At 46.0% G+C, this 70,715-nt stretch overlaps 3 protein-coding genes and 1 long non-coding RNA gene across 5 annotated transcripts; 2 read left to right on the top strand and 2 right to left on the bottom strand.

Moving 5' to 3' along the window:
- The first annotated feature begins 13,923 nt into the window (after positions 1-13,923).
- C3H1orf115 (chromosome 3 C1orf115 homolog) lies at positions 13,924-20,467 on the top strand. Its single transcript, XM_005306934.5, has 2 exons — positions 13,924-14,294; positions 19,054-20,467. The coding sequence occupies exons 1-2, from the start codon at positions 14,037-14,039 to the stop codon at positions 19,171-19,173; spliced, it is 378 nt and encodes a 125-aa protein (XP_005306991.1). The 5' UTR covers positions 13,924-14,036; the 3' UTR covers positions 19,174-20,467.
- Positions 20,468-31,436: 10,969 nt separating this feature from the next.
- PFN3 (profilin 3) lies at positions 31,437-32,220 on the bottom strand. Its single transcript, XM_005306952.2, has one exon. It carries the CDS (start codon positions 31,944-31,946, stop codon positions 31,533-31,535), a length of 414 nt encoding a protein of 137 aa, XP_005307009.1. The 5' UTR covers positions 31,947-32,220; the 3' UTR covers positions 31,437-31,532.
- A 5,861-nt stretch (positions 32,221-38,081) lies between these two features.
- Positions 38,082-39,192, bottom strand: LOC135982481 (uncharacterized). Its single transcript, XR_010599866.1, has 2 exons — positions 38,881-39,192; positions 38,082-38,592 (listed from the first exon to the last, which is right to left on the bottom strand). It is a non-coding gene; the product is annotated as an uncharacterized LOC135982481 (long non-coding RNA).
- An 803-nt stretch (positions 39,193-39,995) lies between these two features.
- MTARC2 (mitochondrial amidoxime reducing component 2) lies at positions 39,996-57,835 on the top strand. 2 transcript variants are annotated; one of them, XM_005306933.5, is made up of 7 exons: positions 39,996-40,370; positions 42,223-42,396; positions 49,272-49,434; positions 51,686-51,826; positions 53,942-54,003; positions 54,082-54,153; positions 56,496-57,835. In XM_005306933.5, the coding sequence occupies exons 1-7, from the start codon at positions 40,090-40,092 to the stop codon at positions 56,620-56,622; spliced, it is 1,020 nt and encodes a 339-aa protein (XP_005306990.3). In that variant the 5' UTR covers positions 39,996-40,089; the 3' UTR covers positions 56,623-57,835. The 2 variants fall into 2 exon arrangements, with proteins under 2 accessions (XP_005306990.3, XP_008177282.2); XM_008179060.4 differs by lacking the exon at positions 39,996-40,370 and adding an exon at positions 40,445-40,705.
- Positions 57,836-70,715: the final 12,880 nt, after the last annotated feature.

The following is a 70,715-nucleotide window of genomic DNA, read 5'->3' as shown; positions in this document are numbered from 1 at the left end:
ATAAGCAGTTTGTTTAGTTCAGTATAGATAGTTTAATATAATTTGTGAGAATCCATGTGTGATGGTGGGACCACAAAAGAAGAATGGCTTTGAGAGATGTGCTTCATGCCCAGCTGTCTTCTTAATGTCAGACGAACATGTTAGGTGCTTTACGTGTCACTCTCCTCCTGGGTGTTCCAGGCGTGATAGTCTGGAAAATACAGCACACAAGGACAGGCAGAACAGAGTACAGGTGCTTCTGTTTATAGAATCTCTTGTTGCTAAGCTGTCTGGTTCCGGAGGGTCATTGGATCTGAAGACTAAAAGGCCTGTTTGGCTCCAGTGGCTTCCGTCAGCAAGGCTAAGTTATCTAAGGGTTGCAAGTCATTGGGATCTTTGTTGCTACCGGCTTCCAATCCTTCAGCTAAAGCTGTCAAGGCTTTGAAGGCACCGTTGAAAGAAAAGGGCTGTCTGTCTGCTAAAGCCATGTCAGTTCTGAGTGTATCGGTTCCTAATGAGAAGCAGAATGAGAAGACTGTCACTGTTAGCAGTGCTAGATCCCACACATCAGACTTATCGGCTCTCTCCAGTTCTGACATGGCCTCTACGATTCCAACTTCAAAACCTAAATCTCTTCCAGATTCCACTTCAAAAGTCCAGTGTCGTGGAGCTGAGTGTTTCTTCTAATCAGATACTCCCCAGGCCTGTGGCACTGGCTCCGAACTCTGTTCTTGTTTTGGGCCCCTCCTCAGATCCAAAGAGCTTGTTAACAGTAGTGGCTAAAGCCCAGCTTCCTGAGTCTGAGTGTTCCCCCAGCTTCCTGAGACTGAGAGAAACTTGATGATGAGGAAGAGACAGTCTTATTGGGTTCTACTATCTGCTTCTCTGTCTCCTGAAAAGAGACAAGCAGAGGAGATTGTTGGTCTTTCTCCAGATCCACCTCTGCACCCTCTTCCTAAGACTCCAATAAGAACTCAGGCAGATGTTTCTCACTTTTTATTTCTCTTCACCCTACAGTTCTGTTGCTATCTCTACAGTGCTCCATTGTGGATATGAGCTCAACTCCTTCTTTAAGAGGATAAAGCAAGAACCTTATTCATGCCAAGTTATGCCTCCTTATACTTCTGCTCCTCCTCCTCCTGTTTCCAGATCCCAGCTACCAGACAGAGGTTCCACCACAAGAATTTCTGGATCCTCCTCCTTTATAGATGGAGAAGGGAAGTTTCATCCAATAAGGATCCAGTGGCTCAACAGTCCCTGGATGTGGTTCCTCTGGATCTGTCAGCAGCTCAGACAGTTGTACCAGATATGGTTTCAGAAGAAAAAGATGAGAGTTCCTCTTTTGGAATGGGAACAAATGAATACTGATGTCACCTGATGAGCACGTGGGTGTAGCCTCTGCTTCCTCCCCTTTGAGGATGCTTTGCAATTCCACACATCAGACATTCCACTCATTAGGGGGGAGGGATAGCTCAGTGGTTTGAGCATTGACCTGCTAAACCCGGGGTTGAGTTTAATCGTTGAGGGGGCCATTTAGGGATCTGGGGCAAATAATAATACAAAAAAAACCTGTCAGGGACAGTACTTGGTCCTGCTAGTGAAGGCAGGGGACCAGACTTAATGACCTTTCAAGGGGTAGGTCTATACTTACCTCTGGGTCCGGCGGTAAGCAATCGATCTTCTGGGATCGATCCCGGGAACTACTCGCCGTTGACGCCGGTACTCCTGCTCCTCGAGAGGAGTACGCGGAGTTGACGAGGGAGCCTGCCTGCCGCGTCTGGACCCACGGTAAGTTCAAACTAAGGTACTTCGACTTCAGCTACGTTAATAACTGCGTATCTTAGTTCGAAGTGGGGGGTTAGTGTGGACCAGGCCAAGGTCTCTTCCAGTTCTATGAGATAAGTACATCTCCGTATATTTTTTTTTCCCCATGAGCTTGTAGGTTCCATGGTAGCCCCATTAAATTTACCTTTGGAGGCTGTGGAGGAAACCTCCTATCCTTGTGGCTACCTCCATGAATAAGATGTCACTCTCTGACTCTTAGGCTGTCCAGAAGCAGGAGCTGACCAATTTCCAAGAAAGCAGACAAACTGTCTCAGATTCCCCACGAAGGGTTTTCTAACTTTCACATACATTGTGTACCAAATTCCCCAGTGGTGGCTCCTGCCAGTAACAGGCTTGGCTCTGGCCAAGCTCACTGCACTCCTGATAGAGACGGGAGGAAAATATATACAAATTGTGGGGTAAGTTTTCTTGTTCTTTTCTGGGAATTAGACTGGCTAATTAGCCGGTGATGGCCCGTAACCAATTCCACCTGCGGGAAAGGATGGCTTTCTTTGTCCAAGATTTGCCAGATAATAAAAGGTTGGCTAATGCTATTTTGATAGAAGGGCAGAATGTGGCAAAGCAGAGTATCATTCAGCAATAAGACTGACAAAATTTTGGAAAAATTCAAGGAAACTAGATCCACTCCTCATTCATAAAGATAACGTGGTTCTTAGACCTGATCCTTAGACCAGGAAATTTGCAAGAGTTCTCCCTGCATACATTCACTAAATGTTATGCTCTGGATCTAGCTTCTAGAGTGGATGCCAAGTTTGGCAGAGCAGTGCTTCATTCCTTATTTAATTAGGACTCTCTTCCCACCTCTGGCATTTTTCCGCACTGCTTGTCAAACTTCCCACAAATGGGAATATGCAGAGACACTGGAAGAAGAAATGAAGGTTAGTTATTTATAAACAGAGATCTTCATGATGGTTCTGCAGATTCACACTTCCCTCCGCTCCCTGCGTCCCCCACCCCCGCACCTTCCCCTCTTTCTCATAGGCCTATTATGGTCTCTCTGGGTTATCAGTGGAAGGAACCGAGAGGATGGAGGGCTCAGTGCTCCCTTATATAGTCTCACCGGTAGAACGTCCAGAAATATTGAGGGGAAGGAGGAGTAGCAAGGGCCCCATGTACTCTTGAATTGGCACTGCTTGGAGAAGGTTTTACCGTTAGGCACCACCAGGAGGAGCAATACGATATATGGGAAGTTCTCTCTTGAAGAACTCCAGTTACAAGTAAGTAACCTTCATTTCTGTACCTTGTAACTTGCGTGGCATGTTAAGGGAGTGAGTTTAAGGACCTACATTTCTTGCCCACTCTTTTGTACTTCTTATTTGCCCACTGAACACTCCGCTGGTCTGCCATAGCATAGCTACTTCAGTACATGACTGCAACATAATTCCAAAAATTACTATAGCACTTGAGCTAACCACTTAATGCTGCTAGCAGTGTAATGGCAGTGGGTATCTCAATTAGGGTTACCAACTTTCTATTTGCAGAAAATCGAACACCCTGGCCCGCCCCCTGCCCCACACCTTCTCCAAGGCCATGCCCCCTGCTCACTCCATTCCCCCTCCCTCCATCACTCGCTCTCGCTCACTCATTTTCACTGGGCTGGGGCAGGGGGTTGGGGGGGTGAAGGGGGGTGAGGGCTCCAGCTGTGGGTGCAGGCTCTGGGGTGGGACCAGGGATGAGGGCTTTGGGGTGCAGCAGAGGGCTCCGGGCAGGGGGTTGGAGTGCGTGAGGGGGTGAGGGCTCCGGCTGGGTGTTCGGGCTCTGGGGTTTGGGGTGCAGGAGAGGGGCTCCAGGCCTAGGCAGGGGGTTGGGGCATGGGAGGGGGGTTGGGGTTTGAGCGCTGGGCAGCACTTACCTCAGGCAGCTCCTGGCAAGCAATGACATCTCTCTCTGGTTCCTAGGCAGAGGCGCGACCACGTGGCTGTGCGTGTTGCCTGCGCCTGCCCCCTCAGCTCCCATTGGCTGCAGTTCCTGGCCAATGGAAGCTGCTGAGCTGGCACTGAGGGCGGGGGCAGTGTGCAGAGCCCTCATGATTCTCCCTCCACCCAGAAGTCAGAGGGAGATGTCAGCAGCTTCCTGGGAGTCGCATGGAGCCAGGTAGGGAGCCTGTCTGTGCTGCCAATTGGACTTTTAATGGTCCGGTCAGCAGTGCTGACCGGAGCCACCAGGGTCCCTTTTCAACCGGGCGTTCTGGTCGAAAACTGGACACCTGGCAACCCTAATCTCAATGCAAAAAATGTGCTCAGAACACAAGCCTCATGTTAAATTTAATGGTGCTTAATCTGTAAACGAACATATCTCTACTCAGGCAATTTGCTTAGCAAAACCTCATTAAAGGAAATTGCCATTTATTATACTTTTTGGTTATTTCAGCTGCTTGTCAGAAATTGTCCCCATTTACAAAGCAAAGTTATTAAAGTCAAGTATAGTCAGGCCTCAAAGAATGCAGACTACCACGTTGCTGGTTTGCTGACCAGGTGATCCTCCAAACTTCAATGGGATTACTTGTGTGAGTGAAATCACTAGCACTCTCTTTTGTAACAAGTATGTTCGTTAGCGCTGGTCAACAACTTTTTTTTCTAATGTTGCTGGAATTTCAAATTTTGAAATTTGAATTTTTAAAACAAATCATGAAAATCTTCCACTTGAGCAACTTGTTGAAATTTTTAATTTTTTTTTTCAAATGTCATGTTTTGAAATGGAAGAGAGGAAAGAAAAGCAAACTAACTTTTTTCCTTTGGTTCATACTGGTTCCCCTCCGGTTTCAGTATTTGAATGTGTGAGGGAGATATTTTATTATGAACCAAAGTTGATATCCTTTGAAATATACACCTTTACGTGGAGAGAGCTGAGGAAAATGTACTGCTCTAGCTGCTACTGAAGTACTCTGAGTGCAGAGCATTGTAACCTAAAAACTAACAGGATTAAATTTAAGAGCATGAATGTTTAAACAAGAAAAACAGGTGAACAAAGATCTAAAGGGGTAAGAAGAGCAGGTCCTGGGAGGCGTACAGTGGTCAATAACTGCTTTGGGACCTGATCCACAACCTGTTTGAGTTAACAGGAGTCTTTCCACAGACTGGAATAGACTTTGGATCAGGCCCATAGTGCACCAAAGTCTTTCTTTTACAAGTTGAGAAGGAAAGGCTGAGACCACTAAGGGGGGGAATGAGCTCCAAGCCCCAGCACTCACCACAGCAAAGACCCCATTTCCTGCCAATCTGACACATTGGCGGGATCTCTATAAAAAGCAGGTAGTGTTTGCGTGCAGATGTTGGTGCTGGAAAAGACAACAGAGGAAAGTCTTATGTACAAACGTAAAAAAGGAATGCTGCATGAAGGACAGGCCTAGCTTACTACTCACACAGATGTTGCAAGACTTTAGGTATATCGATACACAGCCTATCCCAATAGAAGGGGCTTTTCTATTGGTGTAGGAATGTCCTCGCCCCAAACGAAGCTAGCTCTGTCGAGGGAAGCCAGAGTAGTGTCTGCGCTGGGGTGTTATATCAGCGTAGCTACGTCCGTCAGAGATGTGTGTTTTTTCACACCCTGGCCAATGTTGCTTTTCAGTGTGTAGAGTAGACTTTAATTTATCTGTGTGTGTAAAGTAGTGATCAATGGCTCCATGTCTAGTTGGTAGTGATCAATGGCTCCATGTCTAGTTGGCAGCTGGTTTCAAGTGGAGTGCCCCAAGGGTCGGTCCTGGGGCCGGTTTTGTTTAATATCTTTATTAATGATCTGGAGGATGGTGTGGGCTGCACTCTCAACAAGTTTGCAGATGACACTAAACTAGGAGGCGTGGTAGATACACTAGAGGGTAGGGATCGGATACAGAGGGACCTAGACAAATTAGAGGATTGGGCAGAAAAAAACCTGATGAGGTTCAACAAGGACAAGTGCAGAGTCCTGCACTTAGGACGGAAGAATCCCATGCACTGCTACAGACTAGGGACCGAATGGCTAGGTAGCAGTTCTGCTGAAAAGGACCTAGGGGTCACAGTGGACGAGAAGCTGGATATGAGTCAACAGTGTGCTCTTGTTGCCAAGAAGGCTAACGGCATTTTGGGCTGTATAAGTAGGGGCATTGCCAGCAGATCGAGGAACGTGATCGTTCCCCTTTATTCGACATTGGTGAGGCCTCATCTGGAATACTGTGTCCAGTTTTGGGCCCCACACTACAAGAAGGATGTGGAAAAATTGGAAAGAGTCCAGCGGAGGGCAACAAAAATGATTAGGGGTCTGGAGCACATGACTTATGAGGAGAGGCTGAGAGAACTGGGATTGTTTAGTCTCCAGAAGAGAAGAATGAGGGGGGATTTGATAGCAGCCTTCAACTACCTGAAGGGGGGTTCCAAAGAGGATGGAGCTCGGCTGTTCTCAGTGGTGGCAGATGACAGAACAAGGAGCAATGGTCTCAAGTTGCGGTGGGGGAGGTCCAGGTTGGATATCAGGAAAAACTATTTCACTAGGAGGGTGGTGAAACACTGGAATGCGTTACCTAGGGAGGTGGTGGAGTCTCCTTCCTTGGAGGTTTTTAAGGCCCGGCTGGACAAAGCCCTGGCTGGGATGATTTAGCTGGGAATTGGTCCTGCTTTGAGCAGGGGGTTGGACTAGATGACCTCTTGAGGTCCCTTCCAACTCTGATATTCTATGATTCTATGATTCTATGAAAGTGCCTTGAAGTTTTAGGGGGAAGATGCTGTATTCATATGATTCATCAAATCACTTAAGAATGTGCTTAAGCTAATAAGTGTTTTGCTGAACTGAGGCTTAAATGCACATTATTACTATTGTGAGGTCAAAGCAAGCAGCAGCAGAGACCATTTAGACTGAAATACTGGTAAAAACTGTATATAAAAAGAGCTGGAAGTGGAACAAGGGGCTCTACATCCTCTTCGGATATTTGAGGCTGACTTAAATCCTCCCCAGCAGAGTTGCGTCAGTGCTAATGAAATTGATCCTGCCACCCTGGGGGAATGGAAACAGACTAGATGAGCCACTGGAGGTCACTTGACAGTCAAATAATTCTCAGGAGTGATTTTGAGTTTCAGAAGTGCTGAGTTGTTACTGAGAGGAAGTGGTGGTCGATCATTAGCCTCATTCTTTTCCTCATTTCTATCTTGGTAACCAGCAAAAATTATGAATACAGGAAAATTACTTTTAAATGAGGTTTTGTAGCAATTTTTGTTTTTCCTTGACCGTGACAATGCTTCTTTCAGCAATGGAGGCACCATCATCCAGCATGAGGGCAGTGGCGTGACTTTGGCAAGAGATTCCTCTCAACACTGGCTCAGCTCCTTTGACCATGAGGCAATTGGACTCCTAAAGAACTGCCACTGTGCATACATATCACAGTTCTTATGTGGGAAGCAATCCTTTGCTTTCAGTGAAACTAGACAATTGTAAGATTAGAGGCTATGGCTGAGACTTTTCAAAGCAGCCAAAGGATTTAAACACCTCATCCATTCATTTTATTGGAAGACGTTTAAGATCCTAAACTGCTGTGAAACTGCCTACCACCTTCACATCATAGTCTGACTGTTGGTTTGAAGAACAATTACAGTAACGTTGCATCTTGTTCATCAACTTTCTTCACAATATGACTCTACAGAGCCAGTTTATAAATCATTGGAGAAAAACAGATTAACCTTTGTGTGTACCGCACATGCCAATGATGGTAGGTATATGTCCCCTCATACTGTAGTAAAAAGGAAGGCCTTGTCTACGCTACCAAGTTTTGTCACCAAAACTGCCGTTTGTCAGCCCAAACACACTGCGAGGCAACTTTTGCCAGGGAGAATACCCGGTTTTGGTGACAAAATGCATCCACCCTCACGAGAGATTTACATCTTTTCCCTGTACATTTTTGTCGACAAAGTGCAAGTGTAGACACCACGCTTCATTTCATCACTTTAATTGGCCTCCAGGAGGTGTCCCACAATGCACATCCTGACCACGCTGGTCAGCAGTTTGAACTCCACTTCCCTTCAGCCAGATAAACAACCATCCACCCCTTACCCTTAGAAGCCCCAGGAATTTTTGAAATTCCATTTCCTGTTTGCTCGGCATGGAGAAGTCTCATTGCATCTTCCCAGGTGACCAGGGTGGGTTGTTACAGCAAACGCTTTCCTGCTTGGACCACTGCAGAGTTGTTGGATCTGCTCAGTATATGGGGAGAGGAGGAGTCCCAGCTGCGCTTAAGCCGCAGAAATTGGGATACCTACAGGCAGATTTCTCTAGGCTTATGTGAAAAGGGCTATGATCGGGACACGCTACAGTGCAGAGTGAAGATAAAGGAGCTGAGGCAGGTGTACCATAAAACAGGGAGGCAAACTGTCGCTAAGGTGCTTCACCTAAGACCTGCTGGTTCTATAAGGAGCTGGATGCTATCCTCGGTGGCGACTCCACCTTCATCGCCAAGAGCCTTGTGGATACTTCAGAGGGGCACAGAGGCAACGGAAAGAGGACCTAACCCAGAGGACGAAGTTATTGATGAAGAGATGGAGTTAGATGAGGATGTGCATCTCCTGGCGGGGTCGCCCGGTGGGACAGGCAGCCAGGAACTGTTCTCCACTCCAGAGATGTCTAGCCAGTCTCAGCAGTTACACTCCAGCGAGCAAGAAGCAGGAGATGAGACTCCTGGTAAGCGGCTGTGGCTTGTGTAGTGCCGAGGTGGGTTCAGGGCATAGAAATGTGGGAGGCTGGCTGTGTTTCTGTGAGCTGGACATTTCCCTGTGTAGCTAATCAGTATGGCGGAAAAGGGTGTTGGTGCACACCGAGATCTCACAGGAATCCTCCAGAGAGAGCTCCAGGAAAGTTTTCTGGAGGTACTCGGTAATCCTCTGCCGAAGGTTCCATGGCAGAGCACTTTTCCTTCCTCCAGTGTAGGAAACTTTCCCATGCCATTCAGCAATCAATTGAGCAGGGACCAAAGCAGCATATAGGCAAACAGCATAGGGAGCAGGCGGAAGCCACAATCATGGAGTAGATGTCAGTGGTATAGCCAGGTTCTAAGTGCAGGGGGAGCAAACATAAAAAAGGTGCCCCCTCTTGGCTCCTCCTCTGGCCACTCCAGGCCCCCCCAGTCCACTGGCTCCTCTGGCCACGCCGCGCCCCCCCTTGGCTCCTCCGGCCACACTGCGGCCATGCTGCGCCCCCCCCTCCCCTTGGAGGGGCTTGGTCCGGGGGAGGGGGGCCAGGCCAAGGAAGTTTTTAGGGTGCGGTCAGAGGGGGGGGAGAAGGGGCGAGAAAGTTTCACACCCCCCCCGGGTGGGACTCACTAGCTGCCGAGCGACCTCGGAGGAAGCCATGACACTGCGCCGGGTGGCCACCGCGGGAGGGGGAGGGGAGAGGCGCACGGGAAGCTCCAGGCGGGCTGGAGTCTCGGACATGACGTGAGCGGGGAGCGGACGGTCGGTTCCTTAACCCCCTCCCCCCCCCAGACACCCTGCTCATTGGGTCCGTGCTTACCTGGCTGCCCAGGTGCCCCTGATGAGTGACCTCCTTCTCCCCCACAGTGCCAGGGTGCCCAGCTCCTGCTGGTTCCCGCGGAGTCCGGCGCGACCTAGGAGCCGGCTCCCCACAGGGAACGGAGACCAAGCAGCTGGTACATCCCTCTGCAGGTGGCGCTGCTCAGGGGGCACTTTGCACCCCACCGCCCGGAGAGCTGGAGCAGCAGCAGCACCTGTGCTCGGGCAGCGGCAGTACCTCCTCCCATCCCTCACTTTTGTCTACCGCGCTCCAAGCCAGGTGCCCTGCTGCAGCCCCTCCACGCCGCCGGCGCTCTGCCTAGTGCCGGAATCTCTTGAGCTGCCGCAACAGCAGCTTCCCCCCTCCCGCTGCCGAGCCGCACCACGCAGGGACCCAGAGCTTCGGCAGCTCTCTGACACCCTGCTCTTTGGCTCGCCTGCCGCTGACCTCACTGGAACCGCTCATGCCCACCGCCAGCCTCGCCTAGGGATTCTTTATTATAGGGGCGCCTGCTGGCGCCATGGTAACCCCTAACTAAGGCACCGCTTTTGAAAAATGTGCTGATGGGAAGCGGCTGCTTCCCCTGCACCGCCCCTAGCTATGTTACTGGTAGATGTACCCTTGTTTCCCTGCTTACCCTTAGCAGTGAGATGTCTGCTAGAATTACTCCCGCCTGTGGAAAAGTGTGGGAGAATTTTAGAATTTGTTCGCTAGAATGCTGCACCATGACTCTTGCAAAAAGTGTGTGCTCTTTTCCCCATGTGGAGCGCCCCCCCTGCCTGACTAGGATCAGTGAGAAAGTGATGGCAATGTTGCAAAAGGTTGTGTAACAGAAATGTTTCAGTGCTGTGCGTGAATTTAATAATCCTGCTTCTGTGCATTGTCCACTGTGCTTCGCCAGATGTAGCCTTCAGGAACATCCCACGCGCACCAGCCAAAGGTCTCCGCCAGATAAGAAAATGCTCAAGATGCAGCAAAGAAGACATGTTCCGCGAGGTCCTGCAGTGCAGAAAAAAGGGAATGAAAGGAGTGCTGGGAAGCCAAACGGCAGGACAGAAAAAAGAATCACGCATATGTTAAAGACGCTAGTGAGCAGATGCTTGAAGTAATGGAGGAGCAAATGCAGATGCTGAAGTCCTTAATAATGCTGCAGACTGGGCAGATCAGTGCTCGACCTCCACTGCAGCACATTCAAAACTCTTTTCCATGGCCCTCCTCCCCCACCTCTGCCCGCACATTCCTTTCCACCTTCTGGGACTTCTTGGTTTCCCCTTCACTCCACCCCCTCAGACAACTTTCACAATGATAGCTGGACTTGCACACAGCTGTGAAAGTCTTCCCTTCCCTGGTTCCTCCTTTCCCACCAAGAATCTGTGTTTGTGTGTGTGCTGTTTCTTGCGCAATAAAAGCAAACTTTTATAATGGCAAATCATTTTTATTTTTTTTTCTACAAGGTGAGATTGAAGGCACTGCCAATACATGCACAGGCATTTTAATCACTTTATTACTGAAATATAAGGCCCAAAATGTCACCATTGTCTCCTAGGAAAACTACATGTAATGTAACATTGAAGCAACTCAGACAGAGAGATACGTTACTGGTGCTCATTGTCAAAGTGCTGCCTCAAAGCCTCCCTGATTCGAATAGCCCCCCTGGGCTCCTCTGACAGCCCTGGTATCTGGCTGCTCAAAATCAGCAGCCAAGCGGTTTGCCTCAGCACTCCACCCCTGAGCAAACCTTTCACCCTTAGCTTCACAGAGATTATGCAACATACAGCACGTGGCTATGACCATAGGAATATTATCCTCAGTGAGGTCCAACCTGCCATAAAGGCATCACCAGCACACCTTTAATCTGCCAAAGGCACATTCAAGTGTCATCCAACACCTACTGAGCCTGTTGTTGAATTGCTCCTTACTACTGTCCAGGTGTCCCGTGCAAGGTTCCATGATGCAGGGTCCTCCAGGATCACTATGGGCATTTCAACACCTCCCACTGTAAGCTTCTGGTTAGGAAAGAAAGTCCCCGCTTGCAGCTTTCTGTACAGGCCGGTGTTCCTGAAGATACATGCGTCATGCACCTTCCTAGACCCCCCCACGTTGATGTCAGTGAAACGCCCACGGTGATCCACAAGTGCCTGCAACACTGTGGAGAAGTACGCCTTCCTATTGATGTACTCCGTCACAAGGTGGTCTGGTGCCAAGATTGGAATGTGTGTGCCATCTATCACCCCTCCACAGTTTGGGAAACCAATTTCTGCAAAGCTGTCCACTATTTCACGCACATTTTCCAGAATCACGGTCCTTTGTAGCAGGATGCAATTTATTGCCCTGCACACTTGCATTAACACAACCCCAACGGTTGCCTTCCCCACTCCAAACTGATTCACGACTGACCAATAGTAGTCTGGAGGTTGTCCGCTTCCACACAGCAATTGCTACATGCTTCTCTACTGATAGGGCAGCTCTCATTCTGGTGTCCTTGTACTGCAGTCTGGGGCGAGCTTCGCGCAGAGTTCCAGGAAGGTGGCTTTCCGCATCTGAAAGTTCTGTAGCCACTGCTCATCCTCCCACACCTGCATGACGATACAATCCCACCATTCAGTGCTTGTTTCACAAGCCCAAAAGCAATAATCTACCCTATGCACCTGCTCTGTGAATGCCAAAAACAATCTAAAGTTGTTCCTATCCATGTCACGCAGAAGGTTAGGTGCCTGCGTGTCATCTTCAGTTAGGAACTACACGATTAACTGCACTGCCATCTGTGATGTCTTCACGACAGCTAACAGAGCATAGGAGAAGAGTACAGGATCCATCTCTTCTCACAAAAATGCCGGGGTGCACAGCAAAGAGGGGCCATTGGAAAAAATACCGCCACAGAAAGCCAGAAGCCCATGGCATGCTGGGACAGAAACCAATGGATCATGGGACATTTAACATTGTCCCAAGATGTGCCATGATCCGCTCTGTCATTCCACAACATCTAGGTACCCACAGTGCATTGCTCACACTATCGATGATGGTGCCCCCACTGTGGATGCGATCTGCTGACAGAGGGAGCAAGCGTGAACACGAAATAGTGATTTTTATTATGTCGACTTTTGGGTGTTGACATCACTGTTGACACCAATTGGTAGTGTAGACATGGCTGAAAAGTGTGGACTTTTATCTAGCCCCTGTTAAACAAGGGTCTCCCACAAGTCCCCTTTGTGATTGGGGAAAATGAGGAACAGAGAGATCAATGTCAGGCAATTCTTCCCTTACACAGCCGAGAGGAGCACTCTGAGCTCAGCCTGCCTGTTGTCTGCTCTAACTGGAGGCAGTATCAATTAAAGGTCAATGTGAATTTCCCTAATATGCCATTAGCAATGGGGCCCTATATTTTGCCTTTATCTTGGAAATTTCTTATCTTGAAGGTTTGTGGCCTGGCTTAAGCTTTCCTCACGTTTAATGAAGCTGAGGCCTAGATTCTTGGGAGAGGGAGCATGCACAGTAGGATTAGATTTTTCTGACAGCTGTTGCTGGGAAGTGTGTGTAATTTTTAATATCTTGGCTATTAAGAGCACAGTTTAGAATCTATATGTGAACAGTGATGTAGGCAACAAGGCTTAAGGCCTTGGGTAAATTTCTCTAATAGCTACATCAAAGCCAACCAGAATAAGCTTATTAATGAATTTCAGTCAGAAAGTCAAGGGTCAGTCACCCACAACTGCCCCAGGGGGATGATTTTCGTTGGAAGAGCTGCAGTTCTACCCACTATACTTGTCTAGATCCTGCCTCCTTGTCATCTGTGTTATCAAGTTAAAGGTTTCAAATCCTCTTTAAACCCCCCCCCACAGTGGTTCCGTAGCAGAGAGGGCTGCAGCCACAGGAGTTTTCTAATAAATGAAGGGGGGCGGGGGATAAGAACATCAACACTTTGGCTGACATTCAAAGTGATAGTTTTAAGGCAGGCAGCTCTGGGGAATTACAGGGATGTCTTCTGCACATGCAGGCCTCCAAGAATCAATTCATTCATAATTGTGACATCAGGAACAGCCTTTGATCTGTGCTCTGTTACTCTCACCGCAATGTAGAGGCCTTCAGGCTTCATCAGTCCTTAACACTGCATATTGGTTCCTAATAACTGCTGGCCACCTTGCCTATCAGAGCTGCTAGAGATTGTGTTCTCTGCACAGGGCCCGAAGCAAAGCCCAGTTGAGTCTAGTGGCTTGCAGAAAACTTTAGACCAGCCTTGACCAGTGTTTGAAGGGCAGGGCTGACGTTGTTTTAGAAAAGCCAGCTGTGGGCATGGCTGCTAGTGTCTCCTTCAATCCTAAGTGGCGGAAGCATGCCCCCTGCCAAGGGGCTAAGTACTTCCAATGGGTTTAGAAAGCAGGGGGTAACCAGGATGCTTTCTACACTCCTCAATACTTTCAGTATGTCAAACACTCACCAAAACCCTGCTTAGCTCTAATTTCTACCAGGCCGAGGAGGGGCAGGGATCAAAGCCCAAGCCCCCTGCAGGAGGATGGCACCAAGGCTGCTGTGACTTGCTTGTCTCTGCGGGACTCAGGGCTGGGCAGGGGAGGTTCTAATCCAGTCTGGGATGTAAATATGTTTCGCTTTAGCTCCACCTGTTGCTCTCCCTTGCCAGGCCACTGGGAAGTCCCGTCCTGTGCCTGGGAAGCAGAAAGGGATCAAAGGTGCAGCTAACCTGACTCTAAGCCAGCCGTCCCACCCCGGGAGCGAGTTTCGGCACCATGACAGTGGGGGCCAGGCTGGGTGGGAGGGTGAAAGCCAAGTTCTCCCCCTCGGGGCCTGGTGAGGACAAGATCTCCATCCTGGAGAGGCAACAGCAGGAGGAGGAGAGCCTGGGAGCCGCGGGGAGCCAAGCAGAGGAGACCTGCCGCTCCAAGAAAGTGCGCTTCGCCTTCCTCCCGGACAACTACGAGCCGCTGCGGCAGGAGGGCTCGGCAGGCAGGAGCAAGTGCAAGAGGAAGCTGAGGAAGTACAGCAAGGTAAGGAGCCGGCTGCCCAGCCCTGGCGCTGCCCCCGGATCGAGCTCCGCCGGGCTCGGGGGGAGCCGCTAACAAACGCCGCTCCCGGGACCACAGGGAGTCCCGGGCCTGCCCCTGCCGGCGCTGGGCTGGGCCTTGGCACGCGGCTGCTCGGTGGCCCCAGACTCCGAGTGCTCGGAGCTGGCCGGAGGCTGCAGTCAGCCCCTGGCCCCTGGGGCGAGCCGCCGGCTAGCGATCAGCGCGCGCAGAGCAAACCCAGCCCAGCCATGGCCCTGTGTGCTGAGCACCGCCGGGCTCGGGCTCTGCTGCCTGGCCAGGCAATGCTGGGCGCCTTCCTGGGGGCGGGGCGCTGGGCGGAGGGCGAGCTAGGAAGGGGTTAATAGCTCGCTCCAATCGTGCCAGAGGCCCCGCGTCTGACACTGACCAGCCCGGACAGTGCACCCCGCGCTCTCCCCAGCCAGGCGGGGCCGGTGTGTTTAGCTTGGTGGACGCTCCGCGGTTTTAACTCTGTTTTAAATGCATCATCTGCCTTTCCTCCAGGCTCCTCTTAGCAAAGGGCTCTGCTGGTGGCGCGGACTGGGCTAATGGGGGTGGTTCCCCACCTAATATCCGTTTCAGGACTTGACTTTCATTTATGCTCCAGAAACTGCACTTGAAACTTTAAGCACTATGAATCCTTTGCGTTCCTCCCGCACCTTTCCGTGTGCGGTTCTGCAAACGTTACCGAATGCAACCTCGCCTCATTCTTGTGGGGTGTGTCAGTCCCCATGTCACTAACAGGTAAACAGAGGCAAGTGCGGGTTACCAGTCACACAAGGTCACACAGAGAATCGTAGCAGAGCCTGGACTAGAACCTAAACATTCTGTCTCCCCATCTCACTTTCCTCCCTTCCAGGTCCCGTTTTTAATGAGTGCAGTAAGACATGGCCCTGATTTTTCTGCTCTGTCTGTGGCAGTGATGCTTGTGCTGAGACCTATTAGTGGGGTAGGACAGCTTCCTCCTCTATGTGTTAGAGAGTGGAGGTGGGAGACGACAGCACTCTTCTATCCCGTCAACTTTCTTCTCTGCACCCTCCCCGCTGTGCAATGCGGCTTCAAAGAAAGAATTTACTGCAGGATCTGTCATGCTCCAGTGTCGCTAAATGTGACAGCAACTCCCAGTTTGTAGCCTGACACCGGAGATGCAGACTTTAAAGCTCACAGTCTTCCCCTGTTGCCCCCTCCTTTAATGGTGAAGAGCCAGGCTCCTCTTCTGTCACTCAGACTCCTCTGTTAATCAGAGGGACAAAGGAAAATTAACTTGTAAGGTGCTTTTAAATAGTTGATCATCATGTGCTAGTGAACTGAAATGTCACAAAAATTGTATTCAAAAATCCGAGGAAAAGGGAATGCAAACTGAGAGATGGTGCTAAAAAAAGGAATGAATACACCAGACAAACCCTAAATGCAAACGCAAGTATAATTGCCCTGCCAGGGAGGTCACTGCTGGTTTCGGGAAATAAAACTAGAGGAGGAATGGTTGTGTGGTGAAGGATGATGGGGAGATCTGCCTTCACTTCCTTGCTGTACCACAGACTTCCTGTGTGGCCTTGGGAAAGTCACATTGTCTCTCTCTGTCTCATTTCCCCATCTCTAAAATAGGGCAATACTTCCCTACTGTGCAAAGGTGCTGTAAGGATTGATTGATTGATGTATGTGAAGGTTTCAGACATTGTGCTGATGGGAGCCTTATAGTACATAGATAGATGAGCAAGAGGGGAAAATTAGACTACAGCAAGCACTAGAAGTCACTTAGAAGTGCAGCAGTAGGAGACCCTTTTTTAGAGGGTTGCCAAGAATTTCTGGAACATTACACCTCACTGCACTCCTGTGAGTTGTTACCCCAGTTTACAGATGGAGAAATAAAGTGACTTGCTCAAGGTTACACCAGAAATAAGTGGCAGAGTTGGGAGTAGACTCCAGGTGCCCTGACACCTTGTCCTGTGCCTTGACCACAAAACCATGTAGTGAACAATCCTGCATGGATCTCAGGGAGAGGGTAAGGGAAGTAACTGACAATTATTTCCTCAAACTTCTTATTGTAACTTCAGAAAGTTGTAAGTATAAGTCTTAAAGGCACTAATCTCCATTGTCCTTAGGAGGTGAATCACAGACTGCTAAAACAATACACTTAATATCCTATGGCTGCAACCCGGCCTTTGCACTTAAAAGTAAACTTGTGCTAAAGTGGTGAGTTCTCAGATCATTATAGTAACTATCCAACAGATTTCCTAGGTATGTAAAATCACACTTAAAACTAACTTAAAAACATCCCTAAATATCTCTCACACAGATATTTTGAGGCTTTCTAGAAATACATTGCTGCCATTCATAGGAAAGAGAAATGTTTGCTTGAAAGACAATTCATTAGTTAAATCTGAGGAAGCAGCCTGCTGACTTTCTTTGTTGTTCGGAAGAAACCAGTCCCATTAGAGAAGGAATGAAACTGACTCTCACTTAGATCAAAGGATAGAAAATCTGTCATTTCAGTCTGGAAATGGCACTAAGCTAATCCATGTGAGGGATACTTTACATTTCTTTGTGCTGCATTTCTCTAGCATTCTTATTTTGACATCGTTCTAATTAACTACAAGTATTAGGGGGTGGATTTTTTTCTTTTCCAGCAGCAACAAAAATAGTATAATAAGATTCCATATATCTATAAAATGATCAGTTTAGAGTCAAGGTGTCCCTGAAAGTTGCACACAAATTTTAAGGGGGAAAAGTAACCATTTTTTACTTTGGTAACTATCATCATGTAGGTCAAAAATCACTCTTATTCTGAAAGTAACATTCCTCTTGAATAATTTTGGTAACTCAATGTTGTCCATTTAATCTGTGCTTGGTGCTCAGATTTGGGTCTGGGGGGTGTTAACTGGGTCAGCCATGGCCATACCCCAGCTCAACTTCCTCCATTTCCCCCACAAAAAAATATTTTCACCAGCCACCTATGAGCGAGCCAAATAAATGATGTGGAAGTGGTCGCCAGTTGTCCATCCCTGGTCTAAGGTTTAGGGCTCGTCTACACTTAAAATGCGACTGTGGCGCGGCTGCACCACTATAGCTCTTCAGTGAGGACTCTACCTATGCTGACGGGAGGGGTCTCATATCAGTCCCCTAGAGGCCGTAGCTAGGTTCTCCAATTGACCTAGTGCTGTCTATCTGGGGGATGAGCTCGGTTTAACTGTGTCACTCAGGGGACCAGGTGTTGATTTTTCATACCTCTGAGTGATGTGGTTACACTGACCTAATTCTCTAGTGTAGACTAAGCCTTAGTTTACACATAAAAGTTTACCAGCATAATTATATTGGTTAGGGGTGTCTTTTTTTTTTTTTTCAGACACAGCTATGTCAGTAAAAACCCTAGTATAGACACAGTAGTAGTAGTGGTATAAAAGTTTTTATCCCAGTGTATCTTATGGCAGTTCTGGGAATGGACATAAGCACTTTTATACCAATAACTGCATCTACAGGGGAAAGGTTTGGCTTGTTTAATGATACCCATATAGTTAAACTGGCAAAACTCTTAACTGTAGATAAGGCACACAAAAGACAGGAAGGAGACAGAGGAGCAGTAACTTGCGCAGTGTCATATAGCAGATCCATGGTTGAGCTGGGAAAAGAACCCAGGTCTCCTGCCTTCCAATCTGCTGCCCTACCCACTGGTCTACTGCCTCTCAATCTGGCCACCCTAACGCTATTAAAACTTGTATAGGGTTTCATGGGAGTGAGGACTGCAGAGTTTGGCCCATCAAGGGACATTGTCTGATCTCATCTGGTCTTTCAGGTGCTGTAATTCAATTTTAGGGAAAGCTATTTCTATAATAGAAATGGATTGGATTCCACCGATTTTGTTTTAAACAGACAAACATTCACCTGTAGCGTGTGCAATGCAAACATTGCAGTCTTGTGCTAGTCCCTGAGGGCCTGAAAGTAAATTTGACTAGAAACTAACGATAAACAAAAAAGCACTGGCCCAGACTGTTTAACTGTCCAATCATGAGAAACGCCAACTGTAAGTAAATAGTATCAAGACTGAAAGGAAAATTAGATTAATATTTTCAATTTGAATAATCTATCTTGGGTTTCCTGCAATGCTGTAAACAAATGTGTGAGTTTTTAATAGATATATATTAAAACGGAGATGGTCAAACTTTGAAATGTTGACAAAAAAAGTTGAAATGTTTGTGTACATTTCCATTAAACGTTCACCCCAATTTTAACCAGCTAGTGTCCTTCTTAAATGCAAGCAATCTAATGGTCTTTATAACACACTTAAGGCTTGTCTGCTTGGGAAAGCTCTACCGGTATAAGCTAAGGTGTGAGCTTAAACCTATATAGTTACACTGATATAACCCTGTTTCAACTCTCTTATTATCGAAAGATGCCTTTTTCAGTTTAGTTTACGTTACTTTGAAGGGTGTTTAAAAAAAAAAAGCCATTCTTGCTGCATAATAAGAGTGTCCACGTGGCAATTTATACTGGTATAACTATATCAATTGAATTATGCTGGTCTGACAGGTAAAACTTTCCCCTGTGGACAAGCCCTAAGAAGATGGTGGGTCTGTTCATATTCTGAGGTTGTGGAAGGACATATAAAATGGCTGCCCTTTATTTGAGCTCCTCAAACTGTTTAATTTGATGTTATTTTCTGTTCTCTCTCTCTCTCTCTCTCTCTCTCTCTCTCTCTCTCTCCCGCCCCCTTCTTCTCTAAAAATAGAATGTTGGCAAAGCTCTCCAGAAAGGATGTCGCTACTTGGTGATTGGCCTGCAAGGATTAGCAACTGCATATGCAGCACCCTTTGGAGTAGCAGCATCAGTAGCCTCCTTGGTCCGCTAGAGTGGCTCTGCCTATCTCATAAAGGAAGAAAAAATGAGCTTTCATAGAGGAGTACGGTGATTTGTACTTTCCTAGCATTGGATCTGCTGCTGTGACCTGCATCTGAAAATTCTTTTCAACAACAACATCAACAAATGAAGATGCTGACGTGACAGAGTATTCTATTCTGGAACAATCACATTTCTCCAGTGCCTTTCATGCAAACATCTTAAGTGCTTTTCAGCTATTAAAATCAGATCCAGTGAAAGAATGTGCAAGCCCAAGGAAATAATCGTAGATTAATTGAGCCAAAGTTTGTTATTCTAAATGAATTAATTTACTCAAGCCTGATGCTATGTGTGAAAAGGAGCAAAGGGGAAGGGAAAGCAAGTAGAAGAGGGAGAGAGGTATGAGTGGAAAAACAGGAAGGGGAATAAGGCGTGAGAAGTAGTGGAGATTTGATGCTGGTTATGAGGAGGAAAAGTCAAAATAATGTAAGGAAATGGAGATAGTAAAGGTATCAGGAAAAGGTAGCCTCACAGCCTTTGATTTGCTTGTGTATTTTAATGCTTTGTTAGTGACCGCTACAATCAATATGTTCAGATACTATATGTCTCAGGTCTGAGACATGGTAGGCTTTACTACCTCAGTATTGCCAATTCTAGACATTGAGAAATCATGCCTTGGGCCCTGCAAAATCACGAGATTTGCTTAAAAATCACAAGATTTTAAGAAAAAAAAATATTGTTTGCTTTCTGATTTTTGAGCCTTTAGGGTTCCCTCTAATTATGTTGCCAAGCTTTTCTCTACAATTGTGAGGGCTAGAAAATTATTTAAAAAAAAAATTGAAAGCTGAGAATCTTGTGTAATCACTTGACACTGGGAGCTGGGGCTTTAAGAAAAATACCAAATATCGCAAGACTCTGGAAAAAACACTCCCAGGCACATCTGAGGCCCATAGAATTCTACTAACTCTGTATTCATTTCATTTTGTGAAAGTTGTGGCGATGCCATATCAAAATGAAACTTTCAGATGGCTGGGCTAAGAAATTTGAATGGAGATCTCCTAACATCACACTTTGAGGGAAACATATCTTAACTGTTACTGACATGAGATCAAGCATTTTCCTTACCAATATTTGGAGTTCTAAGTTGTGCTTTTCTGCTATTCTTTTAACTAAATCTTGTTGGCATGTTCTCTTTGCCTTACTATGAATGAACTGGAATTGCCTCGCTTAAGAAGCCAGATTGTGTTTCTCTGAATGGTGATGAGAAAAATGAAGACCTGTAAATAAAAATAAAAATGCTCCCTTTGCTTTTGTGAATGTTATTTTTAAGTGCACAAATGAAAGGAAGTTTTTTATTCACAAAACAAGTACAGCATAGGCAGCTGCAGTGGAAGCTTCCCCACATTGCCTATTAACAGGCCTTCGCCCTGCCCTGGAGAAACCATCACTACGGATGAGAGATGATAGGTAAGTGGTGGAGAACCATATTGTCCTTGATGTGTCAGCTCAAACTTCCAACAAGGCTGCCAGTGGGTATCTGTTGTGATGGTGTTTTTTGCAATGTGAACTCTTGTCCACTCAGAGCTGCACTCAGACCCACAATCCTCACTTCACACAAGCCACCAAATGTGTTTGGATTAATCTCACTCCGCCCCCCCCCTTTTTTTTACAGCTCTGCATTTGCTTCCTTCTGAGAAATTAACGATTCTTTGGGTGGGGGAGGAAATAGCAAGAGGGATATATGGCTCAGGTTTTGATTCCATATCTAGCCAGCAGTTCTTATGCCATAATATAATAGCTGCTTGCTAATGGGTAACTCACAGACTCTAGCCTGTTATCACCAGGGACTTTCCACAAAGGTAAATATGAACTTTAGCTTGTAAATTGCTCTGCCTGATGGTAACTGTGTTCTCTTGTCTACTGAACTATGGCCTCCCTTTGGCTGGTGCAGCTTTTATGGAATAGGCTTGTTGATTTAATTGGGGATTGGTCCTGCTTTGAGCAGGGGGTTGGACTAGATGACCTCCTGAGGTCCCTTCCAACCCTGATATTCTATGATTCTATCAATGCATTTTCAAAGTGGGGCTAGAGATTGAGTTTTTAGTGCTGGGCTTGGGGCGGGGGAGAGGTTGAGGCTTATTGGCAAGAGAAATGCACACTAAATGATGCCTCTAAAATAGACCAAAACCCAACAATCAAACAACAAATCGAGAGAGAGAGAGACAATAAACAGCTGATATTGTTGTCATTAAATTGTCAGTGATTCATGTCAAGGCTGCTTTTCCTCCTTGAAATCAACTAGCTCATTTCTTGCTGAGGGTGCCAATTGCTATCACTTATCTATATTTCTCAACCAACGCTCTCCTCTCCCTCCTCCTTTCAACATAAAGTCAGTCTAAGGGCCTGGAGCTCCTGGTGCTAGCATAGCACAGAGTGAAAAAGCAGGGTACAAAATACCAAGTCAGCAAACCCCCAACACATGGAAAAAATGGTTCAGTGGCATGGGGCCTAATTTTCAGGAGTGCAAAGGGGCACATGGCTCCCACTGTAGTCAGCTCATGTAGTCAGCTGTGCATGCCGAGCACCTCTGCTAATCAGGCCCTGATGTGTTTATAATCTGAAAAGGCAGCATTGTAAAACTTCTGGCCTCGGTGCAGCACGAGTTTGAATGAGATGCAGCATGTTCACACTTCATGAACAAACCAATGCCCACCGTCCTGTGGTGAGGTCGGAGAGGCTCTGAATAAACACCACATGCATACAGGATCACCAGAGCAATCTGTGATTATACCTAGATGTTGGTAGGGGCCTTTCATGCTGTTCCCTAAATACAGTGAACCCAGACAAATCAATTGCTTACTGGAGATGCCCTACTGGAGGAGCAAAGTAAGTTTGGGGGGTATGGAATGGTTTGTCATAGGCATGGCCTCTTGGACAGGTGGTGGTGTACCCTTTCAGGAAGCAGGCAGTGTAACAGACCAAGTTGACCATGGTGGAAAAGGATAGTTGTCTTTATGTAGCAGAGAATATTTGTTTTTTGGTACCTCTGCTGCTTTTTCACTTACTCTTCCATCTCCTGTGCCTGTTTTGTACCCACATCCATTGCTCCACCTGAGAGGTGTGTGTTTTTGGAAGGCGTGCCGTTGTGTGACTGCCATGTCTATATTGTATGTTTTCACATTTGTTACCCAACTTCCATGATGTTTTACTTTGGAGGTCATGCTACAGCTCAAGGAGTTGAACACATCCAAGGGTTGAATTGGAAACAAAACAATGGTGGATAGCTCCAAGCTCTGCCCATAAAACAAGTTCCGCCCATGTGAATCACCAAAAGGAAAAGCCCCTCACAGTAGATTGTGCAGGTATTCACAGTTTGATTGTGTGTGATGTCTGAGCTTCCTGACCTTGGCTCCCCCTTGGTATGGCTTAATTCTACCCACGTGCTCTGCTAGGTTCCTTTTGTTTGGCTTGGTCTAACTGGGGAATGGGGAATGGTGATAATTCCCAAAGACCACCCACTTGGGGCATCAAAATGAGACTTAACTCATAGTAAATTTTACCAATCTATGATCCTCCCTCTCCCTTCTTACAAGAGGAACAAATTAGAAAACAAAGTTGATTTACATTATCATGCTTTGGCATCTGAGTTAACACCTCCCTCGAAAAAATGGGGCAGTTGACATCTCTCAAAGCTATTTTTCCAGACTCTTTGCAGACTCTCGGCATCAAATAACCTCAAAAATGAGTGATTCTTCACAAACATGACTGCTAGTAAACCTGAGATTCGATTTTTTTTCTGAAGCTGAAAACAAGACAGCAGAGAGGTGTTGGTATGCCGAGCTGTTTGCTAGTCCTGAATTAATCCAAAACTGGAGTCAGCACAGTGGAGAAGTGACTGTGATAAAAGGAAATAGGAAAAGGATCAGCTGAGTTTTGGAAAGGGATCTACAAGGGGGTAGGGGGGTCAAGATTCTGCCTCTCTTTTTGGCTTTCTTATGATGATATATTGAGGCCTGAAAGGTGGCTTTTTAAACATTCGGGGGACTTTTACCTTTAAAATATCAGGAATGGCAAGTCTTCCAGTTTCTGCAGAAGGTCTCCAAAGAGGACCAGAGAACTAGAATGGAAATTGTCTCAGCCCTCTATTGAAGGGGTAATGGTAATGAAGTTTTCACAAAGAGATCTTGTCTTCCAAGTGTTTGTCGGGAGTTTTTGAGTTTCTATTTAGACATTTATACTACAGTAAATGCTGTGGCAGTATGGCCAGCCTCAAACATTTATAAATAATAAGGAAGGCCCCCAAAATCATGAGATTGGTTTAACAATCATGAGATCTAATAAACGTTGCATTAGGTTATTTGCCTTCTGGTATCTGAGCCTTGAAAGTGCACTCAGGTCACAATTTCAAGTATTTCTCTGCAACCATGAGGTCTAGAAACTTTTTCTTACCAAATGAAAGCTGAGGTTCTTTGTCTAATAACATGATTCCAGGAGCTAAGGTTTTAAGAAAAACACCAAATATTGCAAGAGTTGGCAATGCTGCAGCATGAGCAAATAGGTTAAAGAGAAATTCCTTCCCCTTTCAATTTCTTGGGGTTTGATTTTTTGTGATATCATCATCCCACTAGTTCTAGAGTCACCATAGAATCCTCTCAGCGGTTCTCAAACTTCATTGCACCCTGACCCCTTCTGACAACAAAAATTACTACACGACCCCAGGAGGGGGGACCGAAGCCTGAGCCCACCTGAGCCCCTCCACTCTGGGCGGGGAGGCTAAAGCTGAAACCCAAGGGCTTCAGCCCTGGGCGGTGGGGCTCAGACTTTGGCTTTGGCCCTGGGCAGTGGGGCTTCAGCCCCAGGCCCCAGGAAGACTAAGGCCAGCCCTGGCAACCCCATTAAAACGGGGTTGCAACCACGGTTTGAGAACTGCTAGCTGGAGCAGAGTATACAAGACCTGAAGCTACTATTTTTTTTTAAACTTAGCCTTTTAACGTTTATGTAATAAGCAAAAATGGGCAAAAGCACACCTTTTCTCTTTTAGCAGGTCACCTTTAAATTAAGTTCTTGTTTACCTATTCTGAGTGCCTTCAGTGATCGTTACAAATCCTGTGTCATTGAACAGAATAAGGCCGAGGACTGCTGTTCTGGCCAGAGCAGTTTAATGGCTATTATAACTCTCCACGGATCACAGGAAATGTTAGAGCACTCATGATTGTTATTGGTTTCACCTGCACAACTTGCTCCACTACAGAGAAGTGCTCCATTGCACAGCATGTTTTGCAGTGGTATGCTTCAGAAAGGGCCTCGACACAGAGTAACACATACCTTTATAAGCCACTTACAGAGCTTTGCTAGTCACAGTGCAGCATTCGCTTAAGAAACAAGCAACCCGTTAGAGATCCTCTGCCTGCCTGCCCAGACCAGAGTGCAAATGGGGAAGTTTGTGTCCTGCTGTCTTTAAACTACAGTTGTTTTTTCTCCCTTCAACTTTTTCTGTATTTCATTTCTCTAGCCCTCTGCTCACTATTCATTGTTCACCCTTTATCCTCCCGTCCCTCAGGCAAACTTAGTGCTAACATCTATAGGCTTCGCAAGTCACCTCTTCATGGCCTGCCTTGGAGACTTTTTTTTACTTCAAGCAGCACTAGAGGTCCAGAGAGGAGTCTGTATATTTAGTGAGGTTTTAAAAGACCTAGTAGACGCAAATTCTCCTCCTCCTGGCATGGGTAGGAAGCTGTGTTTTTTGGGGAGAGGTGGTAGGGCTGCTTCTTGAATCATTGGGGCTCACCCTCTGCCATAATACTACTCACCCTGGTAACCAAAGGTGTCATTTGTGTATTTGATGTATTAAGAAGCCAAATATCAAGATCTCTGACTCCAGCTGGCTGAAAACACCGGCACATAGAACCATGCTGTGCCTTTGATCCTTGTGAGCAACACGCAAGGATCTCCATGAAAGCTGTGTCCGTGGATTGAGAACTGTGCAGAATCCACAACGTCTAATCTATAGGGAATTGTCCTTTAGTGTCATCTGCTGGGCGGAATTCAAAGTTCTGTGCGAGTTAGCAATGCTCATTGTTCTCTGATACCGCCTTATGTCAAGGATTAGCTCTCTGACAGGAACAATACTAGAGCTGTTACCTGAACAGGGAGAGTAGGGAGTGTAATTTGTCATGACTGATCTTTAATCCAGATTCTGTGTCAAGCCCCTGCAGTGGGATGTTTCTCTGCATTTCAGATGCGTATACCTGTTTGAACTCAACAACTCAATGGCCATTTTGCACTATTTTTTTAAATGTAAGGCGGCAGGAGTATTATATTTTTCTTGATTTTTTTAAAAACGCATTGCACTTTCATTTTAGGATCTTGCCAGGCTTTACAATCATTGCCGAGATGTCTTTATCCCTGTACTGCAGGCCTTTATCAGCTTCCCCAGAGCATGCGCAGCTCTGCTGTGATTATTCAAGTTCTGTGGGTGACACTCAAAATGTTTGGATAATTGGGGTTACAGAAAATTGCAGGAATTTTCAATTTAACTAATAGAAGATGGGGAACAAGCCACTGTGTCAATTATTGGCTATTTGCTTAAAATAATCAAGATTGTATTTGCTTGATGATGATAAATTCACAGAGCCCAGGATTTACTGCTGGCAGGAGTAAAAAGATGCTTTTCAGTGGTGCTAGAACCTTGCTACACTGCTGGATAATGGATGATGCACATACCGATTTAGCTGACTTTTATTACAATAAATGAAGGCCTGCTGAAAATCTACAAATCTGCATAAGTGGTTCCCCATAAAGGAAGTGCCTTTTGAATGAGACCCATTATCTTGCTGCTTTGCAGAAGTGTTCTCTGCTAGAAGGCATTCATTATTAATGATCCTATTTTTAATTCTATCATTGCCAATTATTCACCAGAGATTTCCCCCCATGTTCATTACATTGAGTTCAGTTCCAGTGCATGACTCACTGAACTTATTTGTTTCTTTGAAGATTATAAATGGAAGTTGTGATGCTTTTATCCACCTCGCCTCCTTTTAAATGGATATTTTGAATCTATTGTTTGTTCTATGTCTAGAGGAAATTTAGAAAATAGGGCTTGTGTGTGTGTGTGTTAATTTTGATCTCCTCTGGGCCAATTCATCCTGAAAGCCATGTGACTCCCTGACTGAGAGGTATAGAAGGTCAGTGAGTTTGTGGCACTGTCTCCCCTCCTCTCCTGTTTTTTGCAGAACTGAAGGAACTGTGTATTGTTACAAAAGACAGCCTCAAAACTCAGGAAACCCTTATTCCCAGGCTTGTCCACTAACCACTGGGCCACACCTCTGTGCACTGGGCAGTATTTTGTAATGTTGGATAATTATGGCCATCAAAGGAATATGTGTAAGACAGATTACTCCAGAACACTTATGAACCCAACAATATTTTTCATCAAGAGTTTCCAGGGTTCACAACCGTGAACTCTCACAATGAGTGTATTCAGAATCAGAGGAGCCTGGCAGCTAAGGACCCATACCTTGAGTCTCTGGCTTCTGTACTTGGTGCAGCCCAGTCTCGGAAAGAACTGAACGATTTTAGCAGAAAGCTTCTAAAAATGTACAGTCTGAGGCAAATACCTATTATGGAAAATTTCAGACTATACTCTTAAAGTTTGACAATATTATAAGCAACTGAAAACATGGTCTTATCATGGAAAGAGTCAGGTTACCTTAACTACAGGTGGCACAACCTGCTCTGCCTGTAAATAAATTAGAATCCAGTTAAAACCTGCAGCTCTGTTTGTAATGGAACTAAATCAGACCACTGTTCTTGTACAGGTTGTTCCAAATCTTTTAGTCTCAGAGAGAATTAATGTATTTGGCTCCTGGATTACATAGGTGTGTCTGAAAATAACATAAAACTGCCTGATAGGTTAGTTACTAGCGGTATTTTCAGGTGGTATTGTGTGTATGAGCAAATCGCCTCTCTCAGGACATGCAAAATACGAATTCAGCTCTATACTGGATTTCTCACATCACAGCAGGAGGAAGGAGATCATGCAGAGGCTGCTGTTTTCCTGGCTCTTGTTATTTTTCCTGTAGTTTCACCAGACCAGGCTACAGAGGAAGTCAGGGTTAAATGTAACAAACACTCTACTAGGCTGAGCTAAACAAAAGGGCTTTTCCCTCAGGGCTTGAGGATTTTGGGAACTGTGGATTTCAGTTCTGTTTAGGCTTTGAAATGATTGTTCTCTAAATTTATTCTGCGTATACAGTCACTGGGCTATGACATGTGCCCTCTCTAGGCTCAGATCACTGGCCGTTATCACTGTGGTATATAACCAAGGAGCTACTGCTGCCTGGATGCATAACGCTGTTAAAATGTGCAGTTTAAACCAGGGCTGTTCTCCTCCATGTTCTAATTGTATTTCTAATTCTAATTCTAAAAGCAAAACTGCTCCACGTTCAAGTCCCGCCTTTGGTGATGGCCACAAGAAGTGTGTAAACAAACTCTCGAAATTATTCTCTCCTAATCTCCAGTCCTGTCTGCTGTGTCTTTCAGATTGGACGTGTCGGAGAGCACAGACTGTATTTTGTGATTTGCTCAGTGAAGAAGACTTAATACACAACAGAATGTTGGGTCATTGTTGAGCTGAGCTTGTGGAAGCAAGTGGCAATTTTAACCACAAAGAACTGTGTTCTCTGTGGAGCTTTTTGGCCAGGATAAAAATGCATGATCTGCAGAAGCTTAATAAGCAGTGGCTTATAATGTCATTTTAGGCTCACAGCAATGTAGAGCAGAGACTGTGTCTTCCTGTGTGTATATATCATATATACTGTCTGGGGCTTATGTTAATTTGTTTTAATTGCTGGGTATAAGCATTATCCTTTTGGGGGAAGCGCTTGCTGACTGCACCTGTGTTGTAGTTTTAATGGAGGGCTCCTTCCTTTTGCTAAGGTGCTCCCAAGCTAATGTGTTAGAAGTTTGGTTTCCTTTATACTGTTTTTCATGTGACTGCATGCTACTGTGGCCCAGGGACCCCTGTGTTCACACCCTGCACACTACTGCAAATATGGGTGTCAGATTTGTACACAATATGCCTGGTGAAGTATCATTTGAAAACTAACAACAACATCATTGTTAAATGTATGTGACAATACTGTGTGTGGAATTATGGATACTCAGGGATATTATGCTTTGAAATTTGTGCCTAAAAGGTGTTTAAACCAGGCATGTCAGGGGAAGTTGATAAACATGTTTCCTCAACACAAAGGAAAAAGGCCAACACTTCAAACCAGGTGTGGCCAAATTCAATGGGCTATTTGTTTGTATTCGAGGCTGCAGAAGGAGAACATTTACATTGTCAAATTGGAGCCGGAAGCAACACATTGGAACACACCAGTGAACACCTTAATCAATAGGAGACAGGTGACTGAACCCCAGGGTATCAATTTGACCCGTGAAACAAAGGCAGACCAGTGCAGTGCAGTGCTGTGTTTGATGGGAAGGGTGTGTTAACTCTAATTAAAAAGCTGTGATGTATCGACTCTTTAAAAGAGCAGCAAACTTTGTACAGTGGTAGGGGCTGTGCATAGCAGAGAAAGGAGCTTGGGGGCTGGAGTTGACTGACTGTTACCTGCTAGGCAAAGTCTGGGCTGGGAGAGCCTTGAGGAGTTTGCTGGTGAGGAAGACAGGCTGGTGTGGCAGGGGAGCTGATGCACAGTCTAATCTCCAGAAAAGCTCACTCTTGCTGCGGCAGAGTGCTCACAGTTCTGGGTGTTCTCAGCAGTATGTTACAGCTACTAATCTTCATATGGGCTTAATATTAGCACCATATACAATTAGAAAATTCGTATTTATCAAGGAGCACAGAAGATTTTTTTTGTACTTCAGATGTATTTAGGAGATGGCCTGTCGAATTTTTGCCATGATGCTGGCTCAGACCTTATTTCTATGGGGGCCTCGTGCATTCTTCAAAAGCGATTTATTTGTGGCCCAATGGGACTGGAAAGCTGAGTGATCAGACAATGAGTGTGGTGCGAAGGTGGGGTGCCAGTGCGTAATGGGATCCCTTGACAGATGTGGTAGTGTGGAGAGTTGAGCTTTCCTGGCATAGAGGGCGGAGTGCCATAATGTTGTGCTTTGGTATTGTGTAATGCAGGGATCGTCAACCTTTGGCACGCGGCCCATCAGGGAAATCCGTGGGCGGGCCGGGACAGTTTGTTTACCTGCAGCGTCCACAGGTTCAGCCGATCGCAGCTCCAGGCCCATGTCGCTTCCCCCATTGGCCTGGAATGGCAAACAGCAGCCAGTGGAAGCTGCGATCAGCCGAACCTGCGGACATTGCAGGTAAACAAACCATCTCAGCCCGCCAGCAGATTTCCCTGATGGGTCACGTGCCAAAGGTTGACGATCCTTGGTGCAGGGCCGGTGCTACCATTTAGGCAAACTAGGCGGTTGCCTAGGGCGCCAAGATTTGGGGGCACCAAAAAGTGGTGCCCCCAATTTTTTTTTACAGTGTTCCTACGCCCCTTCCCTGAGCGTGCGGTCACCGCTCCACTTCTCCCGCCTCCCAGGAGCGCCAATCAGCTGTTTGGTGCTGCAAGCCTGGGAGGGGAGGAGAATTAGAGCGGGGGCGGCATGTTCAGGGAGGAGGCAGAGCAGAGGTGAGCTAGGGTGGGGAGCTGCTGCACGGCTCCCTGGGGGGAGGGAGCTGCCGCTGGGGGGGGGGGCACCTCAGGGCAGGGGGGGGAGCTGCAGCAGGGGGGGCACCTCAGGGCGGAGGGGAGTGCAGGGAGCTGCCGCAGGGCTGGGGGGGGTGCAAGGTGGAAGTTTCGCCTAGGGCGTGAAACTTCCCTGCACCGGCCCTGCCCTGGTGTAATGTATTGAGATCTCCTGGCACAGCACATCACGTGGCACAATGGGGTGTCTTTGTGTGTTGAGGTGTTTGGGCAGAGCAAACAGTCGCCTGTTATAGTGAGAGCAGAAGTTGGTTCCCGTTCAATACCCTGGCAGTGCAGTACCTAGTCTGGCTAGAGCATATATCTACCAGCCTTTCAGGAGAAAAAAAAATGTGGGACATAATGTCCAAAGGGGATAAATCTGGGGAGAAGGTGCCTCTCCTTTGCTCTTCTTTATTCTCCCAGCCCAACACCACCAAGTTCTTCTTCTTGCTGGCTGCTGCGTTGTGAAGAAGGAGAAAGCATTCTTCTCTTTTCTATTTGCACTGTCTTTGTTAGACACCCCCCCCCCCTTGTATGCGGCATCTCCTGCAAGGGAAGAGGAAGTGCTGCAGCATTCATGACAACATGGCCTTCTCTTGTGGAGGCAATGCTAGTGGAGTGTGAAGGAGTCACGGAACCGAGACCAGCTGATGCAAAGACGTATGAGGGTACTTATCATGGGAAAGAAAGGGTTGAATGGGGAAGGAACCGGCCCCATCTTCACCAAAAAGTATGGGTGGCTTAAAAAAATCAGTTAAAAAAAAAAAACTTGCTTCCCTTCCAAAGTTACTGTAAAATGTGCAGTAATGTAAGTGAACAGGTGAAAGATTAATGGGGGCGGTTCCACACCCAGAATTCAGGTCAGTCAATAGGTTTGGCAGCATGAGACTGCCATAATAGCCCAACTCTGGATGGTCAATAGTTAGCCTCCCAAGTTAGCTGGGCTAGTTCCAGTGATACCTTTGTTCAAACTGTGGCTTTCTCATGTACACAGCACACATAGATAGTGGAGGTGCAGCTTGTGACACCCAACCCTTCAGGGTTCCAATACTAATTGGACTAGCTACATTCTACCTTTAATAAACCCTCTAATGGAAAATGATACAGAGCTTTGGCTAATAAAACGCCATAATATGAAAGAAAATGAATAGTTCATGTTAGTAATTGCCTAATGGAACATTATCCAAAACAAAATAGAAATTGACTGTCCGAAATAACCCTGCTATTCCTTAGTCTTTATGACTGTTTGTAGAAGCAAGGAGCTTTCCAGTTACCAATAGCAGAAGGGCAGGATGTAACTACCTCAAAGAGCAACAATCACAGACTAGCCAGTAAAAGAGACCAAATCCCCCTTTTCTCAAAGCTATTGCTAACAGAGAACTGGGAGAGTGGGAAATGGTCAGGGTACCACATAAGATGGCTTGGAGACAGACCAGTGGGACTGGGGTCAGTAAGGGTAACAATCGTGTTCAACACCCACCTCCCCCAAGAGATGGGCAGGCAGGTTGCTAGTATAATAGCAAGTTCCTCCACCCCACTCCATCCCACCTGAAGGAAACTGACAAAGAGACAGTTAAGTGAAATCAGGAATTTGTTTCCTTTCTTTTAAAGCAAGAGTAAGGTCATTTTCCATGGGCCCTCCAGGAAGGCAGTATCTGTGTCCTTTGCTCTAGCTACTCTGGGTTTTCATGCTAGCAATCATCTCATGCACCTTCTTGTTGAGGGATCCTCCATGGACTCCGTTTTTGCCCATGAGGAAGATCAGGGCTCTGGGAGTCTTGCCAATACAGATGGACTTGTTGTCACCCTCCTTGGTTCTGGTGTCCATCACAGCATCTTTTTCCACAAGCAAGTAGTCGCGGATCACACTGCACTTCTTGCCAGCTATGGTGATACCAGTCTGCAGGAACCCCTTCCTGTCATGGCCTATGATCACCCCCACTTCCTGAGGTGAGATAGCTGCCAGTAGGCCCCCTGGCTTGGAAGCCCACACTGATTTATTGTCACTGTGCCCCACGATAGCTACATCTTCAATGTTCTTATCTTTTAGAATGGTGTTGATGTAGCTTTTCCAGTCACCCATCCTGCTTCGGTTATCAGAATGCTTCTGAAATGCTCTCAGCCAACTTGTTACCTCTTTGCTTGCCTTCTGAGCTTCAGGACAGGGGCTTTCAAGCTAATCCTGGAGATGCTGAGCTGAGAGTTTGTTTGAGCTGAGGACTCTGAAGTGTTCAAGCTGAGGAATCAAGAGGGTTCAGCAGACACTGCTCTTGCTTTGCCAATCAAGGGAGATCTATTCCCATCATGAAATGGTCATGTGTATGCTTAAACAGTTGCTAAGAGTTTCTTTGTGATGTCAAAAGCATCTAGCATCACAACCTGTAGGCCATTATGATGTCATCTCTCTCTTAAAGTAAAAGTATCCTTTATTCTCAAGAAATGTACAAGATGTTGGCCCTTCTACTTCCTACTGCCAGGAGGGGTCTGTGACAGTACCTCCCATAAGGCTTTGTGGGAATATGACATAACTAGAATATGTTTTGTACTGCCTGTGCCATGTAACATATTTCTGTAAAGGTTATGGTCTACTATATCTATTCATCTTATTTGTACACATATATCATTTTGTACTTGAGGTTAAGAATATTGGCCGTATACTTGCTTGATTTCTAAGTAAGCTTTGTGAGGCATTTGGTCAGCTTCTTTAGGAAGGAATTTGCAAGGTTAAGTACCCGATCAGGAAGCACTTGGGGAACAATGCATCTTGGAATGCTCCAATCCACATAAGTAGTCTTCCTGGAGACATACAAGATACCATGTGGACAATGGCTTCTGCCTGTAAAGACTGTGAGTCATGCATGGACATGTGACTCCAGAACTCCATCTTGGAGCTGGACTTTGCATAGGAGTGAGGGAGTGGGGTCTCTACCCACAAGTGAAAGTCTATTTAAACCCATGGGAGACCCCTCCATTTTGTCTTTAGCTGGCTAAAGAGAGAGCCTCCTCACCCCCCCAGGATACTTGGAAGAAACTGGAACAAAGGGGTGTGAGTGATTACTGGACCCAGGCTAAAAGAAGATTAGTCTGTAAAAGGGAGCATTCTGGAACTGGTGAGGATCTTATCTGTATTCAGTGTTTGATTACACATAATTTGCACATTTTATTTTATTTTGCTTGGTGACTTTGTTCTGTTTGTTACTACTTGGAACCACTTAAATCCTACTTTCTGTATTTAATAAAATCACTTTTTACTTATCAATTAACTCAGTATGTATTAATACCTGGGGGAGCAAACAACTGTGCATATTTCTCTATCAGTGTTCTAGAGGGTGAACAATTTATGAGTTTACCCTGCATAAGCTTTATACAGGGTAAAATGGATTTATTTGGGTTTAGACCCCATTGGGAGTTGGGCATCTGAGTGCAAAAGACAAGCACACTTCTGTGAGCTGTCTTCAGGTAAACCTGCAGCTTTGGGACAAGTAATTCAGACCCTGAGTCTTTGTTGGAGCAGATGGGAATGTCTGGCTCAGCAAGATAGGGTGCTGGAGTCCTGAGCTGGCAGGGAAAACAGGGATAGAAGTAGTCGTGGCACATCGGGTGGCAGCTCCCAAGAGGGTTTCTGTGATCCAACCCATCACAGGGTCATTCATATGAACTTCAGTTTTTTATTACGGTCCCCAAAGAACATGGAAACTGCTCTATATTGTGTATCACAGGGCTTGGTGGTGGAAGAATGAAAAGGAAAATGCAGATCGATGTATAGACATGAAAAAACAAGATGAAAATGCAGAAGTCCCAGTACTGTAGTTGAAGGTGTTAAAAATTACAGGTTTTAGCCCACAAAAGCTTATGCTCAAATAAATTTGTTAGTCTCTAAGGTGCCACAAGTACTCCTCTTCTTTTTGCGGATACAGACTAACACAGCTGCTACTCTGAAACAATTCTTTCAGTGAATATTGGATCAGATTCTGCCCCTGGAGAGTCCATGTTTTTTCTGAAGTGGAAAGTGGAGAATTCCTCTAGGAAGCAAAGCCATCCAACCACCTGCTAGGCCTTTCTTGCCCTCTTCCAAAGTCCTAGTCTAGTGATACTATCTCTTGCTCTGGAGTGTTGAAGGAAACAGACTGTGCAGCCAACGTTTGCTTACACTTTGCAGCCGAAGAATTCTCTATTCTGTGCCTCACCCGTCAGTTGTGAGGTGTGCAGGGAAACTGATGCTGGATCTTGGGCAAAAACTCATCAGTATTAACTTGGCATGGCTGAAGGAGGTATTTAAAGTAGATATGGGCCTAAACCAGTGGTTCTCAAAATTTAACAACTCACGAACCCCTTTCATGAAAATATCAAATCTTGTGAACCCACTCCTAAAAATGAATATTTCCAGGGATTTTATCCCTTACCTGAGCATAAATTATAGAAGCAGTGATCTTGGAAATAATTTGTTTTTTTATGACATGCTTATTACACACTATTTATTATTACATTATTCATTTTATTACATAATGAAAACAGCAACACCTCCAAGATTTCACTTTTGTAGCTCATATCACTTTGATTAAGCCTCCTACATGTTTCATCAAGGAGTACGAACCAGCATGAAGGTATTTAAGAAGCCAACTCAAATATTTTCTCCCACAAGCATTTGAGCCTTGAGCCGTCCAGGCAAACAACACATGACTACAACAAAGCTGAAACTTGTTCTGCCAGGAAGTTATGATCACGGGGATCGGGCTGCTGGCCCCGCCACCTGGGGTCCCTAGGGATGGCTCTGTCCACCATTACAGAATTTTTTTTCTGAGAACCCCCTGATACATTTTGCAAACCCCAGTTTGGGAACCATTGGCATAAACCAAACCCCCCAAATCTGATAATTTCTGGACTTTGGATCTGGATCTCAACTGTGTAGCTGGCCTCTATGTATATAATGGGTTGAGCAAAACATCCACATATTTAATAGTTCAGGCCCATCTCTTAATATACAGATACTATCTCTAGCTAATATGAACAGACTTCTCCTAGCCTCTGAAACAGTAAAATAAACATCTTATGGTGATTACGTGACCTCCTTCACAGCAACTGCCCTGTCTATATCAATCCAGCTTTCTTGGCTCCCTCAGCATGCTACATCAGTGCCAGCTGTAAGCATGTGGACTCACCCCTGCGGTGCCTCTTGCTGGTCTCTCAGGGAATTAGCTCAATTTCCAGCCCGGAGCGCCCTCTGTAAGCCAATGATCTGCCACAACTGGGCCCCATGTCCCCCCCAGACCCCATTTTCTCTGAGGTGCTTCCCCCAGCAATACCCCAACAATCTCTGTGGGTCTCCCTTCCCTGGGGAACCCCCACCCACTACTCCCACCTTGCCTCAGTCTGGGCTACTGCCAGTCCTCACCTAGCCCACTCACTGGGGCAGACTGCAGTATAAAAGCCACTCATCACAGGCAAGGCGGTTTGACCTGCTGTCTTCTTTTACCAGCCAGTACCTCTATGGGCCTGGGACCAGGCCCTGCAGCCTGGGGAGTCACTAGCCTGGAACTCCCCTGCTCCTCTGGCTCTTCCCCGGCCCTGCCTCACTCCCAGGTACCCTCTTATTCCCCTGCAGCCAGGCCAATCTTCCTCCACAGCTAGAGGGGAGACTACTTGGCTTCTAGCTGCCCTGGCCTTCTGATAAGGCCCAGCTGCCCTGATTGGGGCGTGGCCCAGGTGTAGCTCCTTCCCCAATCAGCTTGGGTTTTTTCTCCTAGTCCCTAGCCCTCTCCCAGGGCTGGCTTCTACCCTGTCAGGGCTGGAGCGGGTAACCACCCCGCTACACAGCCTGCATAGGGTGAGGAGCCCCGGTGGGCCAGCCTATATTCCACCCTGGTCCCGAGACCTGCCGGGGATATCAGTTGGCGGCTCCTTCATGGGGCCGTGAGCACGGGCGTGTAGTTGGCGCGGTTCAGCCCCATCCTGGGACACCTGCCTCTTCTGCGGCGTGAGGGAGACCCTGGCTCACGTTTACTTGGAGTGCGCCAGGTTGCAGCCCCTATACCGGCTCCTCACTAATATTATGTTGTGTTTCTGGCTGCACTTTTCCCCTCACCTCCTTATTTACGCACTCCCTATCCGTGGCCCCACAAAGTCACGGGACGTCCTGGTCAACTTCCTCTTGGCCCTGGCTAAACAGGCCATCTATAAAACCAGGGAGAGGAGGTTGGCCGATGGAGTCTCCTGTGACTGTGGGGCCTGTTTCTGATCCTCCGTCCATTCATGCATCCGGGCAGAGTTCCTCTGGGTGGCATCCACTGGATCCCTTGACACCTTCGAGGAGCAGTGGGCGCTGTCCGGGGTTCTCTGCTCGGTGTCCCCGTCAGGTTCCCTTCGTTTGACCCTTTGACCGCACTCCTGTCCCTGTTATTGCATTAGTTGTCCCCCGTAATCATTTGGGTTTCAGGCCCTGTAGATCCTCCCCTTAGGCTGGGGGGGGGATCCTTTAGCAGTGGGCGAGCTTATGCCCGCCCACTTCCTGGACCCCAATAGGTACACAACCTGCATAGGGTGAGAAGCCCCGGTGGACCAGCCTATACTCCACCCTGGTCCCAAAGCCTGCCGGGGATATCAGCTGGTGGCTCCTTCATGGGGCCGTGAGCATGGGCGTGTATTTAGCGCTGTTTACACCTGTCCCAGACACCTGCCCCTTCTGCGGCGTGAGGGAGACTCTGGCGCATGTTTACTTGGAGTACGCCAGGCTGCAGCCCCTATACCGGGTCCTCACAGATATCCTGTTGCATTTCTGGCTGCACTTTTCCCCTCACCTACTTCTCTATGCACTCCCTATCTGTGGCCCCACAAAGTGATGGGACCTCCTGATCAACTTCCTCTTGGCCCTGGCTAAAATGGCCATCTATAAAACCAGGGAGAGGAGGTTGGCCGATGGAGTCTCCTGTGACTGTGGGGCCCGTTTCCAATCCTCTGTCCATTCACGTATCCGGGCAGAGTTCCTCTGGGCGGCGTCCACTGACTCCCTTGACGCCTTCGAGGAGCAGTGGGCGCTGTCCGGGGTTCTCTGCTCAGTGTCCCCATCAGGTTCCCTTCTTTTGACCCTCTGACCACACTCCTGTCCCTGTTATTTCATTAGTTGTCCCCTGAAATCAGTTGGCTTCCAGGTCCTGTAGATCTTCCCCTTAGGCTGGGGCGGGGGGGAATCCTTTAGCAGTGGGCGGGCTTCCGCCCACCCACTTCCCAGAACCCAATAGGTACACAGCCTGCATGGGAGCACTCTCAGGTCTTTTATAGCAGTGTCTCCCTAATCCATACCAGTTTTAACATCCTGTCCATCCACCATGGTATATTTGATCACCCTTGAAAACTACATGTAAAGAGTATCAACTTTGTAAAGCAATGGTGGAAGCAAAGATAATTCTCATTTTATTTCTATAAAATATCATTTCTGATTATTGAGAACATCGGCAGTGGCTATACAATCTTCAATTCTGGCACCTTTCCTCTTTCTCTCTTATTTTCGGGTAGTACAGTTGTTGAACTCCTCTGTGAGGTGAGAAAAAATGTGGATGTATGTATGGCAGGAAGAATTTCTGGTGGGGAATGTGTTTCAGGCTAGGACTTCAATAAAAGCTGCTGGGTGTGCAGCACTTTAGGAAACCAGACAATTGATTTAAGCACCTAAAAAGGATTTAGGAGCCTAACATTAGGCACCCATTTTTTAATACCCTGTCAAGGGTATAAGAAACTTGATCACATAACTGAGTCAACATGCTGAACACCTTGCCTTGAGGAACTGAACCCAGTAGTGGTCAAGAGTTTCCTGACCACTAAGGACATGGTATCAGCAGGTAAAATGCCAGACTTTAGCAGTAGGCAAAATAGCATGTTTATAGAATTTGTCTTTGCTGCTGCCTAGATGTAATATACAGCAAGGAGAGAGAATGTGGTTGGGAAAGTGATAAAGGAGGAGAGTTGGGAAGAAGTGGCTCTGGGGATCCCAACATTTCAATGGAACCATGAGCCAGTTAACCTTAATCTGCCCTGGAAATAGAGGCACAAATCCTTCCCCATAACTGATTTGTGTATCAGTGCTGAAAAGTTTGGAGTTGCAGTCTGACAGTGATCTGTTGTCTCTCCCTCTGGTCCTGCTTTTGGAGACAGGCATGGGGCCAAGTCATGAGTTACATGGGCTGTGGAGTGCCCACAGAAGGACAAAAACAACGAGGAGTCCTTGTGGCACCTTAGAGACTAACAAATTTATTTGGGCATAAGCTTTTGTGGGCTAGAACCCACTTCATCAGATGCATGAAGTGAAAAATACAGGAGCAGGTATAAATACATGAAAGGATGGGGGTTGCTTTACCAAGTGTGAGGTCAATCTAATGAGATAAATCAATTACCAGCAGGATACCAAGAGAGGAAAAATAACTTTTGAAGTGGTAAGAGACAGTTGACAAGAAGGTGTGAGTAACAGTAGGGAGAAATTAGTATTGGGGAAATGAAGTTTAGGTTAGGTTTTGCCTTTGCTTCTATATGTAAGCTCAGTATGATGCTGGTTGGAAATTTGTCATGTCCAATTTTGGAGTGAGAAATTAATGACTCAGGGAAACTTTGTAGAGAAATCAACTATCAAGTGGTATTGGTCTCTCAGTGAAGAGTGTTACACAATACTAGAGATATTTTACAGTAACTGGTGTGGGCTGACTATGATCAGTCATGTTGCAAATACATAACTATGCCAGAACCTAAGGGCTTGTCTATACTTACCGCGCTGGTTCGGCGGCAGGCAATCGAACTTCTGGGTTCGATTTATCGCGTCTTGTCTGGACGCGATAAATCGAACTCAGAAGTGCTCCCCGTCGACTCCGGTAATCCTGCTCGCCGCGAGGAGTACGCGGAGTCGACGGGGGAGCCTGCCTGCCGGGTGTGGACCGCGGTAAGTTCGAACTAAGGTACGTCGACTTCAGCTACGTTATTCACGTAGCTGAAGTTGCGTACCTTACTTCGATTTGGGGGTTTAGTGTAGACCAAGCCTAACTGCGCTTTCAAGAATTGTAGCTTTTTTTTCCTGGCTAAGGGAACAAAGTATCAACAGAGAGTTTAATGTTAGATATCCCAACTGGGAGAACCTCTGCATGGCTCTACCAGCAGGTTGTGAGGCCTGGTTTGCACTACACAATTAGGTCCTCCTAAGGCAGCTTATGTCGACCTAATTATGGCAGTGTACACACTAGAGCCTTGTCCCACCCATGTAAGTGCCCTGCTACACTGACACAATAACTCCACCTCCATGAGAGAAGTAGGGTTTATGTCAATGTAGTTAGGGGGCAGCAGTGTCTGTGTACACAGTTTTACTTACATCCACAGTTGGCTGTCTTGTCTATTTCACAGCTCCATGCTGGAGCTATGAAATTGACAAGAAACCCTGGCTCCCTACTCCCAATCTGGCTGCTGCCGGGAGGCTCCCCACTCAGGTAGTCATGAAGCTGGGGAGGCTGCCCTCCTGTTCCTAGCCTGGAGCAGGGAGCCAAGAGCCTGGGTGGGGGGCAAGTGGGCTCCCAGCGGGGAGCTGATCTCTGTCCCCCACACTGCCCCTCTTTAGTGTGTGGAAGCACTCCTAGTGAGGACACGCACCTCCAACAGAAGGAGGGTTGTGTGGACATCAGCCACCGCAGTAATTACTTAAATAGACTTAAGTCTATAGTGTAGACATGCCTTCAGTCTCATCGCCCAGGCTTCCAACGCCCTAGAAATCCACTGATTTCCCTGGAGTGGTTCGCGGCTTTACACCATTGTCAAGGAGACCCAGACCCCGGTTCCTTCCCCCGATGAGGGATTCGCTGCAGGCCCGTCTCCACATTGCAATGGGAATTAGGATACTCTGCATCCCCCCATAACCGTCGGGGTGTAGGGGAGGCGATGGGCTTTAGACGGCGATTTCCAGCTTTCATACAACGAGACGTGGAGACAGACCTAGGAACGGAAATGCCCAGGCGAGGGGCGCAGGCTGAGGCCCCGTATAGCGCGTGTGGGGCTGAGGCAGAGGCGGCGGCGGCTTTTCCCGTCCCGGCAACCTCGCGGCGGCTGGTTCCAGGGCCTGGAAAGCGGGGCTGGGCGGGGACACGAGCGACGCGGCCTGGGGGGCTCCCGCACGGCCCCGGCAGGGAGGGGCGGGACTGTGGGAGCCCGGACCGCCCCTGTCCTCATCAGCCGCGGCCTCCGCCCCCCTCGCTTCAGTCGCCATGAGCGGATCCAGCAGGGCCCTGGGGGGCTTCGGCCTCCTCCCGCCGCTGCCCCAGTCCCGGGCCGCCTGGCTCGGCGCCGCCGGCGCGCTGGCCCTGGCCGCCCTGCTGGGGGCCGCGGTGTGGCGCTGGGCCGGGCGGCGGGCGGGCAGCGCCCGGCTGCAGCGGGTGGGGACGGTGTCCAGCCTCTTCCTCTACCCGGTGAAGTCCTGCCGGGGGGTGGCCCTGCAGCGGGCCGAGGTGACGGCGCTGGGGCTGCGCAGCGGGGAGATGCGGGACAGGTACCGCCGAGGGGGGGCTGGCGGGGGCAGAGAGCGGGGCGCTGCGGGAGAGCGAGCGCCTTGCTGCAAAGCCCGCGGGCGGGGCAGGGCTTCGCTTCGCCCTGGGGGTCCGGCTACAGGCTGGTTCTCGTCCCCTTTGGGCTGGTCTCCAGGCCCGTTAGAACCATCCCGCTCGGGCAGTGTCGCCCTGCCCATAACCCCTTGTCTGCCCGCTTAGCCTCCGCCGCCCCCTGCAGGCGAAGGGCAACAGGTTGTTCGGCCTGAGAAGTTAACTCTAGCCACTAGATGGTGGGATCTGAGTTACTACAGCGAATTATTGCCTGGGTGTCTGGCTGGTGAGTCTTGCCCACATGCTCAGGGTTTAGCTGATCACCATATTTGGGGTCGGGAAGGAATTTTCCTCCAGGGCAGATTGGCAGAGGTCCTGGGGTTTTTTCACCTTCCTCTGCAGCATGGGGCACGGTTCACTTGCTGGAGGATTCTCTGCACCTTGAAGTCTTTAAACCACAAGTTGAGGACTTCAGTAGCTCAGACATATGTCAGGGGTTTGTTCCAGGAGAGGGTGGGTGAGATTCTGTGGCCTGCATTGTGCAGGAGGTCAGACTAGATGATCATAATGGTCCTTTCTGACCGTCAAGTTTAAAGTTTAACCCGTTTCAAGGGCCCCTGCAAGGTGAAGTGGGCAGTTAACCCCCTATTGTGCCAGGGGGAGGCCCTTTCCCTGACTAGAAAAAGAGCTCTGTCTGTGTAGCTCTAATGCTTCTCTCTCTCTCACCAGCAGATGTTGGTCCAATAAAAGATATTCCCTCACCTACCTGGTCTCTCTGATTCACCCAAGGTCATCTAGACTAAAACTCAAGATGCACCTGTCTGCTAACTCATGTTTAAGGCTGCGATTTTGTCATGGACATTTTTAGTAAAAGTTGAGGACAGGTCATGGGCAATTAACAAAAATTCAGGGAAGCTGTGACTTGCCCCTGACTTTTACTAAAATGTCCACGACAAAATGGGCAGGGAGGAGAGTCGAGTACCCTGCCGTGCTGTGGCTGGGAGGGACCCGCAGCTGGGCAGCTCCGGGGGATTTCCCCACTGGCAGCGGCAGCTGAGGATTTGCTGGGGATACCCCCTCATGCTGCTGCCCATGGTGGCTAGGGAGCTTTGGGGGTCCCCAGCACCCATGGACTGGGGAGCTCTGGGGGATCCCCCGCCACCCACGGCAGCTGAGGAGCTGCTGGGGATCCCCCACCGCCCACAATGGCTGGTGAGCTGTCAGGGGTTTTCCCCCACCCTTCCCCGGGGTGGCTGGGGGGCTGCTGGGGACCCCCGGCCCTGTTGCAGCTGGGGGCTGCTGGGGACCCCCGCCACTTTGGGCAGCAGGGGTTCTCAGCCACCATGGGAGGTGGGGGTACCTGCAGCTCCCAGCTGCTGCGGGCTGAAGTCACACAGGTCTGCAGAAGTCACGGATTCTGTGACTTCTGCACCATGACCAAATCATAGCCTTACTTATGTTTAGCCTCTAGCAGTGAGAATTTCCATAAATATCCTGTATATACCTGCACTGCTTGGATTCACAAGTTTGTTAGTTGCACTGCAGCAAGAAAGCTTTAAGTTAAAAAAATAAAGCTTATTAGTTTTAGTAATAGTCTCTTTAATGAGAGACATCTGTGTGTTGTGTAAGGGCATAAAAGGGAGGGAAATCAGACTTATTAAGGAAAAACCTGAGTAGTTATGATATGAAGATAATTTCTAAGCTCTGTGCATCAGGAAATCTCTCGCTTTGCACTCCAGTGCCTTGATCATTGATGGTGCTGTGTAAAATGTTTAATGTATTTTGTTCCCTTTTAAACTACAGGTTTTGGCTTCTGATTAAAGAGGATGGACATATGGTTACTGCCCGACAGGAGCCTCAGCTGGTCCTGGTATCTGTAAACTGTGAAAATGGCTATTTAACGTTGAATGCTCCAGAAATGAAGGAACTGCGTGTTCCAGTCAAACTTTCCAGGAAGAATGCAGTGCACAATTGCAGGTATTAGAGGAAGATTTTTCTTTTTGAAGTACTAACTTCAATTTAATATGCTTTTCTTTCAGTTTTACAAAGAAAGTGTAACATATCTTAATGGGCTTGATGCAGGAATTACTGGGTGAAATTCTATGGTCTGTGTTATGCAAGAGGTCAGGCAATGTTATCGTAATGGTCCCTTCTGGCCTTAATTTTTTAATAAGTCCACTTACTATTGAAGTCAAATTTTAGGAGATGACATCAAGGTTATCAGAGATTATACACTATAGCTACCAAATTACCCATGCATATTTACTGTCTGTTCTGCATTTAGCTGGGCTGGGTGCTTGCATTTGAAAATCTTGGTCATGTATGTAGCTATTTCTTGATTTCCAATAAGCAAATTCTGTGTGATGTGCATCATCGCATAGAATTGGTAAATTGGAATTTGTGACATTAGGTATTTTATCTGTAGTGAAATCTACCTTGGAAAATGGCCAGTGCCTAGCAGAAAAGGTAAGAACACTTTTTCCCTGTTAAAATGTCAGTTATATTTAAGAATATTGGGGCAGCTCTAAATGTTGGTAACCTACCTGAGTGTGGTGCTGTGGGCTTCTCCCTTGGATAGCAGCAGGAATGCTGCCAGCTTTTCTGCCTCCCTAGGCGGCAGAAGGTCCCGCCCCGAAATGCTGCCCCCCACAGAGGCGGCGGAAGGTCCCCAAATTGTAGCGCCCTAGGTGACCACCTAGGTTGCCTAATGGGTTGTGCTGGCCCTGGATAGCAGAAGACATTAGAGTACCAATTCTTCTAGCTGCTGGAGTTGAGAATAAAGCAGCTTTATAAGGAACTATATTTGCCAGCTCTATCTGTAAATTGTTGCTATGGAAACTACTGTTAACGAATGTAGTTCAGTTTTTTTCTTTTTAATTTACATAAGATTAATATAAATTGACGATGCTGTTTATGATGGAAAGCTTGGGGGGAAAATAGCATTATCTTTTAAAAATCTGTCTAGTATGTATATAAGATCTGATCCACAATATTTCACTTTTCAGAGATAATGTCTTTAAAAAAAATGTTTGTAGCCCCTCCTCTGTGCTGTGATTCAAGCACCTTCTATTTGGTACTTGCTATCACTGATATTTGGAGTGGCGTATGCCCTTTCCTTCCAGGGTTAGGTGCCTGGTACCTCCATCCAAGGTGACTCATTGCTGTGCTGTTCTTTGAGAGAATTAAATGATAATGCTAGCTGGCAAGAAGTATAAAGCCCACTACACAAGGGACAATAAAGCAAACAAACTCAAACCCTTGCAAAGGATTGACCCATCCAAAATAACAGCATAGCAAAGGGGGACTTTATTGGGTACAGGAAAATAGGATCTGGGGAAGGAAGGGACTAAGGTTATATTATAAGTAATAAATAAACCAGTCCTTAACTTGTCAACACTCACAACTCATCCTAACCCCTGACTCCATCCCTGGCACCTTCTCAGGCAAATTGTACATTAAGGCTGAGTCCTGAGATGGAGTGTTGCAGTGCTATGTTTTTGGACAGTTTAAACAAAGAAGCCTTCTTACTCTATCTCCCCCCCGGGGCTGCGGGGGCAGGGTCCTCTCCTGCCTTCTACCAGGCTTGCTGATTATGTGAAAAAGTAGCCCCAAAATCACTAGCCACCACCATTGGGCTTCTTTGGAATCTCCTGTGGGCTTCTTGTGTCCACCCAGCTGGGAAATTTCTGTGCTGGGAGACCCCAGCCCTGCAGCCTGAAATAGCGGAAGGGAGGTGGAGCTGCTGGCAGTGGAGGGTGAAGGGCAAAGAGCTAGGGCTGTGAAACAGATGGATCTGCAACTCCCCTCCTCCCTTGGCAGGCAGCCTGCCTTGGGAAAGCCTGTGACAGTGCCAAGCAGGTCTTCCTTGTGGTGGGGCTTGGAGCTGGAGACTCTAGGGTAGCAACCGGAGAGGTAAGTTACTAAGTAACCTCCCTCGGGACTGCACTGGGACAAAGGGTGGCCCTAGAGCTTCTTGGGCTGGGGGAGAGGGGCCCCATAGGTTTGTTTCCTTGCCCTGATGGAGAGAAGAGCTCCCCATAGATTCCTGTCCCTCTGTGCAGTCTCTCCATCCAAGGGCTTGTCTATACTTACCGCGCTGGTTCGGCGGCAGGCAATCGAACTTCTGGGTTCGATTTATCGCGTCTAGTCTGGACGGATAAATCGAACTCAGAAGTGCTCCCCGTCGACTCCGGTAATCCTGCTCGCCGCGAGGAGTACGCGGAGTCGACGGGGGAGCCTGCCTGCCGGGTCTGGACGGCGGTAAGTTCGAACTAAGGTACGTCGACTTCAGCTACGTTATTCACGTAGCTGAAGTTGCGTACCTTAGTTCGATTTGGGGGTTTAGGGCTCATGCTATGCTCCCCATGTGAACTTACCGCAGCTCCCAGGAAGCGGCCACCAGGTCCCTGCAGCCCCATGGCACATGGGCGACCAGGGAGGCTCCGAGCCCTGCCCTCGCGCCCGCAGGTGCCGCGCCCGCAGCTCCCATTGGTCATGGGCCCCAGCTGTGCCACTGACTGGACTTTTAGTGGCCCAGTCGGCGGTGCTGACCAGTCAAAAACTGGACGCCTGGCAGTCCTAACTGCTGTAGAGCTACGGCTCCCTGTGGGGAGGGGATTCTTGCAGGGACTCCGGGAGTGGCTCCCACAGTTAAATGTGAAAACTGAAACTAAAACAGGCTGTGCAATGTTGGGGGCTGTGCAGCTTTGGCTGGTCATTTGTCTAGCTCACCCCATGCACAAGCCTCCCTATTTGCCTCAGCAGGAGTTTCTGATTCCTTCTGTCCCCACCCCTTACTCCACGCAGGCTGAGAAATGGTGTCAGAGGGCTCTGGTAGCCATGATAGTTATAGCCCTGTTAGGGCCACCTAGAGGCTCAGTATGGAGCTCCAAGAGCTGGCAAACTCAGCTCTTGGAGCTCCATACATGTTATTTTCTGAAACTTGATAGTGACATTAGATAGAGATGATTTAAAATATCTGAGCTGCGTAAGTCAAAATTATAAACATAAGCAATTCTGTTGCATTTTTCACTTGTAGATCTCAGTGCTTTTTAAAGGTATCATCCTTATGTTACAAGTACTGAAAACTGAATCACGGAGAAGGTGATTTATCAAAGGTAAAATTGTGAGCCACTTGTAGAGATGGAAACAGAACTTAGGTCTCATGACTCCCAATTAGAAATTAGACTAATTTGTTTTTCCCTCTTTTCCCAGTTAAGAGCTCCCGTACATAGCTTCCCAAATATTAGATTTGGGGAATCCAAATTCTCTCTAATGTTGATTTGTGCAACAGGACTGTTTAAAAATTGCTAACTTGGATAGTGTGGTGTTGTAGGTACCTATAAAACACTGTTTTCAGTTGCAAATAACTTACCTGAATTGTTCCATCCAGGTGTCTACCTAAACTTGAATCTTTCTGAATGGTTCAGCCATTTCCAAGAACAAGATTAGGGGAAGTTGCATTGTTTTGTCTGTTAAAAGTTCTTACAGCTGTATTGCTGAGAAGTTATAGGCCTCCATGATTTGTAACAGGGACTTAAATTTGGCAGGCAGGCTTTTGTATCAGAAATGTGCCTTTTGCTATTACCATGAAAAAATGCCTAATTTTGGCTAAACTTAAGTTTTTGAAAAATCTCAGATTATGTATGTCCAGAGTTTGGCAGCTAACTTCTCCGAAGATTCCAGATGCATGTGTGTGCTTCATTCTCCTCACAGATCATATGTGCCGACTGGACTGCACATGTGCCATCCCCACCGAGTGACTGAGCATACTCTATCCCTGAGGATTGAGCAGGGCTTCTGCAATTGCTTCTCCCAGGTGCCAGGGACCACTGTGGCACTGAGTACCAGAACTGAGAGCAGAGAAACGCTCTCTTCTGTCCTCTCTTAGTTTTCCCCTCCTGGCAGTGTGGAGGAGAGGGAGAAAGTTGACTGACTTGTATGTAGAGGGTTGAGGAATGGAGGGGGTGTCAAGACATTCAAGGTGAGGGGAGAGGCTTGGAAGCTAAGGGAGGGGAGTTAAGAACAAAACTGGGGAGGGAAGAAGAGGAGTAGGGGCAGGAGCAGGGGAGTGTGCAAGAATAGGAACAAGAATCGGGCGTGAGTGCAGGAGCTGGGGATGGGAGAGGATAGGCTCAGAGGGTCTGGGAAAATGGCAGGAGTCATGGGTCACAACATGGGTGGGGAGAGGAGCAGAAGGAAGGAAATAAGGGCAGGCCCTGGGCTGGGGAAAGAGCCAGGGTGGGAATAGCGGAGGGGGCAGGTAGGAGGTGAAGGGGATGGGGAGAGTCTGCAGAGGAGAGCGGTATGTAACTACTAGAGAACACTTCCCTACAGAACATGGAATTGAACCTATTATTCCTGAGTCTCAATAGCCCTCTGCTGTCAGTTAGTACCTGTGAAACTCATTGGCAAAGTGTGTCTTCAACCCTTTCTCATGGCAGGTCTGCACAGAGACTACTGCTGCTAGTTATTCCAGTAGTAGAGGACTCCATGTCAGGACTCCGTCAAATGTCATGTAATGGAAAACATTTTTTTTCAACTTTTAATTATTATTATTTTTTTTTTTTTTTAGAAAATTAAGAAATTGTGTAAAAATACATTAAAAGAATGTTAAGTTTGCTAAGTCAAACCCGCCAGAATTAAGGATGCCTGTGCTACTCCTAATTCTGCCCCAAATCATTAGTTAATTTTGAAAATCTTGTCCTGCTTTTAAGGCTGGAAAGTCATACTGTAGAAAATTGCAATAACTTTTTAATGAAAATAAGCCAACAATTTAAAAAGAAAAAACCCCACCTTCTCCAGAGTGCAGATATGGCCAGTGACAAATGCAGTCAGTAGAAAAAACGTAAATACTTGAGAATAACTTCCACTTTCTTATGGCCTTCGGGGTACTCGCTATAGAGGTAAAGGAAGCTGCACTGCATATAAATTAACAGGACCATTTTAGAGGTAATAATGCAACTAATAGTGACTGGCCTTGAATTTTTTTGGGGGGAAATTATTGCTCTGTAGTTGGAGAAAGATCCCTCTCATAAGCAATATTTATATCCTGCTGTTGGTAGCTTTTGCCACCCACATGGAATTAGTCTGCATGTTAAATCCTCAACTCCAGTTGATATAGTGAATATCTCATGTTGAGGATCACAACTTGAACACGAGTCAGCAAAGCAATGCTGTTGCAAAAAAAGCAAATGCCATCTTAGGTTGCATTAACAGAGGCATAGCAAGCAAGTCACGTAGTACCGCTCTACTCAGCACTGGTTAGGCCTCAGCTGGAGTACTGTGTCTAATTTTGGTCATAAATGTATGGAAAGGATGGAGAGAAACTGGAAAGGTTCCCTAGGTAAGTGACAAAAATGATCAAAGGGATGGAATGCAAATAATCTGAGCAAAGGCTGAAGGAACTGGGTATGTTTAGTTTGGAAAAGAGAAGATTAAGGAGGGATATCACAGCGGACTTCAGATAGTTGAAAGGCTGCCATGAAAAAGATGGAGAAAAGTTGTTCTCTTTTGCCACAGAGGGCAGGACAAGAGGCAATGGGTTCAAACTACAGCACATAGCAGATTTAGATTAAATCTCAGGGAAAACTTCCCAACTGTAAGAACAGTAGGACGATAGAACAGACTGCCTAGGGAGGTTGTGGATGCTTCTTCACTGGAAGTTTTCAGAAAGAGGCTTGACAGACATTTGTTTTAGAGGGTTTAGAGACAACAAATCCTGCATCTTGGCGGGGGGTGAGACTAGATGACCCTTGTGGTCTGTTCTGACCCTATGGTTCTGTGATTCTATCTCATTCCATAACTTGGGGCTTTGCACACATTTATAGTAGAGGGTACTTCAGAGAGACAAGTTTCATATATCACCCTATTTTTACCTCCCTGTGTCAGGGGAAAATGTTGGACTTACACAACCCTCCCGCAAAATGAGGGGTTATTTTATCAGGAACCGCAGGATCAAAGGACTCTAAATTTGTTTCACGCACTCTACTCTGGCTTCTGAACTGACAAGCCCATTCTCAAGCTGATTTGACTGAGTATGTGGATTTAAAAAAAGGATGCAATATCTGTTTTAAACAGAAACCATCTTGCAGCCTTAACTATGGCCCTTAATAAAAAATGCTTAAGGAACAGAAAGACTGTCTTTAGCGGTGATAAAAGTGTCACCCAATATATTCTTTAGGTGGCATAATCTCTCATTTTTTGTTTAAATTCTCATGCCTCTAAAATTTGAGGCAACACTTCCTTAATCACAGGGGATGGGATTAACAAATGTTGATTGACCGTGACAGTGCTCTTGGAAACTGTCATTCACTTGCTTAAATTGATCAAATCTAAATTGGTATATCTTTTGGTAAAGGTTTTCTGTCTTTTCAAAATGAAAAATGGAGTAGAATTATACTTGGTATTATTGACACAAGTGTGTAGAATAAATCTCACTTTTTTTTCTTTTAAATCTAGCATAGCAAACGGATGTTGTGTATTACAGTACATGATTGTGACAGTTAACTCAGCCTAACTTGTTCAGTCCTAACAGGTGGGAAATTCGATTACTGTATTTATCAGTACCACTGTTCTGGTTGACTGTCTGCAAGGAACTGGTGTTGCATGTACTGGATTTGTTTGGATTTTTTAAACATTTGCAGAGAATGTATTAGTGGGTCCAGAATTTAACTTTGAATTAGCCAGAATCCAAAAGTTCCATATTTAATCTCTTTATCGCCACTCAGAGAGCTCATTGACTAAATTTTTTTCTTTGTTTTATAAAAGCAAGATGTTTGATTTTGAATTGTAGAGATGAAAATAAGTCCACTTGAGTTCTCTGCTTTTAAACTAACTCACGCTTCTTTTAGGCTGTTTGGATTGGATATTCAAGGCAGGGACTGTGGAGATGAGGCAGCTCAGTGGTTCGCCACCTTCTTGAATACACAGTCATATCGACTGGTGCACTTTGAGTCACAGATGGTGCCTAGGAAATCCAGAGACATATTCACCACTTTCCGATCCACAGATGAGGTTAGACGAAAGTTTTCCTCGATAATCCTTTTCTGTGTGTGTCTTCCTTCCCACCCAACCCTCCTATTGTAATAGTTGTACATGCCTCCCCATAGAACATACTGAAGTACCTACTTCAAGCATATGAGCAGTCCCATGGGTTTCGGTGGGATTGTTTGCTTGCTTAAATTGTGTTTTAAATCAATTAAATTTATTGAACACGAAGAGCTACAGAATCTGAGGCTGACATTTTGACAAGAAGTGACCCAGCATGTGACTAAGGGGAACACCTGATGCACTTTAATGAATGAGAGATGCTGGAGTTTTTGAAGGCAGTTTATTGGTAAACTCAATGTGTACTGAAACTCCGTCTGCTGTCTCTATCCCCAGTTATGTGCAGCACTGTTCTAATATGAACTGTCATTATTGCTTTTTGTTTACAGATACTAGGCTGAGCCCTAAATCAGAGGTTTGTGCTTCCACTGAGAAAAGCCCCCACAAAAGAGGGTTATGGCAGCACAAGGTGCCCACAATCCCCTCTCCCCTGGAGTGGGCCTGCAACCACTGCATTAGAAACAGGGTACAAGGGCAGGGAAGTCGGGTGATGTGCTAAATCAGTGCACTCCTGTGGCAGCCTCAGCTCCCTGGGGTCAGGGATCCAATGAACAGCTGCCCTTTCTCCTTCTCGTTCCCATCCTCCGCTTTACCTCCCCTAAGCAGAATCCTCAAGGGAGCAGGGTGTTGAAAACAGTATCTCTCCTTCTCCAGGTAAGAGTTCCCCATGGGGCATAGTTGGCTCTGGTAGTGCAGGGAGATGCAGATTGAGTATCCTGCCCTGCAACTGTGAGCGTTATTGTTTATTGAGCATCAGCATTTTACCTGGTGTTGCATAAACCGAAAACAAGTACAAGAAGTTATATTAAAATCTCTACTCTCTGTGTGCATCTTCTCGACAAGTAAATGAAGACTAATTAAGACCATTAAGACAATTTCAGTGAAGCACTCACTGAAACTGAAGATACTGTATGTATGTGGCTAAGCAAGGTGTTATTTTGGCAGATTCACGTACGCAGGGCGCATAGAGCGGTGGTGTTAGTGTTAATGTGAAGAACCGAGCAATGTAAACATTTCATTGCACATTTTCACTTGTTTGAGAGAGGGGAAGGCATAAATTACCTTTCATTTTACAGATTTTGTACAATGTGTGCAAGGAAAAAAGGATAGTTTGGGAGGGAAGGGAGACTTTCAGTGTGCACTGAAACTCTCCAGAAAACTGCCTTCAAAGTCTTACACTTGTCCCATTTACTGATGTGTGCAGAGGGAGTTTCCTTAAAGTATTATTCAGTGGCGCTTTTTGCCAAAGTGGCAGCCTCCATGGAGAAAAGTCAGTGCCATTAATGATCAATTGCAACTTAATTTTAATATTGTTTGTTGAGTAAATCTCTTCCCCAGGGTTTGTGATAGAGTGGATTCAGTCTATCAGAAAATCTCATTTGATATAGATTGAAAAAAGGAAATATTGAAAAACATTGTCAGTTTGCTATTTGTAAGACTGGGGACAGGAAAGGGAATGGTCTTTTTTTCTGACACTCCAGAGAAAGGCATCCCTAGGCAAAGAACTATAAATATGCAAATAAACTTCATGATGACCAAGGGGTGTGCAAAGGAGGGTTGTGAATTAGGCACTAGGCTCTCTGTGGGCTGAAAGAAACACTTGACTTGCAGAAAAAAAATTGGAAAAATAATAGTTCTGGACATTGTTTGTTTGTAATTAAATATGGGTCACCTTTTATATGAAAATTTCATTTATAAATCATTTATAAAATAGTAGTAAATGATTAATAGATGTTTAACAATCTCTAATCAATTAACCATTTTATAAGAGTCCAACAACTCAATGGGTTGCTTATAACCTTCTGTAATATCTTCTACTGATATCTGCAACATGTAACACTCGCGTCTGTAATATGCTTCTATCTATTATTTATCATTTATTAACCCTGTATAAACAACGTATAAATTGAAGTTTGTATTTGGTCAACTTTACTATTAATTTACGATGGCTACTATGCTGGGAAGGGACAAATTATTGCACTTCTCAAAATACTGCCCGAGTCGTAAGAATGTGACTACAACAACATAAGACTACATGGCTAATATATGGCCATCAGTTCAGTTACCTGTTTCTTGGCCCGAAAGTTCTGCAGACCTTGTCTGTTGAGAAGCATGCTCTAGTGGGAGCATTAGGATTTGTTTGTCTTCATTTTTTTAGATTGCCTATCCCGACTGCAGCCCAGCCATGATCATCTCAGAAGCTTCATTGGAAGATCTAAATACGAGGCTGGAGAAGAAAGTTACAATACAGAACTTCAGACCAAATATTGTTGTTACGGGTTGCAGTGCTTTTGAGGAGGTAAGTGATCTACAGCAGTGGTTTTAAAACTTTTCTGGGGACCCAGTTGAAGAAAATTGTTGACGCCCACCACCAACGGAGCTGGGATGAGGGGTTTGGGATGTGGGAGGGGCTCAGGGCTAGGGCAGGGGTTTGGGGTGTGGGAGTGAGGGCTGCGGGGTGGGGCTGGGAATGAGGGATTCAGGGTGTGGGAGGGGGTGTGGGGAGGAGGTCAGGCCTCTGGGCTGGGGGTGCAGGCTCTGGGGTGGGGCTGTGGATGAGGGGCTTCGGGTGCAGGAAGGGGTTTCAGGTTTGGAGGGGGGGGCTCAGAGCTGGGGCAGGGGATTGGGGTGTGAGGTTGGGACACAGACTTACCTTGGCTCCCGGTCAGCGGCACAGCCAGGGTGCAGAGGCAGGCTTCCCGCCTGTCCTGGCACCGTGGACTGCGCTGCGCCCTGGAAGTGGCCAGCAGCACGTCCCGCTCCTAGGCAGAGGCACGCAAGCGGCTTCGCGTGACTCTCACCCACAGGCACCACCTGCTCATTCCCCCCCAAGTTCCCATTGGCAGTTCCCAGCCAATGGGAGTACAGAGCTGGTGCTTGGGGTGGGGGCAGTGCGCGGAGCTCTGTGGCTCCCCTGCCTAGAAGCCAGACCCACTGCTGCCCGCTTCCAGGGCGCAGCGCGGTGTCGAAACAGGGAAGCACTAGCCTGCCTTAGCTGGGCAGCACCGCCGACGGGACTTTTAACGTCCCAGTCGGTGGTGCTGACCAGAGCGACCCAGTGCCTGACCAGTACTGGGTCGCGACCCAAAGTTTGAAAAACGCTGATCTACGGTACTTTAATTACTATTTGTTCTGAGTCTTGGATGTGTTCTTCAGAACCCTATTTCCTAGGGATACAGAGTCCAAAGAACATCTAAAGCCTTGGCTGTACTTGGGATTAGCTCTGATTCAGCCATCAATAGCTGGTGACTGGTGTAGCTGCAGTGGTGTAAACCCCAAATATAGATCAGGAAAGCAGCTATCTTGGGGTTTGCCCTGGCACATCTGGCCACCAGTAGCTGACTCCCAGGTACAAATAGAGCCTTAGAAATTCTACTATAAAGTTTAAAGGGATATAATAGGTTTGTGGATATTAATTTATATTTATGCAACCTAGTGAAGGATAAAATGAATGTATTGAAAATGTGAGGCTGGGACTGCATGCTTGCCTTTAGGCCTCAAACGGGAAATGTTATGCACAGTATAAGACCTCTAATGATCGAGAAAAAATATTTGGGAGTTGGTGAGAGATTTTATCACATTTTGCTTATAAATAAAAGCACATCCTGATGGTCCGAGAGTACCATAACTGCTGCATATTTATTGGTTCTCTAACTTTAAACATTTAATTAGTGTAGATAAAACTGTGAGTTTACATGGTGGAGCAGTGCAGATTTTACATGTTTGAGTTCACTCTGGAGAGTTGCTCTTTATGGGTTTGATTGTTTCTGAGGACCTAAAATTCACATTGGATGATTGGGCCTCTGTCTTCCAGGTAGGATTGCATTAGGAAGCTTCTGGGCTGAAAATTGAAGACTGACTTTGCTTGTTTTTATTGATAACTTTGTGGAACTGTAGTTAACTTAATTTTTTTTAGATTAAATACAGTGTTAATTATCAATTGTGAAATCAGAACAAACACACTTATGACTAGAAAATACATTCTGCAGAAGGCTTTTTTGGTTCTCCCTTTTTATTAACCTGCATTTTATGTTTGATAAATTACGTGTTTTTAATAAAAATCATGTATTGTGAACCTATAAGACAGGTACATTTTAAATGACCAGTCACCTTTTAGTGGAGTGTATCTGAAGCAATTTGGTAATTCATACAACTTACCCTGTAACTTTTGCAAAACTGATCACACTGCTTTGAGTAGATTAATATTCTAGTGTTGACGAATGCAGTGCTAACATGTTTTGTTAAAAATAACATATCTATTATAGCTCTTATTATGAGGATGCAAGAAAGCATAATGCTCTAAAATGATGCTTTGTCTTATAGTAATGGCCATGCTCAAAGCCAACTTCTGGGAAATAGTTAATGCAAATATTCTGAAAGTGTAATAATATATAAATGTTTACATTTCTCTTAGGATTCCTGGAATAAGATAAAAATTGGTAATGTGGAGATGAAAGGGACAATGGCTTGCCCCAGGTAAGGGTTTAGGAATATACTTGAAGGAAAAATAAATATTAAGTAGCTGCTGTTGTCTAACATTGTCTATCATTACAGGTGTATTTTAACAACCATTGATATGGAAACTGGGATCATTGACAGAAAGGAGCCACTGGAAACACTGAAAAGGTAGCAAAAATAGTAGTGTCTCATCTTGTATTTAGCAGTTATTTAAAAAAAAAAAGGCATTTGAAATGTGTGCTACATGTACTCCTACAGCCTCTTAAATTGCAAACTTTGGGTTCAGTCCTTGCCTATGCACTATATTGAAAAGAGGACTCATTAAGACTCTCCTTCTCCCATTTCCTATATATAGGATTCCTTGGTCCTCTATTCAATATAGTGTGCCTGTATAATCTAGGCAAGGACTGGACCCAAAGTATACAATCTTTAAAATTGCATAATTTAACTGGCTAATTGTAGCTGGTAATCATTTATATCTGTCCTACAAATATATAAACTATAGTGTGTGTGTGTGAGAGAGAGAGTGTATTATTGGGGATGCAAGTAGCATCACCTATTATTAAGGTTGCCTGACACTTCCCATTTGAAGACCCCTTTTTCAGTTACTTATAACTTGCCAAACTTTAACTACTTGGGCTGAAGTTTTCCATTCTGGGTGTCTGCTTTAGGCAGGCTTTGTTTTTGTTGTTTTTGGGGAAAGTGGGGTTGGATTTTAGCCAGAGGTTTAGCCATTTCTGAGAATGAGAAATTGGGGTAGAAATTGGGACCGGAGACTGGTGGGGCAGGAAAGGAGGGGGACTGGTGTTTGAAAGGGGAGGGAATTGAGACTGGTTGGGCAAGGAGATAGGGGAGGGGGGAAATGGATGGACTGCAGTTGGCTGGCAAGGAGACTGCAGCTAGGAGCCAGGGAGGGAAGACTGGGAGCTAGTAGATGGGAGAGGGAGGAAACTAAGATGGGATGAAGAGTTGAGAGATACTGGGACTGGCTGGACGAGAAGTAGTGGGATGGGGGGAGGAAAAATAATAGTGATCATGTAATTAAAGACTCTCATGATGCATATCCAAATTAAGATAGCACAGGCAACCTTTATTCTGGCGTTTTCTGACTTTCGAGTGCTTGACTTTATTAAGGTTGCAGTGTGTGTAGTCTATATGATAGATTACAGGAATGTCACACTGAACCCTAGAATGTCTGTGGAGTCAGTGTGAAGTGATGGAAACAGTTAAAAACATGGCTGAGAACTCTCTTTGTTTAGAATATCATCAGGTTCAATCATCACTGGAAGTGTTGTCTGTTACTGGCCAGTTTTTAAGTTCTCAGCCATTTTGACTTTACAAAATACACCCATGCTGTGTACAGCTATAGTTAAACATCCATCTATGCCATGCCAAGAGTCCCTAGACAATTGTGATACCACAGATAACCAGTCATCACCTTTACTCTACGTCTAATCTGCATGCAACAGTTTCATTGGTTCTTTGAAGGAGACTGCACGCGGATGGTGAGTTACTTGACCCAACCGTCAGACCCATTCAGCAGCTTGGGGCTTTCAGCTACTTGTGTGTGAGACCAGGATCAATCAGTCTCTCCTCATATGAGCTGCTCCATTCCATTAATTATCTTAGCTGTCCTACATTGTCACCTGTTTAACTAGCTTGCATCCATTAAGGTGACCAAAATGAGAGAGCATACTTCAAGTGTTCTCTAACCTTCACCCTGTAAAGCCATGTGCCCTTTGACTTATATACTCCAAGGCCCCAATCTTGCAATAATTTATGCTCATGCTTAGCTTTCCCTTGAAATCAATGGGATTACTCATGGTAGTAAAATTAGGCAAGTGAGTAAGGGTCTGCAGGTTTGGAGCCTTAATACAGCCAGCATCTTATCAGCTTTCTTCTCTGCACGCTGAACTGAGAATTGAATTGTCAGATCTGTCAGTACACCCAGATAAGCTCCTTCTAGCAGTGTTAACTAGTTTTTTGCTGTTTAAACTGTACTGGGACTTAAGCCCCGAAAACTGTTATGCGTGTGTGAGATATTTTACTCACAGCAGTAGCCTCACTAAGTTCAGTTCATTGTGTTTGGCAAAAGAAAATCTATTGACTTATTCCATCCTAAATTTTTGGTGTGCCATAAAACTTGTGTATTTAAATGCTGCATATTTTTTTAAAGTTTTTGTTCAGTTTTTTTAAATAGTGGTAGTGGTGTGAAGAGAGATGAGTGAAGAGTATCCCAGAACATAATCTACTGCTAATTTACAATGAAGGGATGATATTAAATTTACTTACAAAAAAAACCCATTAACCTCTGTTACGTAGGGCATAATGTCTGTGGATTTTATTTGTGTCTTAAATACATAAACAGAATCTGGGTACTTATACAAGTTCATTATTCTGTTGCGTTTCCTCCAACTTAAAACAAAGACCCCACCACCTTTTTTTTTGCTCTACTTCTTGAAGCTGTGTTTTGCCTTAAGTGAAGAATAACGACCATTTTCTCTGTGCAGTTACCGTTTGTGCGATCCTTCTGAGCGACATCTCTACAAATCCCACCCTTTGTTTGGATGGTATTATGGAATTGATAAAACTGGAACGCTTCAAGTTGGAGACCCTGTGTACAAGATAGTCCATTGATGGAAGATGCATTTTGAGTGGAAAATAATTGTTCATTTTTATATGCAAATGTTTTTTTCTGTGAGCACAGAGCCTGAAATAACTCCTTGATGTTATCTTGAGGTGTAAAGTATACTGTCCTTGATTGTCCACAGATCCTGTGAAGTGCCAAAGTCGTCTTAAATCAGTCAGTCCACTAATGTGCCTTGAGCCCCTAAATCTAAAACTAAATCTTTAGTTTTCCGTTAGAGTGTAAACGGCAAGCTGTCAAACACTTAGATCAGATGATAAAGTGATTTTCAGTCTTACACACACACACTTATATTATTGCTATTGTGGAATGAGGCAAGAGGGTGAAACAAGTTGGATGATGATAGCTGAATGTTCCCTTCAAGGTTTGCGTATGTTTTAAATTCCTATTTAAATTGTAATGTCTTAAGAAAACCACCCTTGGCACATTTTGATCTCTTGTTACTTTGTTATGGATTGGCAGATAGAGCAAGAAATTCTGAACCAGCAAAAGAGTGGGTTGTGACAAGGCATGAAGTAGGCTAGACTGTTTTGGAGCTTAGATTCTCTACTTTCTGTAGTGAACGTTGAAGTGCAATTCTATTTGAACATTCTTGAATAATAGCCTAATAAAGTGAAGAATTAGGCTGCTGCTGCCCTGTTATTGACTCAGTTAATGGTACTGGGCAAGCAGTTATCATGCTTGTTGCAAGTAATGCCTGCCTGCTTACCTGTCTCACATTGGTGTTGCCGAGGACTGACTGATTTTTGTAACGTGCTATATAAATGCTAAGTATTATTGTGGCAACATGTATCCCAGCATTAGCCCCTGAAGAAACATAACATTGTGCGTGCACAATGCGGGAAATGGTGGCAGGCAGAGGCAGTGGAAGAACAAGTGTCCCCATGGGCAGAATTTGGTGAACCCTATAAAGCTCGTGCTCCTGAGCATAAAGAAGTTGAACAAGATTTAAATCCATTAAAATGACAGTAATTAAAGGTGGGCTTTGGGGGATCTGGGGTAGGTAAGGTCAGATGAATATTTTTAATACAAATGTTTAACTTTTAACTGATAGAAATGTAATTATTTGATTGAAGCAGCTAGGGGAATGAGGTTATATAAACATTGCTAATCAGACAATTCAACAATGGTTTTCTAAAATGATGTACTTAAAACTGTAAAACAGATTTTATCTCTAGAAATAAATATAAATCAAAATATAAACTTCTACAGAGTCCGAACTACTGTTTAATACGATGTGCAATTTGAGGGATTTGTTCTCTTGGCTTTTGCCATTTGATGTTACATCTTACCTATGCTGGTGTTCGGTTATTTCTCTGGTGCTTAATATACCAATTGGTCTGGCAAAAGGCCCTTCCCACTGGTGCCCTATTGCACAGTTAAAAGCTTTGTGCAAGAAGCAGATGCCAAACTCGGCATCCAAGTATCCTTGCATTGCTGTGGAGAAAGGCTTCAGTGCAGAAAAGTCTTCAGATTTCTGATGTGGGGAGAGAATCACCAGGATTTGGTAGCAGCCTGGATCTGTGTGGATATTGCCAAAGAACCATCCTTGAACCTGAAGCTGGCATGTTGATGCAGAACAATCCTTCCAGTACAGGACACATCAGAGCTGAGATACCTTCTTGTTTATCTTGTGCTATGGAGCTAAGAACCAAGACTCAAAGTAGACTAGATCCTGCCCCTGCTGTGGTCCATTTACAATAGTCTAGTAGCACAAGTGGACTGAATGCTGGGTTGGGTGAATCTTTGGTTAGGTTGAGCCAGCTCTGCGCTCCCCGCTCCCCCTGTAATCCTTGGCCCCCTGTGATCCTTGGTGTGCGTGAGGCATTAAATGTGTGGCTTAGGGAAAGGATTTGGCTGGAACACTGTTGCACCCTTGACATCTTTGGCTGTTATAACAGTTCCCTGAGGGCTGTTATTAGCCATGGCAAGTTAGAGCAGCCGTTAAGATCCCTCACATGCATAAAGCATGTACTTAACTTTGCAGGACTGGCCCCTGTTTAAATCATTAATTCTATTCCTTCCTATCTGGCAGTAGTTTGCCAAAGAGAACTCTCAAACAGATTGTGTAACTGTGCTATCAGCGTTTACCTCTGAACTTTGTCATAGTAGCTTATTCTTGCCAGAGGGGATGTAATATCTGCTGAGAATTTTAACACCAGCATTCTCAGGTGACAATGGATGTGGTAGCTAATGTGATAACCTTTATTGTGCCAACAAATAAATAATATGAGGTGCTCGGCTTTCTCTCTTCTTCACATCGAAGCAATTCCTACAGAAAAAATGCAGATACTAGAAAATGCCCACAGCCTGTCAAGAGTTAATCACTGATTTTCTCCTCCCTCCCCCACAGAGGTGATGAGTGGGGGCGGGGGTGAACGTTGAGAGCGGAGTGGGATGAGAGGATAGTTTATTGTGTGGCGCGCAGGGTTTTTCTTGATAGAGGCTGAATATGCAGATTTAACCTAAGGGGTAAGATTTGGGGTTATCTTCGATGTTGGGGAAGCACAGGAACAGAATACCGCTGGGTGGGGCTGAGAGGCAGAATTGGCCTGGCTCTGGGGAGTTGGGGAAGGGGAGGGGTGCAGGCATGAGGTGAGGGGGGAAGGGAAACTATGGGACCCCAGACCCACCCCCCTCCCTCAGGTCCAGTTGCCATGAGTGGATCCAGCGGGCCTCAGGGGGTGCTGCTGCCTCAATCCTGACACTAGGTTAATATAGTGATGAGTCTTGGGTGAGGCCTCTATTGTTACTATTTATTGGACACTGCCCTGGCCTGCTCTGTGTCCGGCAGAGCACAGACAGTGAACAGAAAACGGGAGCAGAGGGTTGCAAACATTTTCATAGCTCAGGGACCCACCTGTTCTTATCCTAGGTGCATAACATCCCTATGGCAATTACACAAACTGCCTACAGGGACAAGTAACCTTAGGAAAGTATATTATAGATTGGAAATGGGTTGGGCCAGTGCTATGTGACTAGCAAGTGCAGATCATAGCTCAGGTACGTATGCTTGAGTATCATAAACAACTTTATAAAATATATATATATATATATATATATATATATATATATATATATAAACTAACCACTACAAAGAGTAGAAATTGGGGTATGAAGAGCTTACGGCAGGATCAGTGCCACAATTAGCAGTGACAATTGTATACAGTCATATCTTGTATCTGAGCTGTAGTGGAAGCTGTAAAGGGCGGGGGGAACCCCAGAGTATGCACCAGCTATGGTTGTCTCCAGGCTTAACTTCAGGAACCATTGTGATATAGATGTAGAGAGAAATTAGCAGACTAAATACAGATTTATCATCGCCTTTTCTCATATATGTACATCATGTTAAATCTTTTAACAAAACTGTTCTTAACAGTCTGAAGCAAATCTCTGTTAATTGGTCTCCATTTCTTGTATCTATGAAGACTTTTTCTACAAATTCTTCAGCTATCCATAGAGCCGCCCACTGTATTCAAGACCTGAATTTTGAAAACGTTTGTGTTTGTGGGTTGGTATTTATTTTTGGAAGATCTTTTGTATTGAATTTATGTAGAAAACTAAATGGGGTAAACCATTTTTTTGTTTTGTTTGCACATTGCCTTTGATTAACCTGCCTCTTTGAAAGAACAATGTCTCTTTACATACACAATATGGCTAATTTGTAGTTAGCGTTGTGTTATTTCTAGTTGAGCTGAATTGTAATACAGTCATGGAATCATAGAAATATAGGGCTAGAAGGGACCTTGAGAGATCATCTACTCCAGTACTCTGTGCTGAGGCAGGACCAAGTTTACCTAGACCATCCCTGACAGGTATTTGTCTAGCCTATTTTTAAACACCTCCATTGATAATTCCATAACCTCCCAAGGTAACCTAGTCCAGTGCTTAACTCTCCTTTTATTTAGAAAGTTTTCCATAGTATCTAACATAAATCTTCCTTGCTGCAGATTAAGCCCATTATTTCTTGTCCTACCTTCAGTGGACGAGGAGAACAATTGATCACTGACCTTTGTATAACAGCCCATAATATACTTGAAGACTGTTCTCAGGTCCCCTCTCAGTCTTCTTTTCTCAGGACTAACGTGCCCATTTTTCAGAAAAAAAAGTCTTATAGGTCAGGTTTTCTTACCCCCTTTCTCATTTTTGGTGCTCTCCTCTGGACTGTCTTCAATTTGTCCATATCTTTCTTAAGGTGGAGCATCCAGAATTGGACACAGTAATTCGCTGAGGCCTCATCAGTGCCAAATAGAATGGGACAATTACCTTACTTATCTTACATGTGACACTCCTGTTGTTAAATCCCAGTGTGATACTTGCCTGTTTAGTAACTGCATTGCATTGTTGACTCATATTCAATGAGTGATCCACTACAGTCCCTACATCCTTTGCAGCAGTTCTACTGCCTAGCCAGTTATTCCCCATTTTGTAGTTGTGCGTTTGATTTTTTCCTTCCTAAGCATGGTACTTGGCACTTGCCTTTATTGATTTTCACACCAGTTCTCCAATTTATCAAGGTTGTTTTTAATTCTTATCCTGGCCTTTAAAGTGCTTGCAACACCTCCTAGTTTAGTGTCATCTGCAAATTTTATAAGCATACACTCCATTCCATTCTTCAAGTCATTAATGAAAATATTGAATAGTCCTGAACCCAGGACCCCACTAGCTATGTCCCTCCCAGTTTGACAGCAAACTATTAATAACTACTCTTTAAATATGGTCTTTCAAACAGTTGTGTAACCTTTTTCTAGTAATTTCATTTAGACCACATTTCCCTAGTTTGCTTATGAGAATGTCATGGGGGACTGTGTCAAAAGCCTTACTAAAATCAAGATATATGATGTCTACTGCTTCCCCCTCCTCCTCCTCTCCCCTCCCCTAAGGTCAGTAACCCTGTCAGAGAAGGAAATCAGGTCTGGAAACTGGGCAATTAAACTGAGATTCCCCATGACAGAGTGTTCCTTGTCCCGCATCTGACCTGGGCCATGGGGGACCCCCACTGCATGTACACCAATCTCTAAGCAAGCTGAGTGCTCCTGCCATCTCAGAACAACACTCTCCTAGATCATCTAAGAGGAAGACTCTCTAGGCCTCTCAGAAAGACTCTAAGGGAAGGGGCCCTGGCTCTCCCCATAGCGAACCCACACAAAAAATACCTCAGTCTCCTTGTGAGACAACCATATTGGAGATTTCAAGTTCTCAATCTGGTACCATGGAGCTGCAGGTTCCTCAGATACCAGCAGTGCTGTTAAGTCCCTAGGCCCTAAGGGACTTGGCTCCAGTCAGATGTTGGTACTGATGGGACTTGATTGAGGTGGCAAGGGAAAAAGTCTGCCTCCACTAGATTGGAGACAACCCAATACTCAGTACCTAACAGTGTGGTGCTGCAGAAAACCAAGTGGGCAGTCAGCTCCAGGTGCTCCTTGGAGTGACCAAAACCACTGACAAACCTGTCTACTTAGACTACCACCTTGGTGCTGATGGCTCTACCTGTGCCCCAGAAATTTAGATAAGTCAGAGACCTGACTCCGGTGGCGGTTCCGGATTCTCATTTGCTGGGCATCAACCCCCTATCAGTACCGAGACCCACCCAGTCTCTGGACCCTCACTTATCTCCACTACCAACAGAGTCACCACAGTTTTCTAGTGGTGCTCTATCGACAGAAGATAATGGGGCTTTCTCTTTGGTCCTCCCAAATCTCCATCCATGGCTCTCCTATTCACTGCTTCTGGAACCCTAGGGGAGACGGAAGACAGCTGAGAGAGACATCCTGTCCCAGTGGTATGAATGCCCTTGTATGCCTCCTCCCATCCCACATGGTTCCCTCAATTACTATATTGGGACCCCAAGTGGCGTACCACCAGCAATCCTCTAGAGCCTCTCACCTCGCTTGCCCACATGATAGCAGGTACTGCTTGGTAGTCACCTGAAGTGGAGCACCCATACAGACACTACTAGAAGAAGAAGGGGGGGTACTCACCCTGTGCACTAACCGGAGTTCTTTGAGACTGTCCCTATGGGTGCTCCACTATCCACCCTCTGCTTCAACATTTCCTTTATGGGTCTTTGCCGTGGAGAAGGAACTGAGGGCTCCTATGCTACTCCCCTCACCCAGCTTCACCCAGAATTTACTGTTGGCTGCTGAAAATTCAGATTGTTTTTTTTTTCCAAGACGTAACTTGGTTTTCTGTAGCAATATTTGGAAATACTGGTTATAGTTAAATATTATATAAACAAATTTAAAAACTGCTCATTTGGATATGCCTATTTCAGGATTTCCTATAGGAGCAAATGCCGTCTGATTTGTGTTGTCACTATTTGAACATGCGGCTGGAAAGACATTAAGTACCGTACAGTGTGGGAAACTGCTGGTGCCAGATAGAAAAGATAAGAACTCCTTTCCTCTGTTTAAAATATCAGTTACATTTAATAATCTTTTAGCAACTCAAAACACTGATGGCAATAAAGAACATGCTGCTAAATGTGTTACATCCGTGGATTGCAGAAGAGATTATTGTCTCTGTGTCCCCAGACAGTCTAAATGTAGCAACATGTCTAAGGAATTGTATTTACAAACTCTGGCTGTAATTCCATTGCTACAAGAAATACTCTTGGGAACTGGTTTTTAAACTAATACAAGACAGATGGAAATTTTATTATAAACAAACAAAGACTGCAATTACCATTGAAAACTCGGGAATTATGGGGAGTTTTTGCATTTCCGGAACACAGTGTGTGTAATGTTTTAGGCTAAACCAACACAAAAACCTAAGTTATAAGAAACAGGTCAGCCATAAAAAGCTGTTATCTTTAAAAACAGCCACAATAGGAAACTGTATAAGTAATTTTAAATGGTTGTGGTGAACAAAACAGTGATTAACTTGAGTGCCCTCTTAAGGGTCATAATCACACATATAAGAGCTCTTAATGCATAGCTAGCTTTAATAGTCCCATTCACCTTGACCATAGCTAACACCTCCTCAAAGTTGTTAAGGTACAGTAACACAGCTTTATTCACAATAACATATTAACTAGTGTTTTAATACAATTTCCTCTAACTTAAAAAATAAGAAGACTTCTCATTCAGCTTATCCCAGACCTTTCTCTTTGTTATACAATCTCTATTGACTGGAGTTGAGGCATCGGTGCGCAGCAACCCAATGGTGCCCTCCACCAGTTGGCACCGCTCCCCATCCACAGGACACTCCAAAAAGGCAAAGAGGTCTTCTCTGCCAAGGCACCAGAGCAAGACTGGGGGAGAGACTAGACCAACGTTGGGCAGCTCTTGGTCCCCGTCGGCCTTATGGCCTCTGACTCAAGTTGAGCGGAGTAGCCCGGCCCACTCCAAGCTGGCCTCCCTGAATGCCAGTGGCCACATTCGGGTGCCCTCCATGCTGGAGGCCCTGCAGGCGGCTCGAGATGTTATGTCTCTGCCAGTACTGGTAGCACCGCTGTCATCTGCTCCCCAGTCCAGGGGCAAGCCACTGCTCAGACCTCCACAGTCGCTGCCTGGGTGGTACCCAGGGCCGGCGCTTCCACTAGGTGACCCTAGGCGGTCGCCTAGGGTAGCAGGATTTGGGGGGTGGCATTTTGCCGTCCTTGGCGGAAATTCGGTGGCGGGGGTCCTTCCGCTCCAAGTCTGCAGTGGAAATTTGGCAGCGGGTCCTTCACTCGCTCTGGGACCCGCCACTGAAGGGCCCCGAAGACGCAGAGCGGAAGGACCCCCGTCACCCAATGCTCAGAGGAGGAGCTGCCGCCTAGGGCGGCAAAAACCCTGGTGCCGCTCCTGGTGGTACTGCTCACGGTCGAGGGAAGGTTCCTGACGTTGTTCTTCGCACAGTGACCACCCCGTGTGCAGTCCGTGCTGGTCCCCGTCGACCCCCACCAGGTTGTCTGGCTGGGTACTGACTGACAGGGGTTGCAGGCACCGCTCAGCCTCGAGGGACCGTAGACCTTGTGAGGAGAGCATGTCCCGTTGAGACAGGGACAGACGGCACCAGAGATCCTTGTCTCCGAGTGGCTACCGTAGCCCTTCGCAGTACGGGCATCGATGCCGTTCCCATTCTTCGTCTCGCTTGAGGTCCCCACCGCGGCACCGCTCCCGCAGCCCCAGGCATCGATTGTCGGCTCCCCAGTCCCGGGGCAAGCCACCGCTCGGACCTCTGCAGTCGCCGCCTGGATGGTACCGCTCACGGTCGAGGGAAGGTTCCTGACACTGTTCCCCGCACAGTGACCGCCCCGTGCGCAGTCCTGTCCACATGCACCACACTGGGGCTGCTGGTAAACAACATCAAGTCCACTTTGGTACTGGTGTAGCGCATAGAGTTCATTGGGGCGATTCTGGACGCAACGTCGGCCACAGCCTCCCTCCCAGACAGATTAAAAACCCTAAGGGCGCTCATCAGCGCAGTCACAAGGTTCCCTGTTATGACCGCCAGAGCGTGCCTCAAACTCCTGGGTCATATGTCGGCATGCACGTACATGGTTCGTCATGCCAGACTCAGGATGCAGCCCCTCCAACTCTGGTTGGCTTCGGTTTTCTCCCAGTCCAGAGACAGGATGGACAAAGTCCTCACTGTGCCCAAACTGGTGATAGCTTCCCTGCGCTGGTGGTCCTCACCGGGGAACATGCTCCAAGGGGTCCCATTCAGGGGCCGACCCCTGACTGTGGAGTTCATGTCCAATGCTTCAGACCTGGGGTAGGGAGACCATGTGGGAAACCTCCAGACCCAAGGTCTATGGTCCGCGCAGGACCTCACCTTGCACCTTGCTCAGGGAAGTCCATCTGGCATGCGTGGCCTTCCACTCGCGCCTGGCGGGCAGAGTGGTCAGGGTTCTCACTGACAACACGGCCTCGATGTTCTACATCAACAGGCAAGGCGGGGCCTGTTCCTCAGCCCTCTGCCAGGAAGCCCTCAGGCTGTGGGAGTTCTGCGTAGCCCACAGTATTTACTTCGAAGCCACCACTTACCGGGTGTCCGGAACTCTACATGCTCCTGGTCACACCTCTCGTGGAAGGTAGCCTTCCTGGTGGCGATCATGTTCACTAGGCGGGTCTCGGAGCTCTGGACCCTGACCTCTGAACCCCCGTACACGGTGTTCCATAAGGATAAGGTCCAGCTCTGACCATACCCTTCGTTCCTCCCTAAGGTGGTCTCTGCCTATCATATGGGCCAAAACATTTTCCTTCCAGTGCTCTGTCCAAAACCCCATGTGTCCAGTGAGGAGCGCTGCCACCACATGCTGGATGTGAGACGGGCTCTGGCCTTTTACCTAGACTGTACAAAGCTGTTTAGGAAATCTTCGCAACTGTTCATCACCTCGGCCGAATGCATGAGTTGCCGGCCGATCTCCACTCAGCGGCTCTCCAACTGGATCACCTCGTGTATCCGTACTTGTTATGACCTGGTGGGCGTTCCCCCGCCACCGATTGTGAGGGCACACTCGACTAGGGCGCAGGCCTCGTCGGCTGCCTTTTTGGCCCATGTCCCCATTCAGGACATCTGCAGGGCTGCCACATGGTCGTCGGTTCACACGTTCACCTCACATTATGTGATCGTCTCCCAAACCAGGGAGGATGCTGGGTTCAGCAGGGCAGTGCTCCGTCCCGAGTGTCTGTGAACTCCTATCCACCTCCAACAGATATAGCTTGGGAATCACCTACTGTGGAATGCACATGAACAATCACTTGAAGAAGAAAAGACAGTTACCTTTTCCATAACTGGTGTTCTTCAAAATGTGTTGCTCATGTCCATTCCACATCCTGCCCTCCTTACCCTCTGTCGGAGTTGTCTGGCAAGAAGGAACTGAGGGTGGGGGGAGCGCACAGTACCCCTTATACCATGCCATGGCGACGCCACTCCAGGGGTTGCGGTGCCACTCCAGGGGGCGCTCGCTTACGGGTACTGCTAAGGGAAAAACTTCCGGCACCAGTGCACGTGGCGAGCACGCACACCTATTGCAGAATAGATATGAGCAACACATCTCGAAGAACACCAGTTACGGAAAAGGTAACTGTCTTTTTTCTATATCGCTAAATAGCCTTAAGGATTTGTGTACCATATATATTTGAAGAAAACAGACTATAATTAAGCAAAGTTATTAGCTAGTATTGGGGCTAGTATGGGCCCAGTCCTACTCACACTGGTATCACTGGGACTTTTTGCCACTTTTCACTGGAGAGTGACTCATCTGTTCTTTATTGGCTAGTTGCATCTAAAGAAGGGTCCCTCTATTCCACTAACATCCTTCTCCAGCTTAAGTGACAGAGGTCTGGGTTTTATTTAATTTATTTATTTGGACCAATAGGACCATGGTTCCGGTAATGGATTTATAGCAGTTGATATGTGGTTTATTAAGAAGAGGTGGCAACCTTTCATAGCTAAGGTTGAAACTAGAGTCCCAACTAAAACAAATCCTTCACATTTTGATTAAACTGAATGTGTACTTTTTATCATTCAGTCTAAAGTGGCACCTTTTTTGATACTTTTGGCGAAGTGTCTGATGTTTTGTCCCTGTATCTCCCCAACAGAATCACATTACAAATTTGATCTATGGGTAGATTATTTTTTAAGTAATCCCTTCTTTCCTAATTTAGTTCAGTTGTTTATCTAATAAAGGCATCATCTTTCCATTACTCTCAACAGTCTTATTCTGGTCAGCCATAATTTCATGGGTATTTTTTAACCAGAGAATGTTTAAGAAATTACTATTATTTGAAAATTAGATGGGATTCCTTATCAATGGGGCCAATAGATGGGGGTGGAGGTGCACATGGTGACAGAATATGCTCGTTCCTTAGCAGTCTGGTCTACTTTTCAAAGTGAAAGGAAATGCTAGAATCTAGTAAAAATTACTCTTTTTACATTTCCTACCAAAGGGTTCCCTTCTCGTGTGGGCCATGTACACAGGTCTATTTTCCTGACAAAGTGACGTGCAGAAAATGTAAGTGATTTGCATATATAGGAGTTTGTGACAGAGCTGGGAACAGACTTCTTCTCCCTGAGGTGGTAGATCCATGCATTATCAACCAAACCACAGACCCTCTTACCAGGGCCGCCGAGAGGATTCAGGGGGCCTGGGGCAAAGCAATTTCGGGGGCCCCTTCTATAAAAAAAGTTGCAATACTATAGAATACTATATTCTCGTAGGGGCCCCTGCGATGCCCAGGGCCTGGGGCAAATTGCCCCACTTGCCCCCCTCTCTGGGCGGCCATGCCTCTTACAGAAATTGCTTCTAATCTCTGTACTTAGTCTGGTTTTATCATTGGCTAAATGAATAAAGCCTACCTACCTCAGTAAAGTGATCACAGATCAACAGACGAGAGCTCTGCGTCAGTGTAAAGCATTAGACAATCTGTTTTATGTCACTATTTAAATATATATATTCACTTTCCTATGCAAAAGAAATACGAATGATGGAGAGAAACCAACCAACCCTCAAAACACTCTATATCTTGAGAATTTAAAAATAAATAATTTTTATACCAGTTAAGCTTGCTAAATAATAGTGTTCTTAACTAACATCTCATTAACAAAACCAAACACTTAAAAGTAAGCAACAATAGATTGGGACAGCCCTTATTTTATCTACATACTAACCAATATCACTTTTATCAGTGATATTGACATACATATATTTCATCATAACGTTAACTCTAATCTTAAATAAATAGTATAGTATGAGTGTAATCTCAAAATATAAACCTAATACCAAACTCTGATTAATAAAAGAGGAAGAAAATAAGTGGGTATGTGTGTATAGATACACACACACACATTTATATATGACACAAATTCATTGGTGGTTTTGCATTGTCTTCAAGGAGAATAGGATTAGACTACTTGATTTCAGTGGGCATTGTTTTAAGAGGAGGTGGCTCTGAATGAACGTGTATAAAGATGCAACAATCATGCACCTTCTGGTGTCTGTTTAAATTATCCTACGGTACAAAAAGGAGCTCAGTCACATACTTGTTCTGTGATTCACTTGATTAAATTAATCTGTATAGCTTTGGGAGAAGTATTTATTTTATAAATAAAAGCCAGTATTCTCTTTGGAAATAGTCATGCCGTTGTTTTCAGTCAGGTTGTTGTGAGCCCCAGTTCTGAAGACTTTACTCAGGCATACCGCCCCTTAAATTCAATAGAAAGAATGCTGGGTTTGATTAAGGCACAGGATTGGGAGGCCAGAAACATGGCTTCTATTCTTGGCTTTGCCACAGATTCCCTGTGTGGCCTTTGGCAAGTCACTTCATCTCTGTTTTTCAGTTTCCTCATCACTAAAAAATGGGGATAGTAATGCTGCCCTACCTCCCTGCAATGTTGAGACTAAATTAATTAACATTTGTAAGGTGTTTTGAGATCCTCTGATGGGAGGTGCTACACAGGTAGAATTTATTTACTAATGGGAGTTTGCCTGCATCAAGACTTAGGGCTAGGCCTCTAATTCATCTTAAATCTTAAGCAGGAAATCGGTGTGGAGGGAACAGGCAATATTTGCCTCTTCTCTTGTGAGAAGGTACACAGGCACAGAGCCGCCCTTGAAAAGACAAAAAGAGCAAAAATGAAGGACACAGGCACCTCCCATCCCCCGCTGACTGATGGAGCCCTGGTGTAGCTGCAGCTATGTTGACAGGAGAATGTTCCCATTGACCTAGCTATCATTGCTCTGGCAGGTGATGTGCCTACACTGACAGAAATAACTCTTCAGTCAGTAGAGGCTGCGTCTACTCTACGGAACTGTGGCAGCATAGCTGTGCTGGTATAGCCCTTATAGTGTAGACACAGCCAGAGAGAAGTCTGCAATGCCTCCTCAAAACCCTCACAGCGTGTCTATTCCAAGATGTGCAGAATACACTGACTTCAGTGAGGATTGGGGATGGCTGGTGCTTCTCGCAATCAGGTCTTGGTCATCTATCAAACGACACAAGATCAGGCTACAGTCGCAGATTGAGGCATTTTCTTCTAAATCTGGTATCCTCAAAATATGTGCTCTTGGAAGGAGAACCTGAAGCAAGAAAGAAACACACACACACACACACACACACACACACACCCACACCCCCTATTGGGTTAAATTAAAGCCAAATCATGATGTGTCTGATGTATAGAACTCAGAGACTGAAACACGTATGGAAAAATAAGAGTTCTGAAAAGAGGGCAGGCAGGCTTAATCCTTAGTGCTTGCAGGCATAGGTGCTGGAACTAGAGGTGCTGCCGCACCCCCTGGCTTGAAGTGGTTTCCATCGTATACAGTGTTTATAGTTTGGTTCAATGGCTCCCTGCACCCCCACTATACTATAGAATTGTTCTAGCACCCCTGCTTGCAATGCCCTTCAACAGATGTGCTGAGTTCAGAACCATTTACACTGTTTGCTTTAGCTGTTGAATTACAGAGTGAAACTTTCCCCTGCCTCCAGCATGCACCCTTTGCAGGGAGGACTGGCTGACAAACGAAACCGGCCTCTGATGATGTGGGAATTTACCATGGAAATATATCGTTTCCAAAAGGATTAATGGTTTTGTCTAACTGGATAATGTATTAACTGGGCATATATTGATGAAGGTAACTTTAGCATAAATTTCTCATGTACCATTGACTTCTAATGTAACAATGTTTAAAAATAAAGAGCCATACTGTATCATTGAGCTTCAGTAAAAACTCTTTATTGTTTTCACTGGGACTTCAGCTTAAACTCTGATGGCAGGATCTGACCATGAAAAATAACCATGCAAAGGAGCCATCTAGCTGGCTTAATTAGCTCTTTGAGGATTCTTCCTGCATAGGAGAATCCTTAGGTGGTATATGGCTTTGAGGCAGCGATAATTTGGTAGGGAACTAGACTAGGCAGTTGTATGTGAAAAGGAGGCATAAAAGAATCTTTGTGGCCCCTACCAGTCTTCTGCCAAACACAGCTCAGCTGGATGGAAGGATCTGGTCCACTGTATTAGTGGATCCAGAAGCAATGTTAGAAACGTTGACATTAAACAGTTGCTTTCCGGACATTCAGAGTGTTTACCTAGTTAAGGGGATTTTCTTCTTGCTTCTTTAAAATACATTTGCAGTATTTCATTCTGAACA

Source organism: Chrysemys picta, chromosome 3 (genome assembly GCF_011386835.1).
Source record: "Chrysemys picta bellii isolate R12L10 chromosome 3, ASM1138683v2, whole genome shotgun sequence".
Classification (NCBI taxonomy): domain Eukaryota; kingdom Metazoa; phylum Chordata; order Testudines; family Emydidae; genus Chrysemys; species Chrysemys picta.
The sequence above is the reverse complement of the archived record's forward strand: the minus strand, read 5'-3'. Positions and strand labels throughout refer to the sequence as shown.

What these genes read in the sequence shown, in the direction of transcription:
- C3H1orf115 (XM_005306934.5), top strand. Translation starts at nt 14,037, where the DNA reads ATGACAGTGGGGGCCAGGCTGGGTGGGAGGGTGAAAGCCAAGTTCTCC. An exon ending in AGCTGAGGAAGTACAGCAAG is followed by an intron (nt 14,295 to 19,053) that starts GTAAGGAGCCGG and finishes CTCTAAAAATAG; the next exon opens with AATGTTGGCAAAGCTCTCCA.
- MTARC2 (XM_005306933.5), top strand. Translation starts at nt 40,090, where the DNA reads ATGAGCGGATCCAGCAGGGCCCTGGGGGGCTTCGGCCTCCTCCCGCCG. An exon ending in CTTTCCGATCCACAGATGAG is followed by an intron (nt 49,435 to 51,685) that starts GTTAGACGAAAG and finishes TCATTTTTTTAG; the next exon opens with ATTGCCTATCCCGACTGCAG. An exon ending in CCACTGGAAACACTGAAAAG is followed by an intron (nt 54,154 to 56,495) that starts GTAGCAAAAATA and finishes TTCTCTGTGCAG; the next exon opens with TTACCGTTTGTGCGATCCTT.
- PFN3 (XM_005306952.2), bottom strand. Translation starts at nt 31,946, where the DNA reads ATGGGTGACTGGAAAAGCTACATCAACACCATTCTAAAAGATAAGAAC.